Source organism: Lampetra planeri, chromosome 5, assembly GCF_965212315.1.
Source record: "Lampetra planeri chromosome 5, kcLamPlan1.2.h2, whole genome shotgun sequence".
Taxonomy (NCBI): domain Eukaryota; kingdom Metazoa; phylum Chordata; class Hyperoartia; order Petromyzontiformes; family Petromyzontidae; genus Lampetra; species Lampetra planeri.
The window spans coordinates 15,211,907-15,269,428 of NC_136111.1; the positions used below are offsets into that span (position 1 = coordinate 15,211,907).

Sequence of the window (57,522 nt, forward strand, 5' to 3'; positions counted from 1 at the left end):
ATCCAGAGTCAAGAGAAGCGCATTGTGAAGAAGAGAGGCCACGCGTTGTATTGTTACAAGTCAAGATTTAATAAAAGAAGTGTGTTCCCGTCAAGGAGTTTCCTGCCGTCATTTTCCAATACTTCACATGTAATACGAGAAAAGTGATCTCAACGGTCTATTTAATTGTTAAAAGGATTTAATTTGGTTGTTTTTTTCCCAATAAAACTCCAAGGACTTGCTTGAGAGAGAGAGAGAGTAGGCTCATAATAATCATTATAAAACTCTCAGTCAACATTCCTCTAGTGACCGTTTAAACGTAGCATATGTATTTAATTGATGCAGTATTTGGATACGACCAAAATTGGTAAGGTACACACAATGACCATCTATCATCTTCATCATCATCATCCATGATCGATCCACTGCTGGATGATTGCCTCCTGATGCTGTTGCTGCTCCCACCGTCCTGCCATGTAACGATCCCCCTTGGCATCCGCACGTGAACTGATTCCATTGTTCCACTCCCGCTATAGACGTCCTCTGAGGCTTAGTCCCTCCTGTGGCTCACCCACTGGCCACCGTTCCATCCGGTCCGCTACCCAAGGCGCTCTTCATCGTTCTCCAACGGTCAACGTGACGATGTCCCCTACTCGGCAGATGCCCATTCATATTGCATATCGGTCTGTCTCTCGTTATAATTCCAAACACGCAGCTTAATTTGTAAAAAAAGAAAAATGGAACAAACATTCTGGATTTGAAGCTTTCGTGACTGCAAGGATTCATACTCTTAGGTTTTTTCGGTAAAGTCACGTAGGTCAAATTTTTTAAAAATAAAAATAACTCTATTAAATCACTGTTGAGTTATTTTCATGTATTATTATTATTTTATTATTATTATTTTTACCTACGTGACTTTACCGAAAAAACCTAAGAGTATGGAACAACCATCTGTGTCAAGGCCTCGTAAAATGCATTCGTAGTGGCGTGCCCCCTGCGTGCTGTACACAGCGGTGCTGTAGCATCGCGACCACTCTTCCCTTCCCGTAGCAGTCGCAACAATCACGGGCACACGACACAGCACAGACACATGCATCGTACTTGCCATCCCTACTATTTAGAACGCACACGACTGAGATACATAGCTTTCGTTCAGAAGCGACCTGGTCGCAAATGATAGCTCAACGAAGTGGCTTATCGCGTGGAGATTTACAGCGGCCAAATACTCTTAAACGCGTGATGTTGATTCTCAATGTTGAGGGAAAACTTGAGGACCCGGAATAAATCCCACGCGACCACGTGGTGAACATGTAAACTCCAAATATACTGGCATCAGGGTCTGGGATCGAACCCACGCACTCCTGTATACCAGGCTAACAGGAGGGAAGTTAATTCGTAATGAGAAGGTTGGAGCGCAAATCCTGTTTAAGGATTTCAATTCGTGAAGGATTTCAATTCGTAAACCCGGCTCATTATTCCGCTAAGATTTATAAAATGAGTATCACATTATAGATTTGAAATGGTGATTTCCAAATTCAAAGACTGCTATTTGCCATGTGACTGGAATTCCCATGAATATCTTTGGGCCGCAGAAAACTGTATGGGGGGCAGCATAGCCCGGAGTTACAGGACGTGGGGACATGAGTCACGCTTCCTTCCCATCCGAGTCGGTCACGCTGCTGTTGTGGAGGAGGAGGAGGAGGAGGCTTTGGAGTTGTTGCTGTTGTGGAGCACATGCATATGTAGTACTAATCACATTCCTGCATTTCCCATAAATATGCTAAATTACTCTTGATATGCAAATTCCTTTGTCAAGGCGCCCAGCTTATATATATGCTCCAAGCTCGTGTGCTGTTTCATTCAGACTCTGTCGCCTCGACGGACCTGGTTTTCACCTGAGGACGGCTGCTTGCGTTGTGGCCGAAACGTCGTGAGAATAATTTTATTATGTTTTATTTTTATTATTTTATTACTTCCCTTCTACGTGACTTTACCGAAAGAACCAAGAAGTTGTTGCTGTTGTGGAGGAGGAGGAGGCTTTGGAGTTGTTGCTGTTGTGGAGGAGGAGGAGGCTTTGGAGTTGTTGCTGTTGTGGAGCAGGAGGCTGTGGAGCCGCTGCTGTTGTGTTCACGAAGTCGAGGAACCGGATGCCATCTTCTCGACGAAGAAGCCGAAATGCAATGCCTCCGCCCGCCTGACCTCGCCCCGCTCGCATTTTCTGCTCCAGAAATCCAGGCCCTCTGTCGAAGACTCCACACCAGTGGGACATGTTCGTCACGGGGACCAATGTGGCATATTAATGATGTATTTATCTCCTTTTAAGAGAAGATACTAGTAGGCAGCGTGTGCTTGAACAGAGGGAGGATACAGAGCACGGATGGCTGGGGATTATTACTTATCCTCAGTAACTCCCATGGTCGAGAATTCCCCCCCTCCAGCCGTCCGTGCTCTTGACTCCCCGCCTCTGTTCAAGACTCGACATTTTTCTTCTTCTACTCTGCCGATGGTTACATGCCAAGGGTCAATCTCAAAATAGAACAACTTCTCGTTGCAATGCAGCCCTGCAATTGTTGCTGCTAGCAGTAGAGCCTTCACTATATAACAAACTCTAGAGGGCATTTGGTCTACACTTCCACCCTTCGACCAGACGTGTTGTAAGAGGTGGACATACCCACACTTTACCCCATCACACGCGAACTATCCATCGACCAAGTGTGGTGCAACCCATTTATACTGCTGGGTGGGCAGAGGCGGTGACGGAGATTTTACTGCACTGTTGATCGATTGATTCAACTGGACGTCTGTGAGAATACTGGACATTTGTAAATAAAGAGCTTCATAGCTCATCGGATTCCTGTAAATACAGAGTCTGATTGTGAACTACCGTGCCAGGAGCTGGAATCGAACCGGCGCCCTCTGCTCTGGGTTACAGGTTCAGTGCGCTCACCTTTGCACTACGCCAGATGCTCACTCTGTCGCAATAGAGCTGACCATAACATATTTTTTTTGGGGGGGGGGGGGTGAATGTAAATGTCCTGACCTTTACACTTGACCACAAAATGAGCAAGTGGAGGGGGCAGGGTTTTCTCGGAATGTCACAGGACGTGATGGATACAGACATCTGGGGCGAGCTCTGCCTCCACCGTACGTGCACGTGGGTGCTGACTCACCTGGAATATAGCCCGTGGCCACCAATGACGTCATTAAAAAATGAATTATTGAGGCAATGTGCGGGCCCGTTACATGACATTGTGACGCGCACGTGCACACACCGTCAATATAAACCAAACCGGTTATGATCAAAAGGAGATAGGTAGAAAGATGGGGAACGAGCTCGCTGCCCCGAACCATACGGGGGGGGGGGGGTGAGGGTCCCACCAAAAGGGGAAAATAAGAGCGTTTTTTTGTTTTAAAGTAAGGGGGGGGGGGGGAGATGACAAAGGGAGAAAGAGACATAACCGAAACACTTGACACGAAGTAAAGAAAAATATAAGAGGCGACCTAAACGAGCATTTTCTTTCCACCCCTCCAAATCCGGCTCCAGTCTAATCTGCAGAGTTTACATCAATGCCATAATTGTATTCGCTGTAATTGTCCCCCCCCCTTCCAAAGAAACATGGAGAAGCGCATCCTTAGAATTACACTGAGAGACGAGGAACACATGGCTTTGAGAATGTACGCAAGTTAGAGACACCGTGTTGACGGTAAAGAAACGTTAATTCGACTAATGTATGTATGTTGAAATTCTTTCGCACCATACAAAGCCAACCGTGCTAATCGGAGGTGCGGGAGAAGGACAATCAACTAAACACAAATAGCAGTTCTAAAGAAGAAATGAGTTTTCAATCTAGATTTTGAAGTGCATCGCTTCAGTGGCTTGCTAACATCGGAAGGAAGAGCGTTCCAGACGGCCGCAGAAGCGCATATCAACGCGCGCGATGCAGGAAACGCTGGCCAGTGGACGGAGACGAACGGCGGTGTGCGTTAGACCCGAGGGGAGGTAACGCGCTCGAGAAGACGTCCAGAAATGGAGCAATGCAATCATCTCTCGTGTGCACGATGCTCGGTGGATTGTTGCATCACAAGACCGCGAGAGACGGAGATGGCTTGGGGGAGCACTTCACCCAGCAGTGGATAGATCAATGACTGATGGTGATGTTTGTTTACTCCGATGTGCACCACTTTGTGACAGAAAGAAGAGACCCGAGATGACGACGTCAGATACATACTTACATATACAATGTTATGTATCCACACGAGGTGACACACCTTTTAAATGCCCTGTAAACTCAAATTAAATAAACCGGCTTCGGTGTCTCTGACACATCATCAGCTTGATTTATTTTCATTTATTATTATTGCATTTTTTATTTTATTTTTATTATTTTTACCTACGTGACTTTACCGGAAAAAAAACTAAGAGTACATCATCAGCTCCCTGAGCGAGCGGGCCACCAAACGGACATTATTTTCGTGCATGCAACATCAAGCGAAAGTTCTGCCTTGCCATAGCTTGGGTGACGTCAATGCCCTCTCGGAAAGGAAAAAAAAAAGAGTCAGCGAGTGCATAAACACAGTGTGGTCCGTGCACCACCGTGGGGACTGCGGATGATTGCCTGGAAACCTGGAAATAGTTACTCAACATTCAATGCATCGGGCGGGTTTTCCCCCCACCCCCACTCCATTATTTTCGAAGCATTATCCAATCTGCTGTCAAAACAGTTACATGAACCCAACCTCAGTGGCAACACGATTCGGTTGGGCACAGCGAGTCGGGGAGGGACGTTCTCGTGAATCGTGACCGCAGCTGTTCATTTTCTGCCGTTGTTCGTACCCAGCCGGGTTGTACCCAACGCGGTCCCAACTCCAGAGTTAAGGGAAGTGATCCACGGCTGCGCGTGACATCTCAAAACAAAGCCAGGCCCGAATGGCCACTCAGACAGCGGAGGGTGGCGGAGGATCGCTCCGTTTAGCACCGAAGAGACACGAGGAATGGCACCCCCCCCCCCCCGGCTCTTGACACCGACCATACAACTGGAGTGGTTAATGACTTGCGCTCGCTGCAATGCCGTTGCGCGCGATGCAGGCAGCACACCCGGTACAGGCGCTACCTTTTGACCTCCCTTTATACGATGGATCGATAGCGAAGAGACCAATCGGACAACTGGAGTGCCTTCTTCTCTCGAGAGGCGATTTAATTGGTGTTTGTGAAAAGAAAAAACTTCTTTATAGAATGCGGGCTTCAAGCTTCCCGTAGCGAGCGCCAGACGTGAAAAGCAATTGGGCAGTCATCGCCAACGCATTCCTGCTCTCGGTGAATGCATCTCCCCAAGCACTGTCACAGAAGCTGCTTGAATATTCTTCACCACACGGCATGCGCTTCTGTGGCCGTCTGGAACGCTCTTCCTTCCGACATTAGGAATCCACTGGGAGCTATGTACTTTTGCATAATCTAGATTGAAAACTCATTTCTTTAGAACAGTTTTTGTGTGTGTTTAGTTTGATGTCCGTCACCCGCATCTCCGATTAGCGCAGTTGGCTCCGTACGGTGCGAAAGCAGTTCAGCATACATGCATATACATGCATATACATACATTGCAGCAGCGATAGCAGAATGATGAGGAGGCAACTTATGATTGAGAGTCAGAGGCAGCCCTAACAGACAGACAGCCCAGATATTTGCCTCGAGCATTTCTGGGGAAAGGGGAGGACGCAATTTATGGAGCAGCCTCGGTTGAAAATGACAACCACGGACAACCGTGTCCACCGGATGACCCAGCTGATGGCGTCTGTCTCAATCAGGGGTTGGGGGAACTGTTCCTTGCCGAGGGCTGAACAGGACTCTCACACACCTTTTGGTGGGCAACCACACATGAAAACCCACACCTCAGAGTCACTGCTGTCACTGCCAGAGAAGCCCTTGCAAGTGACACACGTTTGCCGAGCCTCCTTTAAATTGAACAGCTTTACCAGTTTGACAATACAGCCCTCTAGTAGCCGATTAGTGTATCTTAAGGTACTTACGGTGATGGATAGACGTCGTTTTACGGGCCGTTTCGAAGCGGTAAGCCTCAGGCGGTCGCGGCGCGAGTTCAACGAAGTTGCGACCCCGATGCGGGCCGCGGGACGCATGTTCCCCAACCCTCGTTAAAGATAACCCCCAAAGGCTGCGTGCCCGTATCCCTGTCACTACCCCCACAGTACAAGGGGGCTTCGCCAGTTGCACGTGGCCCAGTGCCCGGAATTCTGTGTCAATGGCCATCACCTCCGTGCTGTCCGGATTCTCGGCCGACTTCCTGACATCCAGGATGAGACGTCAGCAGGATGACAATTTTTCCATTGAGCTTATCAGCGTTCTCGAGCGCTCTGTAAAGGAGACGCGGAGCTACGTGTTATTCAAATCCACGCCGTCCTTGTAACGTCTCCCAACAGACCTACAGTGTGTCTACGATAAATAAGAAGTGATGATAATATGAAGCACTGTGGGAGCCCCATACAGGAGAATCGCAGGGAGGGATGGCGAGTGATGTTTGCTTACAATGACAATAAGAGATAGAAAAAAGGGAACACGTGCATCAGGAAACAAACCCAAATCAGAAACATCGCATTGACAATGAATTGGCCGAAGCAGGGCACATCGCTGGACAGGATGAAGGTCTATGGACGAGACTGGTAACGGAACGGCGTACATAGGAGAGAATTCATCCAGAAGGACGACCACCGCGGAGATGGAGGGATGGGATCAGTTCATGTGCAGGAGTAAGATTGGGATCAGTTCATGTGCAGGAGTAAGATTGAGTGCTGCGATCAGTTCAGTGCAGGAGTGAGATGGAGTGATGGGATCAGTTCATGCGCAGGAGTGAGATGGAGTGATGGGATCAGTTCATGTGCAGGAGTAAGATGGAGTGCTGCGATCAGCTCATATGCAGGAGTAAGATGGAGTGATGGGATCAGTTCAGTGAAAGGAGTGAGATGGAGTGATGGAATCAGTTCATGCGGAGGAGTGAGATCCGTGTTGTTCCGTCCAGGACTCAAGCGTCACTTCCCCAAACCCGAGCCGATTCCCGCCGTGTCGATAGCAATGTATCACTGATGTCGGAATAACATAACCAGTACAGACTGTTCTTCCATGTCTATCGCTACAATTAGGTAATGAAGTATGACCAGAATGGCTGCCTTGGTCCCATGTCCTGGTCTAAATCCTAAGTGGTGTATCATCACACATGTCACTCTTTGGGGTTTTCACCTGATTAAACTAAATAAACTCACATTTTATTGTATGCGGATATGTTGTAGTCGATTGAGCTTCCTGGTGGTGCGTTATTCTTTAGCTTAGATTGCTTTTGCGTAGCACCACCATTGCATTCCCTCGTCTATCCAACTTGCTAGCTTTGCCACAGCAGCAGTCCTGTGGAGCTCATCGTTTTATCGCGATGAGTTGCGAAGGCAAATCGGATCAGCTATTCCATCCATCCAGAGCAACCGAACACAAGTCTATCGTTCAAATGGGAAATGGGTGTCAGTGTCAAAATACGATGCAGGGATGTGGCTGTCCGGTGTGTTTTCTGGTTGTACCACGTGTTGGTCAGATGACCTGTTGGAAACATCGGGCAGCCCATCGCACACAACTGCAAAAAACGTACGCGGTACGACCCACAGTGTTGTACCTAATGGACCCCCACTGTAATGAATGTGTCAGTTCTGAACAAGTGATAAATAAGCTATGGGCTACCCGATATCTGAATTATTAATGTTAAATAATTTATCGATTAAATGTAATTAATTATAATAAAAACCCTATCAAAATTGTGCATGTGTGAAGGAAAATAGTTCAGCATATGCTCATATCAGGCTGTGGGTAATTTAATCAGGATGTGGCAATTTCCACACACCGCGAGTATTTTCAGAAATGAAGATTAAAATGCAATACTGGCTAATATATTTCCAAAAAAGCACCCAACCACCAGCAGAAATTATTCCACAGACCAGATTTGTTTTAAAATTGACACTGATTCATTTGGTAAAAATGGTAATACAATTAAAATAAAATGTATTTAAGTGCGTAATTATATATACGGTTCCACGGCATTTCCTTCACTTCATAAGCAGTGCTTTAGCTGATGATACCTATCAATCATATAGCTATCAATTTGCATCTATGCACGCATTCTAACAACCCATCCACCCATAAATGTGTGCACGTGTACACGTGTCCATCCACTCACTTGATCAAGGTATCTATACACCTACATGCTAATCCATACATACATCCATAAATCTATATACATCCTTTCATCAATGTCAATACATACTCTCTGCCGATTATCTATCCAGGAAACTCTCAATGAGTCTCAATAAGCATTTTCCAGATGGTCCTGCATTTGTCTATTAGGATTCGAGTATTTTTTATACAGTATCTATAAGAAAAAACAAGGCCGATATTTCAATGCATTCAATGTGGGTATTTATCTGAATGAAAATGCTTAAATCCACTGGAAGTGTATTGAAATACATTTCCCACACCGATATATTTGTTTTACATTTGAAACGTAACTTTTATCACGAGCAGAATCGTGGCATTACAATAGTAATATGACGTTAGCCATCTGTGGGTATTGATCACACAAGACCTACTGCACTTGATCGCGCTACGTTATATATTGCACAGTGGTATATTACGTGGAAGAATAAGACCACGTGCAAGCGTCGGTGTGGCGAGTGTGTCCCGCGCAGTGCAATAAGCAGAGATACACTCGGCCGCAGTGTCAATGGAAATCTTTATGATGCCACTGCACTTTCATTTAAGCGCTCTCGCCAATCACGCCTGGAAGCCCCAGTAGCAGTAATACATTTGTTTAACCAGCGTAACTGCCGATGAGACCCAGCAGGTCAAAGCCAGTCGTCCAGTGCTTATTCATTTAACAGTTGCTGCTGGGTCAATTGTTCCGGAAGGCCAATAAATAGCAAATGGAAACTAATCATACATTTAAAAACAATTTAAGTGGAGAAAGAATGCGGAGAAAGAAACGGAATGTCCGATTGTTTATGAACTATTCACAGGAGGTGCATCACTGTCACACACTGCTGCGTAACCTCCCCCACCCCTTGCTGTCTGTTCTTGATTGCTTGCCAATACTGTACATATTTCACGTTCCTCGTTTGCTCATTGTAAATAGTTTATTTGTAAAGCGTCGTGGATCAGTGGCGCAGTGGTTAGCGCACTGCCCTATGAGCCCCGACGACATCTTGAGTGTCTTTTCCCAACCCTGGGAGTCTGCAAACCTCGCATTTGCCTGGAGCTACCTGGAAGCAGTGCCTGGAGCGACATCGTCATCGTCCGTACGGGACCGTGCCCCGGAGACCTGTGCAGCCCATCCTGTGAGCCCTTCCTCGTGTCTCCTGCCGGGCGCTGACCTGGATGAGCGCTGCGTGTTACTTACTACGCCTCCTTCACCCCCCCCCCCCCATACATTTAAATTAATTTCTTAAAACTGCTTTTTGTGTTTAGTTTGTTGTCCTTTACCCACACCTCCGATGAGCACGATTGGCTAGTTATGGTGAGAAACAAGTTCAACATATGATAATTGGTTTTTTTTACCCTTCTATCTGGCAACAAAACTGACACCTTTTTTTTTTACAAGGAGTCATGTTTGCATAGACCACAATACCTGCAGTCATAATGCAAACAAAATACATAACTCTGATAATGTATGCACTGTCCTTGAAGTTGATTGGTCCACACCCGAGACAGCTTTCCTTAGAGCCTAGTCTCACATGGGTTGGACCAGATGACGCCAAAAGTTTTGTTGCCAGATAGAAGGGTAAAAAACAATTTTCATATTTTTTACTGGCAAATGAAGTTCAACATACACACGTACGGTACCCAAAACTGTTCATCATCAGACAATACGTCTTCATAATTACGTCCGTCTCTCAACATAAAACAAAAGTTTTTCTTCCACAACCAATGAGCCACACGGCCTTCTGGGAGAGTGCATAATTCCAGCAGCATTGTTTCAAGACAAAAAAATATGTGGACCAGCAGTCAGATTCGCTTTTAATCAATGCCGGTGAACTGCTGATCTGACATGCAAGGACCCAATCTTGATTTGAAGCTATCGTGACTGCAGGAATCCATACTACGTGACTTTACCGAAAGAACTAGAGAGTATGCAAGGACCCGTTTCTTATTTACGATATGGGTTCCATTTCGACGCAGAATTATAGAACAATACTGCATGTAATGCTAATTATTATTTTGAGTTATATATACGGCACAGTACGGATATAGTCATTCTGACTCACCTTGTGGGTTCAGTGTACCTTAAACTCTGGGCAGGATTCTATCAACAATAGTGCTCGCGTAGCACACAAATCGGACCGTTTACAGCCTGCCTCTGATACGTGAACACCGAGCGTCGTAAAGAGGCAGCTGTTTGACAAAGGACTGTGGCACGGCAGGGGATGAAGTCATGCGTAAATATGTGAACTGTAGTCGGTTTGGACATTGGTACTTTGCGGCAGTAATTCTAGATTTGAAGCTTTCGTGACTGCAAGGATTCATACTCTTTGTTTTTTTCGGTAAAGTCACGTAGGCAAAAAATACAATAAAACAACTAAATTAAATCACGACGTTTCGGGCGCAACACAAGCGTCCTTCTTCATGTGGGGACAACGTAGCGAAAGCGCACACTTAAGCAGTTTAGTTGTTTTCATTTATTTTATTTTTTACCTACGTGACTTTACCGAAAAACCCAAAGAGTACTCTTGGGCAGGGCTACATTGCAAGTTTCAAGTAGATTTTTTGTATTAACCGCGAGAAAACTCATTACATTGCAGCCCATTCAATCAGTCCGCCTAAACACATTGCATGGCATTAATCATCATAATTGGTAACTTACAGCAGTTGTATGGGTTGTTTGACCATACTTCACCGCATTGGTCATTGAGGGTGAAGTGGTGGGGGGAGGGGGCACACTGAAAAAGGTTCAGATATCTCTTGCCACTGTCGTTAGCCGTGCCCAGGGATCGAACTCGGGTCTCTGGCTTCATAGCAACGTGATAATCCAATGTACCACCGTTCTTGCACACATTACGTTAATGTACGTGTACCTTGCACTTGTAATTGAAGTAGGTATATGCATCGAAGCATCGATTACTTGATTTAAATTGATTATTACAACTTAATAATTCGGACTTGTATAGCGCCCTTCATTTAGGGATCACAGAGCGCTGTGCATAATACAATAATACAATGAGCAGATTGAAATTAATTATTCAGGCCATGGGCAATGATGAATAGATCATGGACAGACAAAATGAGTAGCATAAATGTATGATGAATAGTGAGTACACAACAAGAAAATGAATAACAAAACTAATTAGAGAAAGGAAGGGTTACATTTTTTGGACATGTAATGAGAAAACGAGAGACTGAATACAAAGTAATGTTTGACTCGGAAAATTATGAATAAAACAAGAAGCTGGGGAAGACAGCGAATGATGTTATGTAATCCATTTGAACATTCAGATGCATCTGGGAGGAGTATCTAATGCACGGTTCTTAAGGAATATCTCATGGGGACAGAGTTAATTGTATGGCCATTGAGTGCCGAATTTAAAAAAGAAAGGACAGGGCACATGGAAACAGAATATATTCTTTGGTTACAAAGTACAAATCAATTGAACTGTATTCACTTTAATGGGAACTTCTGTAATTGATTAATGTTTAACTTATATTATCGTTGTGTTCATTGACACGTCCTCCGTTGCACAATGCTGTGTACTGTACACAATGTTTCGTCCACAAGTTGGAATTTGTGTAGTTTTTTCTGTTGCAATCGCACATACCCAAATCTCCCTCGGAAGATACTGCTATTGTCAGTGTTGAACCAACAAAACCCGCGAGAATGCATTTGCACAAAATATCAACACGTTCGTTCAATAACACCGCCCTACAATGAAACGGTAATATATAATACGTGCATGTTGGACTTCTTTCGCGCCGTACGTCGTCAACCGTGCGAATCGGAGGTGCAAGGGGGGGGGGGCAACAAACAAAACACAAAACGCAGTTCGAAAGAAGTGAGCTTTCAATCTAGACATCAAAGGGCAAATCTCCAGTGGCTTCCTAATCTCGGAAGAAGATCGTTTTAGGCGGCCACAGAAGCGCATCTGAAAGTTTCAAGCAATGCCCCTTCATAGCAGAGAAGCCATTCAGAGACATTGCCTGAAACGTTGCCAATTGCACATTGGCTCACATTAGGGCAGCGCAACTGACAAGTTTTGTTCACTTTTAGTTATTTGTTCTCTACTCAAATGGATCTTCGCTTCTCACAAATAAAGTGTATCTACTGTTCTAATACCCGACAGAAACACCCCCTGATGCACGCTTTGTTTGCTTCCTTGAACCGCATTGTCGCTCATCAAACATCCACAACACAAACCTAACCTTGACCCCCCCGTACACCCTCGCTATTGCTCCGGGGTCCACGCTTGCATATGAGACGTAACCCGCCCTCTCTCTCTAGACTTCTCACCGTACATTTTTATAGTAATAATAAAAAAGTGGGTGCCAAAATAGATCGCGTGAAGATGAACCATTGGCATTTCGGCATGTCCGTCAAAAAGCAGAAGATGTTTTCTGTAACCGTGTCCCTCCCTCTGCAGGGAGGACAACTTCGAGGGAGTGCCCTCCACCTATTTGTGGCGTGAGTCAATCGCGCGTCACTGTGCAAATCACACCGCGGTGGACAAGTGACGCACATGAAAGACAGATCTCTCTCTCACACACACACGCACAGGTGAGTGTTGGCAGTGCCTAAGAGTAATCCACAGGATTTTACCCAACATTTCATCATCACTTATTCCATATTCCCCTGGCACTCGAAACCGCTGATCCGCCAAAGCAATCTTCGAAGAGTTTACACAGAGGGCGTATTTTTAGAGAGGAAAAAAAAACTCTATCCGTTACTGTACTGAGAATGTTAACAGAATTGTGATATTTTAAGAACGTATTTGTTCCAGGTTGTCATAACAGTCAGTGAGGCCAATGAAAAATGTGTTTAATCAATGTGTACTACCTGCTAGATGATATAAGGCTCAGAAAATGATGATCATCGTTTCGTAGTAATTAACCAAAAGTGTTCCTGGCTGGAAAGATAGACGAACAGTCACGTCCAGAGACGTGCGCATTTTGCTAGTTCATGACAAAAGAAATTTAAAAAAATGCAAAATGCACGACGAATTGTGGACAGAAGCATGCGCGGAAATGATATTGAGAGCCAGAAAGAGGAACACGTACATTCGAAAGCACACGCAGGTAAATGACATTCAAACTTTTAAATGAAAATAAGTGGCTTGGGCAGGACGCGGTGCTTTGAAGGGATGACGCCAGATGGTCGATAATAAAGATTCCTGAGAAGTACGTCCACCGAGGAGACTTGAGTTTCAATATCAGCTCATGTGCCCAGTGTTATAGGCGATCCTGGTTTGGAGGCATTCATCCAGCAGTGGGTCGACCAAGGCTCATGATAATCGCGACGATGAAGCCACTCTGGGTACGTGTCTGCTTGCCATGCGTGTGCGGCTTGTCATCCCGCAGTAAACATCGCACTTGCAAATTCAGCAAGTCCTCCTCCCCGCTGTGCAGACGCACAGGAGGAGAGTGGGTGTCGCTGGTGCGGATTAATCGGATAAAACCTCCGAGGATCGAGGGAAGCAACACAGCGAAAGGATTTGGTCGTCAATATCGCGCAGATTTTCCAAAGCTTACATCAGGGCTAAATCCACGCCGCCCTTCTATCCAACACATTAGCGATTTGCACTATCACTCCCGGCACGAAGGACACACGGGAACGTAGAAAACGTGCTGCCTGCCCCTTGTCAAATGTAAACAATGGACTGTACTGTGCTGGTGAAATAGATGGAAAGCTATGGCAGTGGGCTCAGTGGTGTGTGCACTGCACTACGAACCCAGTGCCGTATGAGTTGGATTCCCACATTCACAAGCGAACGTCAGTGGCGAGTGGTAATCTGAACGGGTCTTCTGCGCCTCCCCATCTTCATCAACCACCACACTAACGATCATGGTGAAGTATGGTCAAATGACCAATACAGCGTGTAAGGGAGGCCTTGATCCAGGACTGGATTGACAAAGGGCTGTGCATTATTTATTGGGAGTGTGCTGCGTGGTAAGCTTCAATGGGTCAAAGTAAAAATGCACACTGTGACGCCAGAGTTTTATTTTTGTAGCTCACCCTTTGCAGTATTTTTGAGTAAATTGTTTATCTTTGTAGTCTTGTGAATATTCCCTTAAAAAGTGATGGATTTTACACACACAATCTGCTTGTAGGAGAGAAGAGAGCAGCCATGATAGAAATCAGCCATTCGTCATGAAAGTGGGTCAATGCATCACTCCGATAACAAGAAATGCCAATAAGACACGCTCTGCTTTAAAAAAAACCACGCAACGAGTGTGCGGCTACCCTCTGGAGCATCGGGGCTCACGTTGAGACGAGTGGCAATGTCTTTTGTGTGCGGGGTCTCTGCGCGTTAAAAATCCAGCGCCATGGCAATATTGCTGTGAGAACGCTCCATCTGTTAATAGCTGCGTCCATGTCGTTGATGAAATCTGAAGATTTCCTGTTTTCACTAAATAACCACATTATCCGTTCCCCCAAATGCCTTCCGAGGGTGGTACGCTAATAGCTGGACTGTAGGGAACCCCTTAAAATAAAGACTATGGGTTAAGATTTTAGCTTTGAGTTTTTTGTTACTCATAAAGTTCTATTTATTTAAGTTACAAAGGTTTGGAACATTCGTATAATTACATTTAAAAAACACGTACCCAGGAATTTAAGCTTCACTGAATATAATGCCATCGTTTTCGAAGGGTCCTGCACTGGGCTCTTTGGCGAATTCCATGAATGAGTACTCGGCTAACGTGGGAGGAAGCCTGGAGAAAATCCACCACGGTCGTGTATCCACTCAGCACTGTCACCATGCCCTGGCCCACACCTCGCCGGCCCTGCCTGCAACACCTGGCACGCCCTGGCAGCGGTGCCTCCAATTACCAACCCAAAAAACACTCAACACATTCGTCAATAACACTGTGGGCCTTAAAAGAAAATAAATAAATATAGGCGACGTTTCGGGCAATGGTGCTTATTCTTAGAGCAAATACTAGCAAGACTCAACCGAGGCTACGTGGCCTAATCCAAAAATAAATATGAATATTTGTATTGGGTACAATAACCTACGTTTTAAGTTAACAGACTCAACCTACTTAACTCGTGAGATTTGAGATTGGTGACTTTGTCATACGCTATACCATAATGAATAAACACATATCCTCCTCCAGATCAAATATTTACACTGCTTGAATGCATTTAACATACCGTACAGTACAATGATTGAGACTGACGTGGTATGGGGACGCCTTTACCCAGTCAGCAGTGAATTGATAAATGACAGAATAAAGTGATTACATGGATTTTAAAATACGAACTTTAATTTTGTATTCGTACAACTGGCTAATTTGTCATATTTCTATTTTGAAACCCGGTGTATTCAGGACAATGATTGAATATTGCTCCTTTAGGGAGGATGCGATGACTCAATGTATAGTTGGTCTGTCAGGGGTAACATTCGAATCATCATATTTCAAACATGAGCCATTCTATTTAGAGCTGTATCAGGCGTTAACACTCGATTACTCTCATAATACATCTGTTGACTGACACGACTCCGTCATAGATTAATTGTGTCACGAGCTGTCAGAGGTTAACAATTCGATTAACTACATTTCTCTCAATCAACACTTGCTTGAAATCACCGAATAAAACACGACACGGCTCCTCACTCATCGATTACAACTCATTTGCTTAGCACTGGCAAGGGGAGAACACTCGATTATTATACTTCTTTAAAATTACGTACATCCGATTAATCGATAACAGCTCCATTAATATAGATATATCGCCAATGCAACTGACTGATCAGGTCCTCGTGTGACAAATTAATCGAATTGTTATCGATTACTGAAATCTAGTGAATTAATCGAGCTCATAACTCGACTAAACGAACTATAACCCAGCTAATCACGCGACTAATCGAGCTAATACATTCTAATAATCGAGATATTATCACGCTAATAACTCAACAACTCTAGTCTCCACAAAGTTAATAACTCGACTAATCGAGCCACAATCGAATCAATCGTAAATCACAGCGCGCGCCTCTGCGCGCATGCGCAGAGACCGCCGCTCGAGACGTCAGCGGGGCGGGGCCATCACAAAGGGCGCGGGGGGGTGGGGCTCAGCGAGGTGGGGGGTGGGGTGAGAGGCGTGGGGCGGGGCTTAGCGAGGTGGGGGGGGTGAGAGGCGTGGGAGGGGGGGCTCAGCGAGGTGGGGTGGGAGGCGTGGGCGGGGGGCTCAGAGAGGTGGGGGGTGAGAGGCGTGGGGCGGAGCTCAGCGAGGTGGGGGTGGGGTGAGAGGCGTGGGCGGGGCTCAGCGAAGTGGGGGTGAGAGGCGTGGGGCGGGGCTTAGCGAGGTGTGGGTGGGTGGGGGGGTGAGAGACATGAGGGGGAGGGGCGGGGCGGTGTTTTTAGATTGCCCACGACAGGCGCGCGCCATCCCACTCCCTGGAGTCCCCCTTCGCGCCTCCCCATTGGCCCGTAGGCGTGGCTAGACGCGAAACCACGCCCCGGGGCGCCCTAGCGCCCTGCTCGCGATTGGCCTGAAGGCGCCGGGGGAGTGGGGCGGGGGGCACGCGAGGACCAATCGCGAGGCGCGACACGGGCGGAGGGGGCGGGTCGCGCGGACGGGTGGGGAATGTGAAGCCGCCTCCCTCTAGCGGCCATTTTAGCGCCGCCCGGTTCGCGGCGGTGGAAGCAGCGGAGCCGCCCGTCGTTCTCCGTCTCTCGCCTGCCCCTCTCGCTCCCTCCCCGTGTCTCACGCTTCGGCCCCCTTGTTCGTCGTGTTTTGTTGCTGCTGTTGTCGTCGTCGTCGTCCGCAGCATTTCCTCCCTCTCCATCGCCGTCAATTCCCCGCGTTCGTCGCGAGGCAGTTCATTTTGCCGCCCCCCCTCCTCCTCCCAGCAGGCGTCGGCGGTCGCAAGGTTGGGGCCGCATTCACCCCCCCCATGGGATAGGTGAGAGAGCGGGCATCGTCGTCTGGTGTCACTCCTCGCCGTGATGTTTACCAAGCGTGGGTTCTGTGTTGGGTTCGATCCGTTTGGGGGGTACTTGTTGGCTTGGTGAGGGGCTGTGATTTTGGTCGGAGAGACCGCTCCCTGACACGGGCCAGACAACTACCGTGGCGTGATTTGCATCGGCCCTCGTTTTCATTTGGACAGTGTCTCCAAAGCCTGGCGGCGTGGGGGAACGTCGTTGTCTGGCTGACGCCACCGTTGTTACCATTGCTGGTGTCTCTTCATTACCATTGCTGGTGTCTCTTCATCACCCCCCCCCCCCGCTGCTGCTGTTGTGTTGCGACCGGACGTGTGGTCGCATGTAAACTGCGTGTACAGTACAGTATACAGCACAGTAGATCCTAATTGTTGCGGCTCGTTGCAAGTTTCTGCTGCTGCTTCTGTCGTTGTCTGCGGCCACCGCTGCTGCTTCAGCAGTTGCTGCTGTTGTTGATGTGAATACTGCTGCTGTGAATACTGCCTTGTGCTGTTGCTGCTGCTGTTGTTGCTGTGAATACTGCCTTGTGCTGTTGCTGCTACTGTTGTTGCTGTGAATAATGCCCTGTGCTGTTGCTGCTGCTGTTGTTGCTGTGAATACTGCCTTGTGCTGTTGCTGCTGCTGTTGTTGCTGTGAATACTGCCTTGTGCTGTTGCTGCTGCTGTTGTTGCTGTGAATACTGCCTTGTGCTGTTGCTGCTGCTGTTGTTGCTGTGAAACTGCCTTGTGCTGTTGCTGATGTTGTTGTTGCTGTGAAAACTGCCTTGTGCTGTTGCTGCTGCTGTTGTTGCTGTGAATACTGCATTGTGCTGTTGCTGATGTTGTTGTTGCTGTGAATACTGTCTTGTGCTGTTGCTGCTGCTGTTGTTGCTGTGAATACTGCCTTGTGCTGTTGCTGCTGCTGTTGTTGCTGTGAATACTGTCTTGTGCTGTTGCTGCTGCTGTTGTTGCTGTGAATACTGCCTTGTGCTGTTGCTGCTGCTGTTGTTGCTGTGAATACTGCCTTGTGCTGTTGCTGCTGCTGTTGCTGCTGTTGCTGCTGCTGTTGCTGCTGTTACAGCTGCTGTTGCTGCTGTTACAGCTGCTGTTGCTGCTGTTACAGCTGCTGTTGCTGCTGTTACAGCTGCTGTTGCTGCTGTTACAGCTGCTGTTGCTGCTGTTACAGTTGCTGCTGCTGTTACAGCTGCTGCTGCTGTTACAGCTGCTGCTGCTGTTACAGCTGCTGTTGCTACTCTTATAGTTGCCGTGCATCTTGCTGTTGCTGCTGATGCATCTGTAAGAGCTGTTGCTACGCCTTGCTGCTGTGCCACTATCCATTATTACTGCTTGTGTCGCCGTTGATGCGAATGTTGATGCTGCCTTTGTTTATGTTGATGCTAATGGACCTTATTCTGTAGCTGTTGCATCTTTTGCTGCTGTACTAGCGTCTGTTTGGCCGCTTTGCGTTGTAGCCTCCTGTTGAGTCTGCTGCAATTGTTGTTGTTGTGCTGCTGCTGCTGCTGCTTTAGCTGTAGTTTTTGATGCCCTGCTTTGGCTGTCAATTGTTGTTGTCGAACCGAAATGCATCCCCATGAGGCTTATTTGAAACCCATTGAAGTGCACTAGTTGCTTTTCTCGTCTCGAGGTCACTTCGCTTGTGTGACGGCGGTGTGTCTGCAGTGTTTGGCACTCCACTGGCTCATCCGTCAGCCAGACAGTTAATGTGGCTTACAGTGGACAATGACTCGAATTCCAGGAATCGTAATGAACTAATGACAATGGTTAGCATTGTACCCATACAGCAGGGTTAACGGACTTCATTGTTAAGTTGTGGTGATAGCCTCAATCGGTTAATAGTTGGAACTTTACACGCGGGTATAATGAACGTTGAACTTCTTTCGCACCATACGTAGCCAAACGTGCCAATCGGAGGTGTAATGTATGTATTGGTCAAAGCATTTTGCCTATGTGCAGCTCACGTTGAATTCGCCCAATCTCCGTCAGATCTCGGAAGTTAAGCGGGATTTGAGCCCAGAGGGCGCATGGGTGGCTAACCATGATGCAGCACACACACAAGTTGGCCTCGGGCTGGAGTGGCTACGTTGTTGGTCTGTTGAGGGTAGTTCATCCAAAATCCATTGTTGTACAACCCGTTGTGTGCAACCCACACTGAACCAGGGTGATGTGAAGTTTTTGGCGATAAAGTTCACGGCCGGGGATGCGTTCCTGAAATTCGCGGCGACGAATATCGAAACGACGTTAATAAAAAGAAACGAATGACCGGGCAGGATACTGGATGATGCCGTAAGCGACGCAAGTGTGGGGTTGAGGCGACGCAAATCTGGTAGCGGTGTTCATCAAGTGACGTAGTTGTGAAACGACGTAAATCGGGGTATTACTGTACTAGGTAATCCTCGTGCTCAGTGGAGGCTTGGGCAGGCCCTTATTTAGCAGTGCATTGCCAAAAGGGGGCTTGCGCCTGTTAACACGCGTTTGTGACTTAACCACTAGTGTGGGTGCTGATTTTCCGCTGTGTGGCCAGTGACCACCCCGGCCTGGGTGACTTCGAGGCCCGACATCTTTGGAAAACTTACAGGAGGAGGGAACATTTTTGGTAATTGTAGAGTTCCGTGTTTGTGTCCATGCTAACTGCAATGTAAACATCTGCGGTAGAGCAAGAATCGGGGACAGTGGATTTTGCTAGAGAAGAGTCACGATAAGAGAAGTGCATGGAGGAAAAATCCGATTAGTTGACCCCATGCAACATGGAACTATTGGCTTCGAGTTTGTAAATCTCTACTCTGGCAGGGAACAAAGACCAACCAGTGTGGTGAAGTATGGTCTAATAGCCCCAATTACCCGCACAGCTTGCCTTCATCTAGCAGTACATTCGTATTAATATTAATGTAATGCTTTTAAGTGGACCAAGTGATTGGCTTGTGGCTTTGGAAGATAGCCTGTAACATAAATTATGCTTTTAAATCTGATCCTAAGTATGGTGCAGTGCTTGCTTTGCTGGGGATGTTTGTAAAATAAATGTAAACTTAATTACGCAGACACGGTAATATGTTGTGTGTCCAGTGCTCGGGCACTTGGGAATTAATGTCATAGGCAGTGACAAAGTGCCATCAGATGTTGAACATGTTGTAACCACCACCATACGGTATGCATACAATTTGTACACGTTTTTACACGATGTGTCTTAAGCACAGATTTAGCAATGTACAATGAAACTCATTGAAGACAGGAGTTGGCTTCGCTGGTCATCTGTTTGATTTATATTCACATCGCACATAGCTTGCGCCATATCCTTATGCTGTTGACGGTGCATTTGTGTACCTTCTCATGTCACGTGCTTTAACATAATACAACTTATGTGTGGGAGTCATCGGCTATTCTCTTAAGTGGCCCTGGGTGGCAGTGCCTTTAGGCCTGTGCACCTATTCCTGTTTTTGAGGACTCGAAATTACATTAAATTAAAATTGTGTGAACATTGCATGATGATATTTGAGTTGACTCATGTTGACACCAGGTATATATGTTCACGTATGGATGCGTAACAACGTAAATGTGTGCATTAGAAATGGGAAAGAGGACTACTTACTATATTACTCTAATTTCTAACAAATGTGACTTTGCGGAGTTGCGCACCTCCGATTAGCATGGTTGGCTACATACGGTGTGAAGGATAAGTTCTACATTCATGCATAAAAATGTATTGGTGCACCCGAATGAATTGACAAGAATGGAAAATCCAAGAAATGTCTGCCTTGGGTCATCTCCCTGGCCACCCATAATTAAAAAAATTAAGTTAAAAAGGACGTTTGCCAACTGGCACAGCATAATGGGACCTCATTTGCCAGTACCAAAATATGAGAATAGGTTTTCCCCCTTTTTTCTGGCAACAAAACAGGTGTTAGTATGATAGAACACCAAACTGAAACCTTTTACAAGGAATCATGTCTGCATTAACCACAATACTTGTGGTCAGAATACAAAAAGCATACTCTGATAATATATGCATTTTGTGTGCAACCAGAAGACGTCCTCTGGTCTAATACCATTTGAGACTAGGCTCCAAAGAAAGCTGTCTGTGGTATGGACCAATCAGTTTCAAAGACAATGCATATATTAGAGGTTTTTTGTAAATTCTGACCCAAAGTATTGTGGTTAATGCAGACATGATTCCTTGTAAAAGGTTTCAGTTTGGTGTTCTAACATCCTAACACCTGTTTGCCAGAAAAAAGGGGAAAACTTATTTTCATATTCTGGCACAGCATTTACATTCTGGCAGAGAAGGGCATATCGGAAGTGGCTGAATGATGCATCTCTTCATAACTTAATAGATCTCTAAACTCAAGATACTCGCTTGTGTTAGTCGGTGTTTTTAGATTTATATATGTTGTATGTAATGGGTTCAAGTCACCCCTGCAGCCCTTAGAGGGGCTATCATTAACTGCAGTGTTAGAAATAATGGTATTTGGCATCTAATTACAATGTTTGATCAAATAACCCGTGGAAGGCTGGTGAATCGGTCCACCCCTGATTATTAGAATGAAAGGGAATTCTTTATTGTTTTTACAGAGTAATTACAATGTGATCTACAAACAGTCCAGTTCTGCTTGAAGGATCTCTACGGCATATTCTTCTGCACGGCAAGTCAGTACTGTAGCTACAAATAAGGGTGATGTATATGTTAGAAGATTGTTACTGAAACTGGGTACAGTCAGCCTCTGTCGCAACTCACATGCATCATGCCAGCAATGAGCTTGCCGTTTGGGAGCAACACCTGATGATAAATGCAGAGGAAACGGTAATTGCCGTCATACGGTGCGTGATGTTAGCAATGATTACTTCCCCCGGCCGTGAGCAGTGTAGCTCACGGCCGATTCCGGTTTATCGACATAGGTCCTCTGCATTGGACAAGCGGAAGCATCTTAACTTATTGACATCTACCTGACGTCTAGATTAGGACTAAACTTATCACAAAATCATCTTTTCATTCTTATTCAGGCGTAATCTGCTCATCTATGAAGGTTCCCCCCTTAATGAACATGAATGTAACGCTCAAGGCATGCAACGATTCAGCACAGCGATTCCGTCCGTGATTGTTTGCACAATTAGGAGTTGTAATTTTATTGAACAGTCGGTGTTTTAAAAAAAAAAAATTGTCCATTTCATTTTTGTTCCTCGTTTTTTTTGTCTCAATTGTAAAGTTCTGTTCACGCCATTAGCCTAAATCTAACCGCATATTGTTAATCTTGATTTGTGAGCATATTGTCAACTTAGCGTTATACAATTAGGACTTCATCTCATGATCATAGAATAATTCCCCTGATGTTATCCGCCGTCTTTAATATTTGTACAAGTACAGTGTGGGGTGCTGGCCACCTATTTTGATGTCGCCATGCTTCGGAACGAAAATGGATTCGTTCACAAGACTTGAGGTCTCCATGGAATGTGTCTTTGTCTCTTCGTCAAAGTTTCACTTTGAATGTAACTTTTCTTCACGTAGTTGATTTTGTGAAAATAAACTTAGTCCAACTACAAATCTTTCCTGGCTCGTGGACTTGTGCCTAAGTTGTTGTCTGGCACGAGTTTTTAGCTTCGATAATGAGACAAAGGATTTTAAAATCACTGTCATATGCTCTCTGTTGACGTCACTGCAGTGATGTTATATAAAGTAAGGGATTAACACCACCGCGGTGTCCTGACTGATTTTAAAGTATTATCTTTCTCATGAACAAGGCTTTTAAGTGTCTTAACAGCCCAGAACGCACATCTTAGATGCGTCACTGTAAAGCAAGAGCCGTTTTTGGCCTTAATTTTTCTTTTAAACGGAGTCGGCTATTTTTCAACAGTATTTTTTTTTCTCAAGTCAGACAGCCGGCAACACGTCTCGACAGTGGGCACTTTCTACGTTGTACCACCACACTGCAGACTATAACCCCAAGTGTCCTTTCGTCACGTTGTAAGCTTGGCTATAATTTCCCTAAAATTGCCTCTGGTAATTACATGCGCTTGGGTTTAGGGCCTCTAATGTATATCCGCACCGTGCATTGTTATTAAAAAGAAGGGTAATTGTTACACGCGAGCTGTAAATGTTCCTTTTTGAAGAAGTTTATTTTTCTGCACTTAAAAATATTGCACCGTTTTTACGTCCAATGCATTTGTTTGCTTTTTCGTCACGCTAACGGCCGTATTATTTGTACGTATTTTGTGCGAAGGTTGAATTTGGTGACATGAATGCGTATATAAGTGCAAGTTAATGACTGACAGCAGCACATGCAAAAGACTGTGCGAGTCTCTGGAGAAACGCAGCGTATTGTGCATGTGCTGTTGCTCGAGTTTGCAGAGAGAATGTGTAAAAATGGTGTTGAGACATCTACACCAGGCGTGCGATTCGCGCACCCTGCCAGCGCCCCACTCTTTGAAAAAGTCACGTTTTGGGGTCACACAAATTTATGTATTTTTTATTTTTGTCTTCTTCGCGCTGCCTCCATTGTCGGTTTCTCTGCTTTTGCCACTAGTTTATCTATACTGTCCCGATGAGCACAGTTGGCTACGTATGGCGCGAAATAAGTTACATGCATGTGTACATACGTACGCCCCTTTTTGTGCGATCATTCAATGTGCACCGTCTCTTTCTGTTGAATGTGTCCTGTCTTGCGCTGCCTTGTTCATTCAGACCGTGAGCCCAACGGAAACGCTTGCATAAATCTACACAATCTTGTTGTGCGCACAATTTTGCGCATTTACAGTATTGGTAGAGTAAGACTTGATTTTTTGATTCATGAATCGTGAGAATCCTGGTATACACAGTACTTTAGGTATACAATCGACCTTGATCTAACAGGTTGTTCCCATTAGCAGAAACCATAATGTAATGGTCTGCCTATAGGTTGTGCAATAGTGTACGTTTACCGTGCAAATATGGTGAAATAACCCTCGTGACTATGATGGTTAAGGGGATTATTTGACCATACTGCACCGTGCTGGTCAGCGCAGTTTGCTAATCGCTTGGAGCATGGTTGTGCAAGCATATGTGTGGTGGTTGACCATCGGAGCACTATCCAGGCTCATTTCAGCTTAACTCGTTCTGTTGAGATTTTGTGCATTCTGGGTGGTTTTGCCAGATGCATTGTATGTATACAGTATAATATTTGTTTTTAAATAAGCAGTGTGGAATGGGTATTTTAAAACCGTATTGGGCTCACTCAAGCAATGGAGCAGTTGTCATCTTTATTAGCGACTAGGCCAGTGGTGTAATTTCCATGTTCTTATGGAGATGGCCATTGTCAACTGCACGAACTTCGCTGCAGCTTTGCACTTTTAAATCTAAATTGAAAACTCATTTTTTTGAGAACTGCTTTTTGTGTTTAGTTTGTCATTCTCCCACACCCCCGATTAGCACGGTTGACTACGTATGGTGTGAAATACGTTCTACATACATACAAGCACCGTTGAAATATTTTTTATAGGGTCCAGAGGTGATGGGCTAAGGTGGATCCCACGAACCTGGGTTTGAACTCGTGACGTGGATGTTGGGTCACGGGGATCCATCCACGTTCACGCGAGTCATCGTGCAAACGTGTTTTATATTGCCACACTGATGCAAATGGTGTAAAACATTAACACATAGATAGCTGCCTATAATTTACCATTGGTATTAGTCTTGCACTTTACTGCCACGTTAAGGCGGTTATGCCATTGCATTGATAATCTGGTTAAAATAAACAGTGAAGATGCTGATTTTGATAACCCCACCTACGAGTACAATAATCTTAAATGGTTTTGTGAGATGTTCAATGCCTGATGAACCTTGCCTGTTTTGTCATTTTCGTCGTGGTGGGTTTTTTCTACCTGAATGGGTCTCTTGACTTGTCACTTATTTAGTTTTTTTGGTCAGAAAACCAAAAAACATTTGTCTCTTATTTCCATAACATGTACCCTTTGTGCACACTCCTTCATTTAAAAGATCATTCCCAGGCATGTAGTTTTGCACATGGCTCCTCCTTTGAAGTTTGCCCACTTACGTTAATTTTCAGTGTGGAATATGCCCTATATTTTGTTCCGTGGGATATACTGCTTTCTCATGGAAGTTGGGTCATTGTTTAAGAGATGTTGTTAGGTTTTATATTTCGGTGTCTTCCTCAGCTGTATCGATTCATTTCTTAAGATCGATTCTTAGGGCATGAATCCATATTCTTAATTTACTCTTGTTGTTTGTCCTCAACAATTGTGTACCACTTGATTGTGCTTATCACTTGATTGTGATTATCAAGTTTTTTTAAGCTCAGAGACATGAAATGCTAAGTCGTTACGGAGTAACCCTTTACCCTGAGCCTTGATAACAAACTGTTTATTAGTGAGTTCCTCAGACATAATCGTTTGGTTTAATATTTCTTGTTGGCCCTTAATTTTTATATTTACTTATTTTAAATTGTAGACTGCTTCATTTGAAACACAAATGCCCTTTTTTGTAGCATCACGTGCAACACATACATTTCCATTCAATTCATTATTTAACTATGTAGTCACATGATTCTTGCAAATAAGAATGCTTGACCTTCGTGTTCATTACGCATTACGGTTCACACTCAGCCCCGAGGTGGAGCTAAATAACTGACTGGAATTAATACGTTGGCTGCACGGATGTTTTGTGGACGAGCGAGTGTTTCATGTGCGTAGGATTGTGTTTTAAGAGATTGGTTGTTTTTTGCAATTCTGTGGTTTAGTGCAAAGGCTTCCAAATCCATCTTGTCGTCGTTTTTTTTTGTCCTAAGGATAGTGGGCACGGAGTGAATGGCTGGTGGTTATCAAGCACAGACGGACTTGGAATGTTCTTGTTACAAAGGAAGTGGAACAAACGTTGAGAACAGCACAAAGTAGCTGGAAAAGATGCAATGTGATATAACCAAAACGAAACTACAAAAAGCACAGACTTACTAGTCAGATTTGCAGTTAAGTACATAATTGGATTTTAATATAGCGTATTGCTAACCATAATAGTTTGTAGGAAATTGTACTCATTGGTACTCGTAAGTCGAGGGCGGAACTTGTATTGAGAAGATCATGAAAGGGGTGCATTGTGAGGCCTTTATCATTCGGCGGATGTTTACAGCATGATGCATTTGAGCAATATGTTTCCAATATGATCCACTTGTTACATATTGAAAGTATGCTTTTGCTGGTTATATCAAAAAGGGTTGTTTGAAATTAACCTAGTAGCCAGCTGAATGTATCTGGATTGCACATAATTATGGGTAATTGAGTTTAGTTGGTAATTGTATGTGCAGTCTGTTTTCGTATAATGAAATAGTTGGGCATTATGGAAAAATCGTGTTATTATGAATAATATATAATATAGGGTAAAGCACACTCCATAATAACATGTGAGATGCGTATGCAGGTTGAACAAAGACCGAGGTGCGTGGGTAGCATCTAGAAGCATCCAGCAGCATCCCTCCTTTTGTGACGTTTACGACAAGGCAGCCGTACAACTGCTTGTTCCTACTCGCGCGATGTCTTTGTCTTCACTCAATCGCGTTGTATCAAATTCGCATCCGCGCTATAAAAACGTGTTTCCTCATTCATCACGTTATATCCAATGTGCGTTATATATCCAATTCACGTTATGAAAACACGCGTTATAGGAGGACAGTTTAGCCCAAATATATTTATTTAAAAATGTAAATGCTGAAACATATTTTCATTGTTTAGTGTAAACTGTTAATCCAAGGGAAGCCTATGCAAATAATGCTCCGATGCATTTTATCTTCCATTCTGGATCGCATAAATACCTGTCACGTGGCAATGAAGAGAGTGCATTGGTTATTGAAGTTTGTCTTGGAAAATATTTAGCATTAAATGGAAATGAACAAGGATATTGAGTTCCAAGGGAGGAAAGATTCCCAGCACCACTCTTCATATGTTGATTTTTCTGATGGCCCTGGTGAGTCCTGCTTTGGTACTGTGCCATGCAAGTCAGGTTTTGACAGATTATTAGTGGCCAAACCTGAACTGTGAAATCAAGTTTATCCTATATAATTAGTTTTATTTTCCCCAAACTCAAAATATCTGCTTCTGGTAGTTCCGTATTGGTTTAGTCATCCAGTAAAAAGATCTAAGCACCCAGACAATGCAGTGGTGTGCATGCTGCATGGGATAGTGAGTGATCCATAGTGTATTGATTGGGACTATATATCACTTGAGGTCTATAGTCAGTGGAGTGGTGCATTGGCTAGGCATTTGTGAAGGTCATGAATGTCTTTTTTATATATAGTGGTTTTCATATTGTTAACTTGCAGCCACCCACCTTGGGCACAGAAGCCAATCGCTAGCAATGCACATTTGGGTGTTTGTGAAGTCAGATCGTCAGCAATACCCAGAAAACTTAGAAGTATACACCTGATTTTTTTTTCCATTTATGTGAATTGGCCAATCAATGTTGATTCTTCTATAATGAATATTTGGGGATGTCCAAATGCATCACCACTCGTAATTTATTTGTAATTTAGTAACTTGAGACATTTTAAATATGCTGAGTTAATGTTATGTTTGTTTTGCAATTTAATTAATGACCTTTTAAAAGTCTAACCACTGTACATTCAGCCTGCACCAGAAATAAACTTGCACTCTATCCAAATCTCATTTAATTACTTTGTTTGGCAAACACATGTGACTGTTGTAGCAACACTGCTTTTCTCTGTAGAATGGTCTGTGTGTTTCGTCCATAATTTTGGTCATTGAAATGTGTTTTATGCTTTATTTGAAAATATATTTTTTTACTTAATTCATGCCTGGGCTCAATGGCAACTGTTTCAACAAAGTAATGTAGGAATTGAAATGAATCCTTAATTGAATAAAGCATTGGTGGTTTTTAAATTAAATTTTAATTTGAATCTGAAATTACCCTTCTCTTTAAAGCAAGGTGTTGTCTCTAACTAATTGTCTCGATTTTCAACTGCCACAGCAAAATTAATTGCTTTTTGGGGTTTGACGTGTACCTGCAATTGTGTGCAATATTGTATTTTTAAACCATGGAAATGCTCCTTAACTTCAATGCAGGTATTGTGTATTGATCTTCTACCATGCAGTAGGTAAATAGACTTGGTTTTCATATCGTTTCAGTAATGCAAATTATGGTGCTTACCGTATGAATAATGCTTACAGAAATTAGGGTTCTGTGTGGTGTAATGAAAATTGTTTCGTGGGATTGGTTAAATGAAAAAACAAGTAATCAAAGTTTCACCTTTTAAGAATCTTTACTTAAAGCTTTCACGACTGCAAGAATCTGTTTGAAGGCATACGAAACAAGCACAATTCACAACTCGGGGTCTTGCCATAGGTCCAAGCATTGTGTACATAGAAACTCCTCCTTGGTAACGGGGTTTTTTATACCTGAAACAGGAGCGTGCGTGTAATAACGATAAAACCTGTTGCTGCCATGCACTGCCCTTTTTACTGGGAGACTCAATAATCTGTTTCCAAACATTGGCATGTAGAATGCACACAGTGCCCTTTTTATAAGCAAACAAGGAAGGAAACAATATTTTTGTTGATCTTGGTAATTGCGAGCAATGCTCCTATTTGGCTGGTTTGGACTGTGACGCTGACGTGCGACGGCCTGTGTTTGTAAATGATGTCCGAGGCTCTATCGTGCACTTCCCAGCTGTCTGTACCAAAGGAAGGCAAAAGAATCATGCCGCCCTCCTTCCACCCACAACTCGATGAATTGTCACACATCAGGGTTATGACTTGATTCAGAAAAAATCCATTCTCTTACGTGTTGTTTGTACTTTAATTTTACTTTATCGCGTGTTGCCTGTGTCAATTTGTCAATTAGCATACACGGAATATTTGCATGTAATTTGTGTAGGTTATGAAAAAAATACGTGATTACAAGGCTCGATAAATGTGCACGTGGCGGAGCTTCAATTGTGAAAATAAGAATACATTTAAATCGGTGAATCATTGTCATGTTGCCCAGGTTGTGCATAGCCACAAATGCTAGGCTTTCCGCAAGCACAATAGTAGTTGTGAGCATTATATTCAGAAGACTTACCCGACAGATGGTGGGGCAGTGCTACCTGAATTATTTTCAAATGAAGTTGAATGTGTCTCATGATATGACAGCATGAACACATTTGGAGGAATACATTTTATGGAAAGGAAAACAAACAATTGTACAATCGTTGTCTTTTCACATTTCAAACCTCACCCGCTGCATAAAACATACAGAATTTTGTAGCTGCTAGTCCAGTGAACCCAGCCTCATTGTACCAGTGCTTAACATCAACACGGTGACCTGGTGTTTTGCGGGCAGTCGATATTTACGATCAGTGTATTGCAATCCTCACGTTACATGTGTGGTTTTTTTTGCCCATGACCGGGGAATTGCAGCTGAACGGCGTCAAGCCACGGTAAGCAATGGGTAACCAGTGCAGCTCTGTGCAACGGAGCTGTGACCCACTTAGCATGGCGGGGAACAAAGCCCAAGAAAGACACTAACGATCTTGAAGACAAGGGCCCTGCCTTCATCAATGCTGCCTAATGGGGGAGGGGGGGGTGAGGCACTTGGAGCATTTTTCAGGCTTTTGGATCAGAGGGCATTCAACAAGTGGCCTTTTTTTGTAAAGGTGTGACTACTGCAAAACAAGTAATCTTTTGGCTTGAACAGCATTAGTGAAGTATCTTTGACATTGTGTTTTTAGTTAAATGGTTAATAGCACATGAGTAGCCTAACCAACAATCTTTATTTTTGAGAATTGTTTCCTTCTAATTTATTTATGTCTGTCATCACTACCTGTTCTCACTTACCTTATCACCCAAATCTTGCCTCAGATTCCCTCTGGCCATGCATGATATGCTTTGTGTAGATGGTTTTATCTCTGGATTAATGGTTGTTTGTTCCTTAATAGCACCATTACCACAAGGATATTGCTAAAGTTTTGCAAGCCATTTTTTGGCTTTCTTCAACATTGAGATTATGTGAGTTGGTATAATTTTTAATTGTCAACACTGGTGCGCTGTGGTTTTTGTGACGCATCTCCAACATTCTTATTTAACAATCGTTATGTGCAGTCCACAATTTTAAGCAGAAAAGACGAATATTTTGTTACTAAATGAATAACGTGCATGAGGATTAATGTTTGCCTTTGCACAAATCAATAGAGTGCATATTATAAACAAAATATTAAGAGTAACCCCACTCACTGCTTTTAGAACAGAACATTTCAGCATTTTACATCATTGCCCACATTGGGGCATCCGCGTCCTGGGTATGAGCTGAAATGCTTCTGTCCAGGTGGCGTTGCAGAAAGGTCAGGGGTTCAAATCTCGGTCTGGGTCAAGTTCGCCTGGCTTTCCGAGGGCATTAAAATTAGCGCCACTTCGAGTGTGAGGTCTTAACAAGAGACCGATCACAACGGGTGTGTGTAAAATCTATCCTCACCCCTAGCTCCTGTCTGCCAATGGGGATATGAGCACCACTGGTTTTGAGTGGCCACACACCTGAACCTGTAATGTTGGCAATTAAAGGTTTCCTAACTGGAATGATTGTTCGTGTGTAGTTGTACTGTATGTATGTTGAACTTCTTTCACACCGTACATAGCCAACCGTGCTAATCGGAGGTGCGGATTATGAATCGCACTTCATATTAAATGGCACAGAAGCAAACAATATGGAGACCTAACAGATGTTTCACTGCAAGATTGACGGACTAATGCTGTTAGGCAGTGACACAAGGCCCCCCCCCCCCATTTCACGTTAAGTTTTTCTTGTATTTTGATGTAGCCGAGGACACTGCCACTCATTCATGTAGTAGCTGTCCGCCCATGGCTTTATTACACTCACACAGCTGCCACCTCCCCTACATTCACCTCTTTGTTGGCTGCAGCCCCATTTTTGAAATGTGGTTTGGCATGATTACAATAAGCTCACGCACTCCCCATTGTATAAGACATTCAGTCCAATTGATGTTACCAAGGTCATACATGCGACTTTTCCTAGAAAGCAGCTTGGCAGTCAGGTGTTTAATGATTCGTCATGTGAATTGATCCTTATGCTTAATATATACATGCATTGAACAATATATATAAGAATCAATAATTTACAATGGAAAAAAAAGCTCAAGCATTATCTCTACAGTCTTGGAACTAATGACAACTTTGTCTCCTCTCATCTGATTGTGTATGGACATCTCCACACGTGGCCTTTTGTGCCTATGACCAAATAACTTGGAATGTGCCAAATCTCTTTAGATCTTGGAAGTTTTGCAGGTTTGAGTCTGGATAATGCTGGGATGGGTAACCACTTTGCATAACCTGACCTGGGCAGTGTGGGGCTGTGTGGTGGGCAGCAGAGGGCAGTGCAGTTAAATCCATTGTTGTGATGTACTGATTTTTGACCAGTGTGGATAAGTATGTTCATATAACCCCCACTACTCACATGGGATCGGGAGGCCCTCATTTCAGCAGTGGATTAGCAAAAAGGCTGTACATTTACAGTTGTACATCCATTTACATGGGTATGCATATACATACCAGAAACATGCATGCACGTGTTAAAGCACTGGCTGCTTAGAAATAAACATGTAACGGGATCTGAAGTTCACTCGCCTGAAATTAAGTGTGTATCACTTAAATGTTATCCTGGAACTGCAATAGTAAGAGTATTAATCACCCGCAATGCAGTGCTTACATATTTATATTAGTGCGCACTTAAATGGAATATATGACAAGTCTATCCGAATTCGTAAGAAGTTTCCATGAATAGCACACCGCACATTTGCAGCTCAGTTTCTTAAGGGGCAATTCTATGATTATGTTACATTGGTGATGGCATCATTAAATGTCGTCTTTTTTTTACGAAATCCAAGAAGGCGACCCATGTAAATATGATTGCCTTGGGCATAATATTACATGCAGATGTACCTTGGGTGCAATGTTGTTTAATCAAAAGACTGGTACTTGGCATACACTTAGATGTGAAATGCACGTCACCGCTTGTTTAAAGCCTGCAATCAAGTGGCATCCCCCAATTCTTGCACAGGCCCCAGAACCATTATACTCATCACCACCAGTTACACAGCTACACTTTAACTGAGACGACCAGGATTCTGGTAGCATTTTGAAATATACTGCCAAGACGTGTGCAGGACCAGCAGCCGTAATTATTCACACGTTTTGAAAATTAGTGGCACTTTTCCCTTGGGCGCCCTTTTGCGAGAAGCTCTAATGTTATGTGTTGTGACATTTCCAAGATGTCTTAATGGGGTAGCTTGCAGCTGTGTATTCATCCGCATCTTTCACACCAATTGTGTTTCTAAGCGTCTATAACCAAATCGTTCAGAAGTGCGTCCGATATCATTAGACGTCGGAGGATAAGCACGGTTGAGCATGCACGGTGTTTGGATGGGTGACCACCAAACACATCCAGGTTGTCGTTGTGCTGCGGCACTACGTAGTGGGCAGTGAAGCCAAATTCATCATTGCACGTGCATCTGTTCTCCTCGCCTTCACCAACCCCGCACTAACCAGCATGGCGAAGTACAATCGATGAATCTGCATAAGGCACACAAGCACACGGGGAGGCCCTTATCCCGCAGTATATCGACAAAAGGGCTGCATGTGTGGACGTATTCATGTGACAAACTGTACATCACCGGTTTGTGTCGTTTTTTTCTGCTCCTCTCTTGCACAGGCCCAAAGGTAAAACCATGGGTTGTATGAAGAGCAAGCAAAAGCAGTCTCCACCGAGGAAGCACCAGGTGGATGAAAGTGTCGGCAACTTGGGGCACTCGACCCCGACCAACCGCTACGAATCTGAGCCCAGGACGCAGTCTGCTCAGCAACCGATGCGCATCACCAACGCCATTCCCGACTTCAATTTTGCGGGGTCCATGCTCTCACCATTTGGTGGAGCCAGCTCCATGAGTGTGTCTTCTCCACAGCGCACACATCTTGCAGGTTGGTCACTGCGCGCGCTCGCAATCGGGCTAGTAGTGTCATGCAATGTGTAAGTGGTGTTTGTGGATTTGCTCTAAAGCTTTCCGGTGTGTTTCAGGGTTGTATTGCGTGGCGTTTGGCGTACGCGTTTGATGTTTCGCTCCATGTGCTGGGAATTTCAGCAGGAATTTCAGAATATTATTTTCTTTCTGAATATTTAGTTGCACTGCAGGAGTCCGATAAGCGATAAAGCTTTTTCACAGATGCCCATTAGAGGCAGGTCAGAACGTTACAGTAATAAACAATACAAAAACACAATAGGAGTGAAAAGCATAGTAAAGGTAATCAAATCGCTTTATAATATATACCAATAGAACTAAATTTTTTTATCTTACCAGGTAAAGCCCACTGAGCTATTAGCTTCTTTTTCAGAAGCGACCTGACCACAAATGATAGCTCAACGAAGTGGCGTGTGTGCAAATTAATTGCGGCAAAATAATGCAAATAATGTAAACGCATGTTTCTAAATATGAAGGGATAAACCGGACAACCCGGAGAAAGATTCCACGCGACCACAGTGAGAACATGCAAACTCCGAAAATACATGTGTCAGGGTCGGGATCTAAACCCCCCCGACCTCCGGCATACCAGGCGAGGAAGATAACATCTCGCCAACGTGTCACCCCTTGAGGAATTTCATTCCTGGGGTGCCAGGAATGATTTGTCAATAATAAGCAAAAGGCTTATGGCGAGGACCGTACCGAAGGGCAAATTGTATTGTGTCGTTAAATATGAACGTTAAATACTGTGTGAACGGTACTTTTCCAACTTCTCCTGTCGTTTCCTCGGCTGTAAAGGTATTTGTGCTGATTTTGTGAACAAAAAAGAAGATAGTTGACCTCTTTAATACCGGACTGGTGTTTGGATAGATTCATGCATTGGTCTGGATGGCAAACGAATCAGGAATTGTTCACCCCAGAGAGCTGTAAGCCCATGCCACAGTGGATATCTTGGCCAAACTATCCATTAAAGCAGCAAGTTTGCAACCTTTTTTTATGGCTGACCCTAGTCGAAATTCCCCGTGGCCCGTTCCCCGGTTCCCCAGCCTCTGCTCCTTCCGACCAGCTTACTAAGCTTACAATGCAACGTCAACGTCTCTAGTCAACACATTGTAAGGACTTGGTGTTCTGTTGTGTATTCATGTTTTTGTCACTGCAACGCAGTGCTGACCGTGCGCATATTCAGAATTTCTTTTGCACAGTATCCATGTCGCAGTTGGCATCCCCCCCCCCCTCCCATGAAAAGCTTTCACACGGGTTGAAGGATAATCATAATGGGTGGCAGACATGCTGATTCTGAACTCTGGTACCTGCCTGCTCAGTGCTCTGACACGGTGTTAGCCCCCGAGTCATCCGACCACCTCAAAGGAGGGGGGATGTCTTAACACGCTGGAGTTTGTGGGAGTCCTGTGTGTGAGTGGGTGCGTTAGCGAGTGCTTCCCCAGCCTTGTCTTCAGACAGTGTTGATGGTTAAGCAAGGAAGTTTCTCCGACAATCACTTTCCTGTTGAGCATGCAGGTGCTTCCTGACATTTTGTCTGTCGAATCTTCAACAACTTTTTCACCACCGTGATTTAGTTTTATTAAATCAGTTACTTTGCAATTCGGTTCGATGTAAAGTTGGTGCATTAGTTTGAAATATTGAAAGTGCATCATCCCATCGGTTAATTTAACAAGCTTCGTTGCACATTACACCTAATTTACTAAAAAAAGCTGAAGATTTTCTCGTGGCAGTTGAATGAATGTGATTATAATCAAGCATTGTGTACATTTTGGCAGTTATTTAATACGAAGTAGAATCGAGGAAACATTGTAATTAAACTCCGTTGCGCTGTAGTTTTATACACGTGCATGACCATGGTTGTTGTCCTGGGATACCAGGTGCAATTTGAGAGCCTTGGTGGCTCCTCCTGTAGGCCGGGGAGACCGTCCCAGAGACTGGCACTGGTGAACAGTGCTCCGGACACGCTTATTGTGCAAGGCAGTGTTAAATCTGGTGTGAAAAAAATCGCACACTGTTAATGTAAATGCACCTTAGTGTATCAGTTTGGCTTCTTTTGCCAAGGTGGTGGGTGGGGTGAGGGATAGGTTTGATTTTTTAAAATCCTAGGCCAGGTTTTTGCTCTTAAATTGACAAATGCATGCACTACTTGGTAAATTAAGTCTGAAAGAATTACTTCATCAGCTGGATCATTTTTCAACAGTGCCAGGTATGAGTACCTCCAAGGTCATGTCATCAGTCCAGAGGACAGACAGGCAAGGACAGTCTGGAAAGTCAGTTCGCTGGCAGAATCTGCTTGGTGTGTTGCTTCTGTGGCAAAACAAATTGAATTATAAAATTGTCATCAGGGCCTCTGAGACCAAACATCAGGAATGTCCCTGTGCATTCTTAGGGTGCCTTAGTCTGCCTCTCTTGAGTATTTTGCAGTGACATTGACGAAAATGAGTTTTGCTTTTAATGATCCATCAGTTGAAATGTATTCTTATGCTCAAGATACACTAGTTAAATCGTAGGTGAAAGAATCGATTATGATTTAGGAAAATTATATACAAATCTTACATGTAGGCTCGTTGAATGAGGCAACAAACAAGAAAAACATTACAAATTCTACAGGCAGTACAAACAAGGTGGTAACATCTATAAGATGGTACATCTTGGTACACGGTTGGCTACATACAGTGCGAAAGATGTTTTACATACATACAATTTGACAATTATTGAAATGTGACCCCTAATCGTGACAGTTGAATCATTGATAGTGGAATGAATTGTTGCATCTGTTTTAGAAATCCAAGGACACCTTTGTCTTTGAGCTTGTGAGGCCTTGAGATTGAACCGTTAACTTCTGAGTAGTTATCTTTACTCTTGGATTTTCAGATATTCTTAGTGACCACTGAAAGTGCTAACACTGCCTTGGTATCTCGGGCACAACACTGAGCATTTTCATAGAACTTCACGGCTCCTAAGAACGCTGCAATCATGCAGAGTCTGTTGACACTTTTAATTTTCGTTATTCTTAACATTATTACGCTATTGCCTCATCATCTTATAAGCAGTGGGAGTCAGACAGGCAGCATGTGTCCGCCTACGTGCATACGTGTGCGTGTGTGATGGTCATGTCTGCACGATCGAAGCCCGCAGCATAACCTCCCCCACATTCCTCAGCGCATCCTCTGTTCATCCCACTGCTGAGTCCTCCCTCTGTGTGCTTGGCGTTCCTAAACCATTTACACCCCCTGGTGTAAATAATGACAAAAATATTCATCAAACAGAAGATTGTGTGCAGGCTGGCAACAAATAAGAGCAGTAATAATACACAAGAGGTAGTGATTTCAAGACGGCAAAGGTTCTTCACAGTGAGCAGGGAGGGCCTGTCCCACAAAGCACAGGACATTGCAGGCATTGACTGCACTGTACTGAATAAAAAAAATAATTAAACTGCTATCGTTGTCTATGCTGCTGTCTAAAAGAATTTGGCCACAGTTTTGAGTCTTGGTGGTTTAAAATAAGGCTTTATGCATTATATTTTGCACGCAGTTTGGTGATGTCAACGTGACATGCAAAGCATTATGGGAAGACATATCCTGATAACTATTATGACTTTTGTTGCCCAAATATTACTGTTTGCGAGCACAAGTAGTCCCCGAGATACGAACGTCCGACTTAACATCTGCACTTGCGAACGAACCGCCATAAGATTTTATTTTAACCATCCGACTTGGTTATCCTCACGAACCACGGAAATATTTTGTTTGGCGAAGCGATCCCCCGCTAGATGTAATGAGTCTCAGCATATCGTTTGATGAAATGGCCCTTTCGATAAGTAAACCAGCATGATAATTTTTGAGGTAGGTGAAAATAAAACATTTTATTTTCATGTTACTCTATTTAATGTTTTATTTACTATACAGTATTTATTACATTATTACATGAAAATGTATAATATTTCTTATTTATGAGTTTAACAATGCTTCCCTTTATTGTTGAACCATAGCACATTTTCTAACACTAACCATGTGCAATTAAAGCTTGACTTCAGAGATACGAAAATATTTACTTACGAGCACGCCTCAGGAATGTTACCCGTTCGTAAGTCGAGGTTTTGCCTGTATTGCTACTCTTACAGTTCCTTGTTTGAATAAGCAAAACCCCCTGCGTGCGGATCGCAGACGCTTAGCATATTTATTATAACCAATAATGTCCACAGTTGGATCAGCATTGGGTAGTCGTGCTTTTCACCATGGTGTGTGCCCAACACATTGTTTTTTGCGGTAGGAGCCATGGGCAATGGCACAAAACCGGAGGAAGTGGAGGATGCTCTGCTGGACGGTCCCACTGGGGAGATGCTAAATACATGAGTGGGCCCTGAGGATCCTTGTTTATTCACGAAGCAGAAAATAAACATCATCAATAATCGACATCAATAAACATTGCACCCAAGGGGGGCCCATGTTTAGCAGCCTTGGGGGTGCCCATGTCAAGCAGCCTTGGGGGAGGTGCACGATAAGTTATGGGGGGCTGCTACCACGCATGCCTTCCATGTTCCCTGGTGGACGGTTATCCCTTTGTGAAAATTGGCATTGTCTTAAGTCTTATTGGCTGGGTGTGAACAGAAACAATGCAAAATCGTTTGCTGTACTGTAGTCATAATAACACATGTATTTATCCTAGTTTTGACCTATTGTATAATTTACACCAAACAGCACCTGATGTCATGTTTCACCTTGTAGGAAATAATTCACTTTGCAGTAATTCAATGGCTTTCAGTAAATATCCATCTGAATTTAATACATATCAATTTTCATGTAATATGGTAATGCAGCAGAGTGCTTAGAGCACCCAGCTCACAATTGGAAGGTTATAAGTTAAGTCTGTTGGAATGTTGACTCGGCATAAGTACAGTATTTCCTCATTCACAAACTTGCTGTCTGTGATTTTGGCTATCCGTGAATCGCACCTGGAACTCTGCATGACTGCATTGAGAGAGAAATAAATTGAGCTAAAGTGAGATAATTTTGATGTATTTCACCCTTTCCCAAGAAAAAATTAAATAGCTTTAGCGGTAACGAGGCCCCCACAAGGCTATGTGGGAAGGCACGTGGCACAGTTTGGTGCCAGCTATCATAGAGTGCGGTCGTGTCGCTACAGTTCTCTGCGCTGAGTACAATGTCTTTAAAAACAATGGTGCTATCCCTCTCTAAATCAAATTAATGCTAACCACTTGCGCGTTCCGAGATTCAGCGGTGAATGTGACCCACCCTGGAACTTGCAGACATCTCGCAGAGGGTCAATACCTTATTTATGTATTTAAGATGATTCATTTTCATAGTCCATTATCATCCGCGGAGCTTGCTATCCACGAGTATCTCCGGAACATGTCCCTCGTGAATAATAAGAGAATACTGTACCACTATGTTTGTCGTCAACATTGGTTGTCTGGTGTACAAGTCAACCCCACTGTATATGGATGTGTAATGTCTTCTGCTGGCTGCAGAGCTATAAACATAAGATGAGCACATCCCCGTGCTCATTGGCGAAGTAAACCACTCTGAAGATTTTCGACAATAAAGTTTTTACGCAAACAACAAGGGGATAACAATCTTGCGGTTCAGAATTATATGGTCGTGAGCGGCACTGCGCTTATGATAGCACTGGTTTTTTGCGTGCTCATAAAATCCCAATGCTGTAAGAGAAAGTGAAAATTTATTGTGATGAAAAATGGCGGCCCCAGTGAGATCTCAAAGTTGTATGGCATCATTCGCTCAGAATTACATCATCAGTCCCACTGCACCAGCCAATCGCTTGGCAGGAGACAACCCCATGCAACATGGGCTTTATGAAGTCGCCCATGCAACTTGGCAACCATGACAGCATTACTTTGTGCGTTTTAGCCAGTGTTACTGAGGTAAATGTATTTGTTTTTAATTCAAGTATTCATGTTATAGATATGAGTGTTATTCATATTAAGGTTATTAATTATAAGTGGTCTTCATTATTTTGACAAATTGCTAATGAGTGGTCCTGACCACCCTTAAGTTCTCTCCTTATTTTCCGATGCTTTATCTTAATGCCCTTGTGGAAGTTGTGTTATGACAAGTCTTAGCATTTCTAGAGAAAGCATACTTTAAAGTCTGTCAGAGGCTCTCGTAACATCACAGCAATGATTTATGAAACTGTTATTGTAGTCGCATGCATTCATGTCGTTATACTACTGCGATGGTAATGTGCCTGAAAGTGACTTGAAAATGTTTTCTTTCTAATTTTTAAGATCTCCGGGTTATGTACGTAGCTACAAATTGAGCATTCATAATACAGTTTTTTTGGGTTAGATTGCGTAAATATATAAATGTGTCGTTAAACCCACCACCACCCGACACAGCCAATTAGTAAGGTTTGTCACGTAAAAAGAACATGCCAATTTGTTATTAGTACAGCACACCACTGTGTTGGAGAGCCAAGCCACAACATTTACAATCTGAGTCCGACGTCTTGCCAGTAATTACAACTAGCTTCATCAGGCGACAGCCAGATTTGTGGAGAAGTCCACCTGTTTCGTTCCTTAAATAGAGGCGTAGATGTGATGACAACACTTGTGCACTCTTCTTGCGTGAAGAGCAAGACATGTATATACTTACACGATCTAACCCCAAAAACCTGTATTATGGATGATATTGATCGCGAAAGCTTACGTGTTAACCCAAATTGAGCGTAGTAAGAGATTTGTCTTTCTTAGGTTGAGTCTTCCTTTAATGTAGCTCTAAAGACACATTCACGTGATGTTAAGTTTTCCATTTTATGTTGGGCCTTTGAACTCGGAAAGGCGTAAGTTTGAGTGAAACCTCACAATGACACGAGGGCTTCACATTGCACGTGACTGTCGGCTGAATTGAAAAAATAGATGATTGGACCACTGTAAATATCTATAAAATGTGTGTTTTTTTTAAACAAAGGTTAGCCAGTTGCTTTTAATTAACCAATTTTACCATAAATTGTGCTATGGGGCTCATGCAAGAAACACAGTTGAATGAGATGTTTGTGGTCCGCTTCTCTCAAGGAGGAGTAACGCTGTTTGTCGCGCTCTATGACTACGACGCCCGTACACAGGACGACTTGAGCTTCAGAAAAGGCGAAAAATTCCAGATCATTAACAACACGTGAGTAAGCCCAACCCTGGCGTCCTTATACACCAAATATCTAAATTTTTTTCGTCGTTTTGCCAGTCAACTGCAGAACATACACGAGTACATAATTCCACAACCAGGGGATGTTATGGTCCAGATGATTCGCTAAGTTTGACGAGTGACATATGATTTGAACCAAAAAGACCACGGCCAAATATTTTCGCTGTGCTAATAAATCGCATTGAGTGGTGGTGCCGCCTCGTGCCAAATATGCAGTATTGTTCCCAATGACAAGTGTGGCGGGCGAAGCCTACAGAGGCCTCGGGTCACTCGTATGATGCAGTGTTCCCAAGTGTTGTTGTTTATTGCTGTACCAGATTTTGAAAAATGTCTTGGTTGGCACACCAAACACGGTAATTTGGAATGCTTTTCTATTAAAGAAAGGAAATGTTCTTGAGGGGCTTTGTGTTTTTTAACACCACAGAAGAAGAGTGGTCTAACTTGGTCATAATAAAATCCAAATAGGTGATGCTGTACAATACAATGTCACCATCCACAGTGCAATGGATGTCTAAAAAACTGCACTGCTCATTAACCCCGTGGTATATTCTTGGATCTTTCGGTAAAGTCACGTAGAAGGAAAATAATAAAATAATACAAATACAACTTATTTCCCCTCTACGTGACTTTACCGAAAAATCCAAGAATACGAATCCCTGCAGTCACGAATGCTTTAAATCGAACCCCCGTGGTACTTGGTAATGCTGGTAAACCCAACAGTACTAAGCAGTGTCATAATTTCTGTACTTATTATGGAACACTTCATGTCTCTAAGGATAGTTATTCTCATAAGCTGGTGTAGATGCAGTACCAAGGCTGGCTCTAAAATTATCTCTTCTGCAAACCTATTTTAAAAAGTGTTTTGAAAAATGGTGCTTAAATATTTTCAAATCTTTCCTTATTTAAAAAAAGTGTATCAAAATACATTCACTGAACAGCACAGTAGTTAAATTCTTGACATTGTTTTTCAACATTGAAGTGGCCGTGGTCTGTTTTGGTTTCCCTCTGAGATAAGCTTCTGTATTTATAGTTCTTGGTGATGAGCTTGGCTGCTATTGATTCATAGCATGTGTGTTGGACGTCTTTAAGACTCTTGGTGGGAGTGTGAATGAATGATTTCACATATGTTCACACCTAAAATATAATGTTTAGTTTTCACAACTGCTGGGGAATGTGCCTAGCACACCCTCACCTTAAGAGGCGTGTCTCATCAATTAATATGAATTATTTTTCTCATGATACATGGTGTGTGAAAGCGGTTATCTGCAATTTTTGAAGGATTGTATGCAAGTTATATGAGCACTTTATATTGAGAAAACAAAACCCTACAAATGAATTAGAAGAAAATATAAACATTAAAAACGAGATGGATTAAATGGGGCAAAAATATACACCATATTTTTGCATTGAATTGCAACCCTTAATTGTGATAATCCATTAAATTAGTTTTAGTTAGGGGGGGGGCAAGTTTTTACATGCTTAACCCTTCACCCGGTTGGTTGTCTTAAAGCCGCACGTAAAAATAATTAGTGTTAATTTTAAACCATGCCTAGTCTAACCAAACCTATGTAAACTTTGCACAACGGCAGTTTTAAACAAACATTGTTTCCTAAAAATCACTCTCGATCTGCACAGGGAATAAGGAGGGAAAAATAGCGTCACATGGACAGAAATAGCCTCGCAGACATTCTGAACGTGCGCACCGGATGGCTCCGAGTGTGGGGGCTGATTTCTGGCAACCGTACACAGCCAACTGCTAATCAGAGGTGCGGGGGAAGGACCACAAACTAAACACAAAAAGCAGTTCTAAAGAAATGAGTTTTCAATCTAGATTTAAAAGTGCATACTTCCAGTGGCTTCCTAATATCGGAAGGTTGAGTATTCCAGACGGCATCTCAAAGCGCGCGATGCAAGTGATCATTTGTAATCTGTTTGCTGTTTCATTTGCATGTGATGTACGTCGGTGTACAGGGAAGGAGACTGGTGGGAGGCAAGATCCCTCTCTACTGGAAACAAAGGGTACATACCCAGCAACTACGTGGCACCTGCGGACTCGGTGCAAGCAGAAGAGTGAGTAGTACTGCCTCGCGCTGTCGAGGAGGCATGTTTATTCGTATACATTCCTTCCTCCCACCCACGTGGCTTGGCCGTTAGTGTTAGCGTCGCATTTACAAACCAGTCTGGTGGCATTGAACGAATGTCTGTATATTGTACACGCGTGTTAACTTCGTGGTGTCACTTTCCGCTGGCAGAGCTTGCTCATGAGTGCTATGTGAGCTGCAGCTGTGGTGTGAAGCCTCTTGCGTGTGGTGTTAGTGGATTGTGTTTTTTGCATGCTCCCGAGCTATTATTGGTGGTGCCCTTTAGTGGATTGTAAAGCCAAGAACACTAAATGATATTGCCTCTAAATGTTGAAATGTCACTTAATGTTTATGTGAAAACTGTAACCTTTAAATTATAAATGCAGCTCTTCTTATGAAGCTTATTGTCACAATTTATGTGTTAATATAAATATGCATAATTTATTTAAGGCTTTTTGTTTAGCATTAATATATTTAGTGTTTGTTATTGGATGGTTCAAAGGTTTGTACTTTTGCCGTATTGTTTTGTGACCCAGGTCTCCCTTTCAAAATAGACTTTCTGTTAGCAGGCTCTAGAATGGTGTAAATAAGGCATAATACATATATACCTACAAACATGCACGCGTACATATATGAAGAGCATTACTGCATATGTGTGTGCATGCATTTGTCATAGTGTGGTGATAAAGAATACTTGATATTTGGTTTCCCAGGCTTGCCGTGTCTGCTGCACGTGCACCAAAAATCATAATATAAATAATATTCTAAATTAATCCAGGAAAGCCTCATTGAGTCTACAATCTTTCGGTCGAGTCATGCATACAGATATTGGAATTTATGCGGGAGAAAATCTAATGTACCTCTAGTAAACCCATGCGTACAAGATGCATAGTGCTCAAACTTCTGCACAGATTCAAGAATCCATTGCTCTGCTGCAAATCTCCTGGCCACCTTGCGGTGATTGTTTTGCATTCGGGGTATCGTGGTCAGTATCAGTACAATTTACATTGATACATTGTCTAAAACCGCATCTCAAGATGCAGTGCAGAGGGAGGAGGGGAGCAGCACATGCACATCGAGGGCACTGTCACACGCACCATATATACGGGCTACTGTATGTGCTCGCAGCTTATGAGCCGAACGTGGAGTCTGATGATTGCCTCCTTTGTCACATGTGCTACTTGGTGAAAGTGAGCTGACTGCTTTCTGTCTGTGTCCTCCTAGGTGGTATTTTGGGAAAGTTAGCCGCAAAGATGCGGAGCGCCAACTGCTCTGTCCAGGAAATCCTCGGGGCACATTTTTGATCCGTGAAAGTGAGACCACCAAAGGTGCGTGTTTTCATGACCCCCTTACATTTCCTTCTATAGTTTCACTTGTTTTTAGCTTTTACCACAATTACAATCCAATTGTGTGGTCTGCAAATGAATACGCTTCCAATTGAAACTCTCACATTGGGTGTGCGCACCACACTACATCAGAGAACAGTGATGAAAGATGATCAAGTAAAATAACTAATTCTTAAGTAAACATCAATAGGCCTCATCCGCAGGAGAGGCACACATACTCTGTATGCCCTGCAAAAACGGTTGCATTTCAACCCAACCTATTTAATTTTCAGAGTTTTACTTTCAGAGTTTTACTTCAAATGAAGTAAACTACAAAGTTTGTTTGTGTGAGGTTCTCTGTTTTGTTTACAGTTATTGGTCACTGGGCTTAAACAAAGTGTTTAAACCCAAAAACCTATCCGTATATTTTTATACAAACCTGGGCTGTATATCTTTGGCTCTCGTTCATGAATTTGGAAGCTTCATTCATAGCCATTGTGCCCTCGAGTGACCACAGCCACATGAGTCGTTTGGTGTTGTGGGCGAGTCATTTGACCACAGATAACGCGACACGTTGTGCACGCTGCGATTGGTTCCAAGTTAATCTGCAGAGCCCAATGCACAGAGGGCAAGTTGAGAGTCCATTTTGGCTGGACCCCTATCCTTTAATTAAAGATTTATTCAGTGAAGGCAATGATTTAATTACAGTATCAACTTGCATCTACATTGTCATGTATTCATGAAGTAATGCGAGTGTTTTTACATCTCAAAACGCTGTAGAATTTGTATCGCGCCCAGTTTTCGCATTGCAGGTGCGGGAAACCACAAACAATGCGGGAAGCAACCAGAAACGGCACCTATAATTACCCAAGCTCTGGGGCCCTATATTGGAATGTGTGTTCGTATCCCCTTGGTAACCTAATAATGTTGCCATTCAATAGTTACTTTGGGTTTCGTCTTCCTTCAAGGAGCCCATTCCCTTTTTGTGTCACCATGTGCTGTGCTGCGCGCGTGTGCCCAGGTGCCTACTCACTGTCCATTCGGGACTGGGACGAGGTAAAGGGGGATAACGTGAAGCATTACAAAATCCGTAAGCTGGACAATGGTGGGTATTACATCACCACTCGGGCGCAGTTTGACACACTGCAGAAGCTGGTACAGCACTACTCAGGTGAGTTTGTGCGAGAGGCGTGTCTGTTGTTGGCCATCGCTCCACATTCGTAGAGATTAGTGACGTTAATGTTTTATAAACAGGGTTTCCAGACCTAAGTTAAAGTAGTTTATTAAATGTTACCCAATTATTGAAAAATATAATACGTGTTTGTAGTTGCAAGGCCTGTAATAATGCTTTTATCCATCGATTATAAATATTGCACTCAGGAAAAAGGCCTTGCATCATCGTTGGAAGCTTGTGATTTTTATTGTTTTATTTTTTATTAATTTAAACATGCCAGTAATATGCTGTTACATTTCTACCAACAAAAGGAATAAAACCGTACAATACCTAATAAAAATAAATGGAGGAAATTGTTTAATTAGAATTTTTTTTTTATCTAATCACGACCCTCGAATTGTGACAATTGGATCACCTGGGGGGTGGGTTGTCATGTCTGGTGGTGGATCCACTGGACATTATGTAGTCATTGTATAAATGTTTGAGCATGAACTGCCAGAGCATCACATGTTGTGAATGCAGCACTGTTGTGAATGGTCCTGCATATGACATAGCAGGGACACTGAACATCAAATTGATTAATGTGTCAGCTGTAGATGACCCGGCTCCCAACTCCACAGTGGATCACCCTAACTAAGTAGGGTAAAGAGAGATTGTAGAGTGAAGTGTTTTGTAACATACGAATAATTGTTAAACCCTGGCATGCAGTGCTGTGATCCAGATCATTGTATTCATGGCCCTCTATTAGTGTTACATTATTATGTGAAGTGCTGTTTTTCTATAAATCAAGAGGAAATGTAAATTGCATATATCGTCTCATTTAGGTCTACGTTAATTATTTCCCCCCATTTTAAAATGATCACCTATCGGCTAAAATACACTGAATTGAAAAAGTGTGTGTGCAGTGCGATGTCTTTTCATATTTTTGGGAAAGAAATGGTTGATGTTAAATGCCATGTATTACTGAACTTTTCACAACTGATTTAAATTTCTAACAACTAGTATATTCAAACAAATTTTTAAAGAAGTACACGTTTTCTTTTAAATTATGATAAATATTGGAAAATTGTATATGCCCCATTAATATTAGTCATGTTTCCAGTACTTAAAGTGGGTGGAGAAAGATGGAAAATGTTGCTGTGAAATTTGCTGAAACTGCTAGAAAAACAAATCTGTGATAAAGTCATCACTGGAATAATCTGTCAAGTGACTTCCTAACGTTCCCAGGAAGCTTAGCGTTGTAATACCGATAACATTTGTAAGTCGCTCTCACTCCACTTAACATAAAAATGATGGTGTTTAGGGAGCTTACCCTAGTATTCGCTTCCTCTAGCTGTTGGCGGTGATAACGACCAAAGGCAGATTAACCATGTTGTCCTTGTGTGATGCACTCCCCTCTCTTGGATCATCCTTTACCGACCATGTCTCTTCTCCCTTTGTATCCTGTCCACCCTCGTCTCGCTCATTTTTTTTGTTGCCCATATTTTGTGTTTGTTTCTCTGCAAATTTGTTTCTCTTTGTGTCTGTCCCCATTTTCTATTTCACCATTCTTTATACCTTTCCTGTCCCCTGTGTCCCGTCCCCCCCCTCCCCCCCCCCGTCTGCCCTTTTCCCTTACCCCCTCACCCGATGGGTGGGCAGAGCGGGCAGCGGGGCTGTGCTGCCGGTTAGTGGTGCCTTGTCGCAAGGGGATGCCCAAGCTGGCAGACCTGTCGGTGAAAACCAAAGACATGTGGGAGATCCCTCGCGAGTCCCTGCAGCTTATCAAGCGCCTGGGCAATGGGCAGTTTGGGGAAGTCTGGATGGGTAGGAGTCTCGCTTGTCCTCCCTCACTCGTGGGAGAGACACATAGAGAGGATGCCTGTGAGCCGTTTGCTACCCACGCCCATTTCCGCCTGTGTTTCCCTGCCCGTGTGCTGTTCCGAAGACCAGAGCTTACCCCCAATGTCTCTGACATCGTGCATGCTCATTTTTTTCTGTTTGAGTCCCATTTCTTACTACGTAACCACCTCCCACCACCACCACCACCCATCCCAGTTGTTCGGGAAAGGGGTAGTGGTGGCACAAGGCAGGGCAGCGGTGAGAGTAAGCAGAGGCACGCTGAGTGGGGGTCAAAGATAAACGAGTAGCCGCCTCCGCTCGTAATTCTGATTAATCACCCACAGTTTAAGTATAAAATAAACATTGACAATGGCTACGTTAAAACGAAAGGGCACTTGCTAAATGCCCCCGCTTCTGGGCAGCCTCTCTTTACACTTGCCTTTATTAATATTGCAACTTTTAATTTGTGTTCATACGCGTGTGTTGTGTGCATGTGTGTGTGCGTGTCTCTCCATTGCATCCATCTCCCGCTCCCCTTTGCCCCCTTATAGAGCATGCTGACGGTTTGTGTTACAAACTAACCTTGGTTTGCCCTAACGAGAAACCACAAACCCAAGGGTTGGCTAGAGATGCCTGGGAAATGCCACGAGATTCCTTGAAATTGGAGCTTAAACTTGGTCAGGGATGTTTTGGTGAAGTATGGGCTGGTAAGATACATAAAAACAGCATAATGCTGTTTATGTGTGTTTGTCTTGTTTGTCTATTTTCCCAAGTCAAATCAGTAGCGTATATAAATGGGTTTTACGCATTTCTTTTCCCTGTAGTGTAGTGACATGAGTGAAACGAAAGGTACTTCACGGTGATATAAATCACTTGTCAAGCATAAGCAAATTGAATAAAAAAACAAATCAGACTTCATAAACTTCAATTGATGATTAAATGAGATTTTGCATTGCTGTATATCAACATGCAAGTGCGGCGAGATGTAAGTGGAATTAATTGCATTCCAAATGTACAATAATGAAGCCAATTACTGAATTATTACAATGATCTGTTCAGCCATGCTTGACAGTCGATTGTGCCTTGCACAGGCTACGGGCGTGATGTATCTGTCCTGGTGTGTAAACCTCGCTGCAAGTGCGCGTACGCACCAATGAGCAGTTTGTCTCTCCAAGCCGTCAGTAGTTACTTCATAACCACTCATTTCATATTTACCGCATGTGCAGTTTTAACCCATTGTAGTGATGCATGCTTTTTAACAGTTTGCTTTGAATTTTATTTACTGTGTTGACAGCTTAAAATTATACTTTTCTGTATTGCTGAACCGTACATAGGGCGGTTTTCAACCATTCATTTACAGCCCGCTGTATAACTTTAAGATTGCCAGGTGGATTTTAAATTGTAACGTTGATTTCAATTGGCGGGCATTGGTGAATGACACTGGGCTGTAGACATGGAAAGGTTGAAAGCCTTTTGTTTTAATTTGATGACAAGATAAGTGCAGATGTTAATTCAGTTTTGTAAATATAAATTCACATGCCTTAGTAGCATTGTCGAATGTGTTTTAAAAACAAGAAATCTTACTTGCTAATATGTAACGTGGGGGGTGGTCGTGAAGCAGTCACGCCCAGCGACTGGCGTTCAGTTTCCTGCCGTGGCAAACAACAGTGGCGAGTGAAATCTGAACTGGGCCTGGGTGCTCCCCCACCCCGGCCACTTCACCAACCCTCACTGTCGAGAATGGTGAAATATGGTCAACAACCCTCCCTATGACACCATTTGGGGAGTCCTTGATCCAAAATTTAATTGACAAAGCAATAAATGTATTATATGTACGGTACTTATTTAAATGTATATACTTACAAGTGTTTCAAAATATTGTTTACAATCAGTGATACGTTACTTTATTTCAGCGATGCTAATGTGTTTTTTTTGTTCTTTCCCTTCATGTTGGCATTGTGGTCATGTTGGCATTGTGGTCCATTGTGTACACCCTGCTGTGTGTGTGTGCGCGTGTCCTTGTGTGTATACTCTCTGCTGCGCATGTACGTCCCCCATGTGTGGCTTGCCTGCTTGTGCGCGAATGCCCTTTGTTTCGTACCTTCATCTTGGTGCTCAGGCACATGGAATGGTACCACCAAGGTGGCGATAAAGACACTCAAACCCGGCACCATGTCGCCCGAGGCTTTCTTGGAGGAAGCTCAGATCATGAAGAAGCTTCGGCACGATAAGCTGGTGCAGCTATACGCCGTCGTCTCTGAGGAGCCCATCTACATCGTCACCGAGTTCATGAGCAAGGGTGAGGAGCGCTTGTCCTCTGTGCACAGCGGATGGCTTACGGCCTGGGCTTATACTCATTGGGGTTTGTCCTGGACGGCAGGCCAGACAATATGCACCAAAAATACCACCCAAACTAAGGCCTTGTCTTCTCCTCTCTACAGGTCCCGTCTTTAGGCCTACTCCAGTGTGCTACTTAGTGTCTACAACTTACTTGCTTAGTTCTTAGTGTGTCCCCTCTGTTACTGACACACCAGGCAACTTGCATGCCTCTACTCCGAAATGGTTATTGCACCATCACTCGGAATTCTTCACATGCAACCCGGAGAATAACCAGTGATTAATGAATCCCTGCTCACGGGCATCTTCTCTCTTCGAATATTGTTCCTCTGGGTTTAATTATTCTATGATTCCTGGTGCAAAAACAACAGAAAAGAGCCCTGCTTTCTATGAGGCTAGATCGGGTAAAAAGATTAAGTGATTTCTCCCCCCCCTTCGTGACTGGTCGGTACCCGTATATCCATTAGCGAGTTGTCATCTCCCTGGCACTTGCTGCTGCGATGCAGCACCCCAACTCTGGTGTGCCAGACCCTGCAAAAGGAAACCGTTATTGAATCTATCAATCTGGATAGGGTAAAAAAATATGTGTATGGATAGGAACCTTGTTGCTTCTTTGACTGTTATACTGCAATTTAGACAACCTTTTCCATGCTTACATTGTGGGCAGCAGCGTGCAGTGCAGCACAATCCATTGTTTTACTGTACTTCTACCCTCCTTTGTTTGTGCTCTACACCTTAAACCCACACGGTTTAGGGAGGCCCTCATCCAGCAGTGGAATAACCTAGAGCTGTGGTGTTGACCACTCGTCTTCATCTGTGCCGTGTTTGGCCTTAATAGATGCTTACTAATACTACTTGCCCCAACAGTCTGTTAAAAGCTATATGGCGCGGGATATTCGTCTGCTGTGCTCTTGTGCACACTGTGTTATCATTCCACAACCTGTGTTTAATTCCCTGCCAGGGGATAGCATCATTGGCAAGTGGTATCTGGACATATTCTTGGATTCCCTGAGGTTGAATCGGTTTTAATCAAAGTCTTGTTGCTGCATGTGTATATGTCCAGCGTTGGGGAGCCAAAGGGTTGAGGTGGGCTTGATCCTTGCCACACCAGGCCTTCATGTACCATATATATGTGTGTGGGGACTAACTGTACCTGTCCCTACAGGCTAAACGTGGTGTGTTTGTTTTGTTGATGCATCTGCATAGGGAGCTTGCTGGATTTCCTTAAAGAGGGTGATGGACGGTATTTAAAGCTGCCCCAGCTAGTAGACATGGCTGCCCAGGTAAGGTATACATTGGCGATGGAACCCATGTGCATCGTTTCATAACAATTCTGAATAATACATTACAATGTTGATTATGTAAGGATTCACTGACCTCTAATTGATGCATTTTTACAATTCTGGATTGCCATTTTATTCACGAATCAATTGTTTCTTTCACTCTAGTGGCTGCAGGGTTCACGCAAAGCATTCGCATTAAAAACATTTCATTGCGTTATTGTGATAGTAGAAATCCGCTTTAATTAATGAATCTATTCGTAATTATGAATGAATGAATTGGATTTTTAAAGCATTTGAATGCAAGAGTGCTTATTTAGCTATGATGCTTTCTATGAACATTTAGTTCATTATAATGATATGTCTTTAATATATTAATCTTATAGTTAAATTTCTATTTAAAGATTAATCTTATAGTTGTTTAAATTGTGTCGGTCACTTTTAATTTCTCTTGTGAAGCACTTTGTATTGCATTTTATGCAGGGAGGTGGTTTAATTCTGCCACTGTCATTACAATTAATTTTAATATTCAGCTGTTGGGGGTTTGTTCTCCACTTATTTATCACCCCACGTAATTATTATCCCATGCAACTGCAGTGCAGACCATGTTGCGAAAGCTCCTGCCGCTTTATAATAGCAGCTCCTTCACATAATCGTTGTGTGTTCGTGTTAAACTGTTAAAATGTCTCGAGCCTACAACTCGTCGCTGTGATCAGCCGTGCTGGGGGAACAAGTCAAGGTGTCCTGTTCGTGTAAGGAGTTGAAATGCGCTATGCGGCCCAACCCATTACGGCAATGCAAATCTTAACACAAATTTTCATATTCAGATTGCGGCCGGTATGGCATACATTGAACGGATGAACTACATCCATCGAGACCTGCGTGCCGCCAACATCCTCGTGGGCGATAACCTCATCTGCAAGATCGCTGACTTTGGTCTTGCCCGTCTCATCGAGGACAACGAGTACACAGCTCGCCAGGGTATGGCCGTCCTCACGGCTCCATGTGACGCGCGACACCCGATTCTCTCCAGACGCGCGCTACTTGCCCCACTTTTTCTAGACACGCGCCACTCACCCGATTCTCTCTATACACGCACCACTCACCCGACAGTCACGAACCAATCGCACTCACCAGACACTCTTACTCGGCATATGCTCACAACTCAACTTAACACTTACCCATACATGCATGATTCACCAGGAATTCACCAATAACCTAACAATAATCATACTCGCCCAGACACTCGTACTCACCCATACGTTCATCACCTTTACCTGTTGCTGCTCCCTAATCACACTCACTAGATTCACCTCTCATGCGCACTGACAAACTCAAGACTCACAACATTGCCTGCCACTTGGCCCTCACCATCAACACCACTTGTGTAGACTTGCCGGACACTCACCGCTTACCTCTTACTGATAGCCGAAGCATCCAAAGTACAGAGGCTACCACTGTTACTGGGTAGCCAACTTTGGAATGTTGAACCAGAAGGCAGAACGTACACGCTTTATATTTTCTTTAATCGAAATCAAAACTGAAGTAAAATGTGCCGTTCCAGAATGGGGGAGAAAAGGATGAAATTTCCGATTTTAACGGGTTAAAAAAGAGCTAAAATACAAGAAATGCACTTTGTAACAGGAGTGTTTAAAAGTTAAAATGGTCACGATGGCTCAGCCGTTTTCACGGTTATTACGTGTTACGCTTAAGGGCACGATTAGCTGTGGTCCCTCAGTCACTCGGTGAGATGTCATGCACGGAGCCCCCCACAGTGCTTGCTCAGCAGTCGGTGGGCGTAAGACCAAAAGGTATGACAGGTACGCTCACCTAGACTCGGAAAGCGGCACAGATCGTATAAGACAGGGCGAGATTTTATGGTAAAATCATTTTCTCCATGTTTGGCAGTACTGCATGAATTTATGTTCAAGGATTAACCGTAGCATTGCTTACAACATGATAACATATTTTTGGTTCTTTCGGTAAAGTCATGTAGAAGGGAAATAATAAAATAACAAATATAAAACAATAAAAATTCTCACGACGTTTCGACTGCAACACAATCAATCGTCATCAGGTGTGAAATCCACAGCAAGAAAATTATATTAGGAATTAAAGTACATTTAATAAATACTGTGCATTGTTGGTGGCGGTGTTTTATACACACGGTGTATGCATTACTATACATACTGTGCTTTTAACGCTTGCAATAATGCGTTGCTAAATGGAGCATTCTGATTGATCAGTTGTGACGGATGGACACAGGACAGACATTAGCATTTTCATATTTCGCTTATGTAACATTGTCATTACAGCAGAGAAGATATACGATGCCCACACGTAATGTTTATTTTTAGTTTCCCGAGCAAAGAGTGAATGGCTTGGCGTCTCTGAATCTGATTGTAGCTCTTTATTTGTGACGCCTTTCAACTTTCATTAAACTCTACTCTGTTCTTTAAGAAGAGAACATTTGTTAACTCACTTATTAAAAATCTGAGTGATACAGTAATATGCAAGTGGGTGCAGAGCTGTCCTCTTGTAATGTTTAACACGACGAACTTGCAAGCCAAAGGTCACCCGTTCGATTCGGTGTTCCGTCGCAACAGTTGAAGTAAAAATAGAATTCCCCATCGCCTCTGTCCACCCAGCAGTATACATGGGAGTGCACCGTATTTAGCTGATCAGCAGTTTGTTTGTGGTGGGATAAAGTGTGGGCACTCCCATCTTTTCAAAGATGTCTGGTCGGTGTGGAAGAGAAGACCAAGTAGCATCTGGAGTTGGCTGTCGTGGAGGAGTGCACGGCAGCACCTTTACCTTTTGTTAAATGGGTGGCGATGAAACGGGTTGCACTCATTCCACACAGTGCTTGCCACGAATGAACCACAATACCTTGCTGATCTCGTCAAGAAGCATAAATCACCATGCAAGCTCTGGTCGTCCGCTCAGTGGATTTTGTTAACCGTTAAACAAAGACGGTGACTGCATCGCGCTCTTTCAGATGTGCTTCTGTGGTCGTCTGGAATGCTCTTCCGATATGTGAAAGCCACTGGAGCTCTGCCCTTTAAAATCTATATTGTAAACGAATTTTTTCAGAACTGCTTTTTTGTTTAGTTTTGTTTTTGTTCCCCGCACCTCCGTTTGGCATTGTTCGCTACGTACGGTGCGAAAGAAGTGCAATATACATACGTACATTTTGTACTCTGCAGTCACATTTATTTTGTGTTTTTCATTGCAGGTGCCAAGTTTCCAATTAAGTGGACAGCCCCAGAAGCAGCCATGTTTGGCCGATTTACCATAAAATCTGATGTCTGGTCGTTTGGCATTCTACTGACGGAGCTGGTGACCAAGGGGAGGGTACCATATCCAGGTCAGTTTTGTGTTCTTCATAAACCTTCTGTTATAGTAATAGGTTTATACCCTTTCATCTGGTACAAATAACTGACACCTTTATACAAGGGGTCATGTTTGCATTAACCACAACACAAGCAGTCAGAATGCAAACAAAAAGAAACAACTCTGATAATGATATGCACTGTCCTTGAAGTTGATTGGTCCACACCCGAGACAGCTTTTCTTAGAGCCTAGTCTCCATTGGTGTTGGACCAGATGACGCCAAAAGGCGTACAACTCAAAAACAGCGCACTATCAGAGTATTGTTCATAACATCGCGTGTGAGGAGTGGCGTAGTGATTAGAAACATGTTGCTACGAACCCAGCGACCCGATTTTATATTCCCAGCCATAGATACCATGGATGGCAAGTGGTGTCAGCCTGTCCCTCGACTTGCACAGAGCATTGCAACACCAACAGCACGGAAGAGTAATTTTCATTGCGTTATTATCGAATGGGTAGCCAAACACAGTGGAAATTCAAATGTTATATTTTCGTCTTATACACAGTCATTAGTGACTGTGCCAAGACCAATAATTCACTACCCTTGGGAGCCCAGTTTTACATATCTCCCTGGATTCTAACCCATCATCTCAGCAGTCCTTGCTTGGCGCGCGCTGCAACACACATCCAGGGATTTGGAAATTAGTTGACGAGTGAATGAATGCTATTTCTGTCACTTTCGAAATTAATCTTACTGGCAGCTTGTGAGGTTAACAGCGTTTGTGTGTACCAACACTACTCATGCTGCCTTGTCCTTTGCTACGTGCTTCTTTGCCCCCCACCCCTTGCTGCAAGGCATGGTAAACCGCGAGGTGCTGGAGCAGGTGGAGCGTGGCTACCGCATGCCATGCCCACCCAGCTGCCCCGAGTCGCTGCACGAGCTCATGATGCAGTGCTGGAAGAAGGACCCTGAGGAGCGGCCCACCTTTGAGTACCTGCAGGCCTTCCTCGAGGACTACTTTACTGCCACGGAGCCACAGTACCAGCCTGGGGAGAACCTGTGACCCGCTCTGCCACCACACAGTGTGCTTCCTGCCTGAAAATTGTCCGGGCCCACACGCAGGCATTAATCTGGGGGAGGGCGTGGGTTGAGTGCGTGCGTCTGCGCACGCACGCGTACGTGCGCGCTTTCAACTTGGCCTGTGAAGTTGCCGCGAGAAAAGAGGATGGATGGGGGTTTTTGCTGGTCAGGGTGGAACAGGGTCTTTTGAACCCTGTGTTAATTTTTATTATAATGAAGGCCCTGTTTCTATACAGACAGTTGGCCTTTCTGAAGGTTAAGCCACTCGCCACGCTAAACCAAGTCGCCTGATGCCGGATGCAAGTTTCAACACTTTTAAATGCTACTTGTATAACAATGTTTTTTTTATATATTGCATATTGCTCACTGTAATTACGGCATACTACTACTACTGCTAATGCTGCTTTAATGCAGTTTGATAAGAGACTGAGGAGGCAGGATCTGGTACACTAATTCCACATTTGGATGCGCAGTCTTGGGCTCAAAGGGGTCGCAATGGAAACCATTCCTGTGCCAAAGACTCAGCCACTCTGATTAATTGCGTACTCGTGTTGTATAGCGCATAGCCTCTGGGTTTTTGTGATGCAGTGATGTAATTAACAACAGTAATTTATGTTTGTCCTGGGGTTCAGTGTCACACTCACAAGAGCAGGGACTCGGACAAAAATTGCCACTACATAATGCAAGGAAACCCGACAATATTATTCTTACAGGAGAAAATGAATGACACATTCCACTACTCTGACAAACTTTTTGAAAATGGTAAGCTGGCTCAAATGTAACTGGATGGTTCTAAAGTTACCCGGTTATCATGTACAAAGGTGGCTGTTGTGGATTCGCGCGTGTATAACGAAAACAATATACTGTTTGGCGCATATGAAACGGTGCACCGTACCTATGAAACGGTTACTTTCATGGTTCTGGCTTTGTGCATTTTACGTTGCTTTAAAGCTAATTTGCTAACCAGTGCTGCAAGATTACTCCAAGCCTGACCACTGAGCAATAAGCTTACTGAGAATAAACAATGTAAAGATGAAAATACTGTAGGAGGGGTGCTGATTAATGAGGTTTTTTTGCGAAGGATTGTACAGATTAAGTGGGAGGAGTCACATTGAGTGCCGTGAAGCCGTTTTTACTTGCTCTGTGTTGAACACTACATTTTTATAACAGATGTCATGGTTAAATGTTTGTTTATTATTGTTTGCATTTTTAATGAATCTATTATGCTTAGCCAATTTATAAATATTTTTTCTAGTAAAATGTGTATATTTTAGCCAGTTAGAGTTGTCACTGTGTGCTCTGTTTTAGTTGCAATCTTTTCCATAAATGTGCAACCGATTTCAGCCTAGTTGAGCTTTTATACTTTTTTTGAAATAAATTATACTATATATGCATACCTGCATGCATGACTAATGTTTTATTACAGAGTTCAACAGTAATTGATTTTTTTTAACTGGTGCCATTGCTCTGAAATGAAACTATGCTAAAAGTGAAGCTTTTTTGTAAGTACGGTTCCAAGAGCTTAACATGAATAGCGAGAGATCATGACATTCAATTTTCAAGTTTTTGTAATTTAGCCTAAATATAATTTGTACTGGTGCCAGCAATTGAGTAGGCCCTTGTGTGAGCCAGTCCTTTTTGCCTATTGGTGAGGTATAATGTGGTGGTGGTGGTGAGAATCGACAACTATTTAGGCTTTTGTTCGAACATGTTGGGATATTTTTCAGATTCCTCTGCGGTCATTTGTTGATTGCCTACACAGTATTTGTTATAAAGGAAAATTCACGTTGCATTGGCGGTCTTTTAGTTTAGCCTCTTGAGTGTGAGTTTAACTCTTTTTTCCGAATATAGTTTCATACAGCCCATTTTTGAAGGAGGTGGCAGTAAGGATGTGAAAGAGTAGCTTGCTCAGAACGGTTATCAGCTCCTGGTCAGTGCATGAGCCTACCTTGGACTGCAGGCTTTGAGTACCCTCATGCCAGCACTCGTGCTAATCACGACGGTAAAATGTTATCGCTGATAGTTTCTCTCTCCACCCCCAAATTGGTTTACATATTGTATTTACTGTAAAGTTATCATGATTGAATGTTCCTGGAAAATACTTGTAATGCTTCACCCAATATGTATCAAAATCCATTCCTTCATTTCTTACATTAAATAAAAGCACTAGCTACTTAAATGTCTCATGTTTATTTGTTTCTCTCATCCCAGAAACGTTGGGCCCCCTTTTCCCCCCCATGGAGTATTTCTGCTACGTAGCAAGCAATTGTGCACGAGAATTAAGTGGACGTTATTGTTACATTTTGACATCCATCTTTGAAAACGTTCATTATTTTTTTAAAAGTCTTATACCTGTGGGTTTTCCAGTATACTGTATTCATGGCATGCACCCCGAGTAGGGTAAGCCATGAGTCCAGGTGCCCTGTTGACAACATTAACCACTCCGGCAGTTTGAAGATGTATGGTTGAGTGTGTGTGGTATTGAATATATGTTTGAATGTTTGCTCTTCACGTGTCATTTCCATGCAAACGTATGTTTTAAACCGAGTAGTAACATTTAAGGAAAGGATTGCATGGCTTTGTTTATGCAGTAACACTTAAAATTGACAAGTGAACGTTTCTAGCACGAATGAGCGTTGGCGGATGCTGTTAAGAACAGCGTTTTGACACGTGCAGTGTCTCTTCTACACGTGTTTGCGTCTGCAAGCAATGTTGGTGTTGATTTTGACACGAATTATTTCCGGGGCTACGTTG

The 57,522-nt window shown here is 43.5% G+C and overlaps 1 protein-coding gene across 6 annotated transcripts; it reads left to right on the forward strand.

The window, feature by feature from the left end:
- Positions 1-16,845: 16,845 nt before the first annotated feature.
- LOC144718984 (tyrosine-protein kinase Fyn-like) lies at positions 16,846-56,947 on the forward strand. 6 transcript variants are annotated; one of them, XM_078594654.1, is made up of 13 exons: positions 16,846-17,130; positions 32,852-33,117; positions 40,210-40,309; positions 42,308-42,406; positions 43,642-43,745; positions 44,764-44,913; positions 46,558-46,722; positions 47,289-47,444; positions 48,857-49,036; positions 50,281-50,357; positions 51,182-51,335; positions 53,590-53,721; positions 54,543-56,558. In XM_078594654.1, exons 2-13 carry the CDS (start codon positions 32,868-32,870, stop codon positions 54,749-54,751), a joined length of 1,776 nt encoding a protein of 591 aa, XP_078450780.1. In that variant the 5' UTR covers positions 16,846-17,130; positions 32,852-32,867; the 3' UTR covers positions 54,752-56,558. The 6 variants fall into 6 exon arrangements, with proteins under 6 accessions (XP_078450780.1, XP_078450782.1, XP_078450783.1 ...); XM_078594656.1 differs by having other exon boundaries at positions 40,213-40,309; XM_078594655.1 differs by lacking the exon at positions 16,846-17,130 and adding an exon at positions 29,553-29,570.
- The last annotated feature ends 575 nt before the right edge of the window (positions 56,948-57,522 follow it).

Bases quoted from the DNA above. Each gene is read 5' to 3' on its own strand.
- LOC144718984 (XM_078594654.1), top strand. From the start codon at position 32,868: ATGGGTTGTATGAAGAGCAAGCAAAAGCAGTCTCCACCGAGGAAGCAC. The intron at 40,310-42,307 runs GTGAGTAAGCCC...GTCGGTGTACAG, and splicing joins TTCCAGATCATTAACAACAC to GGAAGGAGACTGGTGGGAGG. The intron at 47,445-48,856 runs GTAAGATACATA...CTTGGTGCTCAG, and splicing joins TTTTGGTGAAGTATGGGCTG to GCACATGGAATGGTACCACC.